This window comes from Numenius arquata, chromosome 7 (assembly GCF_964106895.1).
Source record: "Numenius arquata chromosome 7, bNumArq3.hap1.1, whole genome shotgun sequence".
Lineage (NCBI taxonomy): Eukaryota > Metazoa > Chordata > Aves > Charadriiformes > Scolopacidae > Numenius > Numenius arquata.
In genome coordinates, this window is record NC_133582.1 from 42,498,755 (window position 1) to 42,570,843 (window position 72,089).

The 72,089-nt window shown below is 38.7% G+C and overlaps 2 protein-coding genes across 2 annotated transcripts; both read right to left on the reverse strand.

Annotated features, from left to right (window-relative positions):
• Positions 1 to 750: 750 nt before the first annotated feature.
• On the reverse strand, positions 751 to 20,778 carry ACP3 (acid phosphatase 3). The gene is made up of 11 exons (XM_074150309.1): positions 20,665 to 20,778; positions 14,587 to 14,682; positions 13,114 to 13,200; positions 12,132 to 12,284; positions 9,390 to 9,488; positions 7,804 to 7,908; positions 6,645 to 6,777; positions 5,187 to 5,269; positions 3,273 to 3,379; positions 2,509 to 2,678; positions 751 to 1,576 (listed from the first exon to the last, which is right to left on the reverse strand). Exons 1-11 carry the CDS (start codon positions 20,776 to 20,778, stop codon positions 1,458 to 1,460), a joined length of 1,266 nt encoding a protein of 421 aa, XP_074006410.1. The 3' UTR covers positions 751 to 1,457.
• Positions 20,779 to 25,957: 5,179 nt separating this feature from the next.
• Positions 25,958 to 43,025, reverse strand: LOC141466446 (prostatic acid phosphatase-like). Its single transcript, XM_074150380.1, has 11 exons — positions 42,871 to 43,025; positions 41,441 to 41,536; positions 38,885 to 38,971; positions 38,411 to 38,563; positions 35,947 to 36,045; positions 34,742 to 34,837; positions 32,199 to 32,331; positions 31,041 to 31,123; positions 30,064 to 30,170; positions 29,432 to 29,601; positions 25,958 to 26,963 (listed from the first exon to the last, which is right to left on the reverse strand). The coding sequence occupies exons 1-10, from the start codon at positions 42,982 to 42,984 to the stop codon at positions 29,445 to 29,447; spliced, it is 1,125 nt and encodes a 374-aa protein (XP_074006481.1). The 5' UTR covers positions 42,985 to 43,025; the 3' UTR covers positions 25,958 to 26,963; positions 29,432 to 29,444.
• Between the last annotated feature and the right edge of the window lie 29,064 nt (positions 43,026 to 72,089).

Below are 72,089 nucleotides of genomic sequence, written 5' to 3' on the forward strand. Positions count from 1 at the left end.
CAGTGGTAGCTGACCCAAGCTCCTGGGCACCAAGTTGCAACCCACAGATGTGAGTCAAAGTCAGTCCAGAGGCAGTGTATTCACACTGATGCTATGCTATGCCTGAGCTAAGCAGCTCCATCTCTCAGCTTTCTTGAGACTTCTGCACCTCAACAGGACTCATTAGCTTGAGCACATGATTGCTTATTATATCTGTTGGACTGGACCTGCTGTTGGCACACCTGTCTGTATAGCTGTCTTGATTTTCAAAAAGGCTTCTCCATGGTAATGCAATTCACAGTATCCTCTGCAGGACTACAGGATAAAAAAAATCTTGATTCAGCCCTGGAAACATATGATGATAAGCAGTATTTTATACAGCAGTATTAGTGCTTATGATACTAGTTTATGACACTAGAGAGCAATTGTGGAAAAAAATTCCCTGCCCTTAGGAGCTTACAATCTAAACAAAATGTATTGCACAGAAGAGATCAACATATAAAAAGCAAAATCAGTGTTTTCTTACTTTCAGTGCATGTCTTGCTAGCAGAAACGATTTTGAACAGAGCAAGGAGGTAAAGGAGTTACTGTAAATGAAAATTAAAGGTGATGAATAGAGTGATAACTTGAGGAATAATTGTAAGAGTGGCTCAAAGAAATAAGATTATAGAGGGGACCTGAAGCGGGACACAGAACATATCCGCCATAGAAAAGATGCAGGGCAAAGGATCATTCATGACAGGGAGCTCAGAAAAATAAGAAAGCAGTGTAGCAACAGAAAATAGATTTTAATGTATTTACTTATCCACATTACTGAAGTTGTGGACACTGACCAAGATGCTGTTGCGCTAAGCTTCTTGCTTATGCCTGGAGATGCAACAGATCTCCCTCCAGTTTCTACTAATTTAAATGAAAGCTATAGTAGTGTAACTCCTTTGAAAAGCAGGCTGCAGACTTTTGTTAGCTGAAGGCCAAAGTCAAAACTCATGCATAGATTTGCATTAATAAATGCAGAAACAGTATGCCCAAGTGCTGGTATGAATCTTTTTCACATAGTAATTGCAGCTTTTGCTCACTGAAAACATTTTCCTGTGTATCAACAAAATAGCCATTTATAAGAGGTAAGGAAAATATTACAGACTGTGATTTTCAAGAAAGATTCATTGAGCAGGGAAAGAGAAAAGTAGAGGGCTAAATGATAATAAGCAATATTAAAAATAGTAGTGGAAAACATAAAGATAGAAAATTAAGTAATTCCGTATCGCTACAAAAGTAAATTCTTAACAATAATGTATTTCTACAGTATTTCTCCCTGCGGATGTTTAGTCTTTTAGGAGCTAGGCCACAGATACCTCAGCTCTTCAAGTTTATGAATATGCTTTGGAGATTTATTTGGCCAGAGCAAACTGATGGATACAAGCAACTTAAAGGATTGCTTGATGTCTAACTGCTCTCTCTTTCATTTCTTTACCTCCCCTTTAAATGTCTTGGTAATTGTTTCTGCGCCTGCAGCGTCCATAATGATAAAGGAGGTAAAGCAGTACAAGGTCAAAAATGAACAACAAGCCAACAGCAATGTCAAATCCAATAAAAATATCTGTGAAAGAAAAACAATAAAGGAAAAGAGAGTTAATGAAAGACATACACATATATCATTTTGGATACAGTCTAATTACAAATATGTACAATGGAAATATAGTTAGATTTTGTTCATATTTCTAGCAAGATCACGTGGCCTGCATTTACTGATGTATGCAACATAAGTATAAAACATATACTTCAACCCTGGAAATGCAGAGATAGATTCCTGTGTGGTAGATCTTACTCCTGGGTTTTCACAGGGCAAGAAGGACCCTGTGCAATTAATGCAAACTAAAAGTTTCGTCAAGGATCAGGAAAACAGTGAATATATGCAGGAAGGGGGAAATACCAGGACTATTGGAAAATGCCATGTGTTGCCTTGCCCTTCACTTTCCTCCTGGAAATAGTATTCAGGTGGAAAGAGGTTATCAGCTGTCAGCTGTTGGTAGTTGGAGGCAAACAGCTACTCTGTCTGCATGGATCAGCTGCCTTCTCTGTGTACAGCAGAGGTTAAGGTATCCTCAATACATAGCACACATGCCGGAGATACAGATGCATCTATCTTACTGTGCATGTGCAAGCCATTTTTGCTTTGTATCTACTGAAGGACTGATGCGTCCGTCATACACAGGACTCCTTGCATAGCACCCACACCCATATTTCTGTTGGACGTTTTCAGCAAGCAAAGCTCTAGCTTTGGCCATGGCCTTCAGGTAGCTCCTTATGTGGGTACGCTAATAATAGCACTGCCTTCACACTGGTGGCCAAATCTACTTTTCATATTTTTAGAGAAATTTAATTTCCTTTGGGTTTGCCTGTTCATAGTAAAGCTGATCCACACTTGTTAAAGGGACATCTATCTATTGTATGGAAGGTGCAAAGTTTGAAGCCATTGATACAATTTCTGCCTCCGTGTCTTACGTAGAAAATACAGAGCTGTTACACTACCTTTCATTTTGTCTTTCTTCCCACATTCTTTTGACCAATTTTCTGTAATCACAGGAGAAACTAGTTCAGCAAACTTCTCAAGTGGACAAGAAGAGGTGCATCCTGGCAGAGTGAGTACATAAGGATCCTTTGAAGAATCATTCCGATAATGCATTTCAATGCTATATTGCCTGATTAACAACATTGAAAAGATTTTTAAAAAAAGATTCTTAAACACAAGGTTTCCTTTTTAGAAACAGAATGTTGGGAATAGGGTCTAACATCCTACTCTAGAACCTGTTCTTCAAGAATGGAGACTTTGTGAAAGACATCTGCAAAGCCCACTTTGCAAAAGCTGGTTACATTATTGCACAGATCACAAATCAGCTCAAAAGGTCCTTCTGAAGGCTTCTTGAATGGCAACAGCACCAGGCTCTTCTAAGCCAACTGGTTTGCCTTAGGATTTATGAGAAGTCTTGGAAATGTTGTTGCTATCTTTTGAAGAAGCAGGAAAATCTATTTTACCGTTTACTTCCAGCTGGGAAGGCCTGTTTTCCTCTTCTTCCTATCTTTCAAAGCACACAGATACGTGCATATCTAGCATATCTAGCAAACGTAATTTTTCCTAGTTTTAATATAACTTTGTGCCTGTGGACTGCTCAGTGAAGTATCGGTTTAAAATGAATTTGTATGTCCTCACAACATTTGAGGGGAAAATGATTTGGGGGAAGGGGGGACCAAATTCCAACCACTCCTTGTTCTTGCATAGATAAGAAAATACTTGCCCACTGCTTTCTTGGTAGAGTTCAAAAAACTGGCAAGCAGCGTATGGTGGCAGTTTTCCATTGAAAATATTGAGAGCAATCTGGAGGGCCCCAAGTGTGGTGTCATGCTGTTGGAAAAAAAAAAAAATCCATCCTTGAAAGTCAGTTAAGTCAACTACCATTTATCCAGAGTAATAAGGCAAGAGTAAAGAGAGAGTGGAAATCATGATAAAACAAAACCTGTGTAAAATTGACGATAAAAATATATTTGGTGTATTCACCACTGGGAAAAACATGTTAACGGTTTACTACAGACAGCAGGGGGCATTTCTAAAGACTTACTGCAGTATGTGTCTTACGCCATCTGGCAATATTTTGGAGACAGAGATACTGGGGGAAGTCAAGATGTGGTCTGAGAAATAAATCTAGGTTTTCAATGCATTTTGCTACTCCTTCCTTCAGGAGTGTTTTTGGTTCCAAAGTCAGATTAAAGCAGTATAAGGTAATATATCCTATGGCATTTCGAGTGAAAATACAAGTCCTTTTTTTTTAGATAGTGTATCAGACAAATAGCTGCATGCAAATACTTTTCTCCTCACCTCCACACACACTCCAGCACTTTTTAAATTGCTGTTCCTTCTGTTTGGACTTGGACAATAAATTCTCAGTTTGACTTCTATTTTGGTAGAATTGGTTACCCACCCAGCCGCAGTCTCTTCCTCTCCCCATTATCCCTCCTCTTGCAGGGTGTCCCAGGAGGAGGAACTGAAGGAAAGAAGTCCAAACACCTTGATGCCTAAATTTTGCAAGCATCTTTATATGCATATTTGCTAGGCTTATTTATAGTATAGTCTAACAGCTATGCTTTAATTATTATTCAGGATCTGGAACTTTTTGGACTGATCACTTTTAAAAATAAGAGTATACTTGGCCTCAAGGCATTAAAGCAGCAGTGAAAATTCTGGATGTACTTCTTCCTTTTCAAAAGGAATACAGTAGGGCTAGAAGACACATAGAAAAGGCAGCAAGAAAGATTTAAAGTATTAAGAGGTTTCTATATGAGGAAAGATTAAATAGGCTAGGACTCTGTCTCGGAAAAGGAAAGATGAAAGAGATGTGATAGACAATAGTAAATTCATGAGTGACCCACGAAAAGTGAATAAGGAATGACTATTCCCTGTTTCTCACAATAGAAATGCTAGGAGGGAGCTAAATCACTATTAAGTTTAAAAAAAATAAGGAAATACTTTTTTTCTTTTAACACACAAGTCATTGCCACAGGATGTTGCAGAGGCCAAAAGTGTAAATGCAATAAAAAAGTGATTAGATAAATTGATGGAAAAAAGACTGACAAGTGCTATTAAACACATAGACACAGACTCTGTCTCAGGAAGTCCCTAAGCCACAGGTTGCTGGAAGGTTGTGTCAGGGGAAGCATCACTCTGTGCTGGCATTATTCTCACATTCTTTCCTGCCGTTGCATTGTTAGAGACAGGATAATGAACGAGCTAAGTGGATCTTGGCCTGACTCAAATGGCCCCCTTCATCCTCTAAAATAAATAAAAAAATAGAATCCACAGCTATATCACCCCTTTCTAAGCAGAGGAAGTGTTTGGAGGTGCAGCTGAAGTTCTGCAATGTGCCAGCATCCCTGGGTTGGGAGCACTTAAGGAAAGATGCAACTTATAGAAACTGCACCATAAAGTTGCAGAAAAACTGGCTGATAAAATACATCATTTTCTTTACCAAGTACAGTTTGACTGAGGCTGAGGTGAGATCCATGCTCCTGCTGTGTTTTTGTACTGACTGGTGTTCAACTTGTTAGCTGAATTGAACTGTTTCTTTCATTTAACTTACAGGGAGATTGATTATTCTCTTTAAGGATCTTTTACTGGTAAAATCATAGCAAGATTTATGAAAGATGAAAATACTCACTGCAGAGTAGACCTCCATTTTTCTTTGTTTTGAAGAATTGGCAGCTTGTTTGATACTATTTAAAATAGCATTCACAAGAACACCTTAAGAAGATAGGAACAAGGAAGAGGAAAATGAAGATATAACATTTGCGTAGAAACCGAAAACGCAAAAGATTTTGAGTATCAAATAGAAGACATCTGCTCAGGCCTCATACTCATTTTTTTAGCTTACTGCAAGTTCATAACTAGAGAGAAGGTGTTGCAGAGGTGAAATATATTGTTCATCATCCAGATCAAGTGAAGTGGAAGGTTTTCAGAAAATCATCTAGAACTATCCTTAGAACTGGGGCTAATGACACTTCCAGTTTTGTTGTGCCGAGACCACCTCTCCATCATTTTTGTCTGTTTGCAATAGTGACAGCTGTGCTAGCCTCTTCCTCTCCAGATGCTGAAGAGACATTTTCAAATCAATTCTTCATTTTTTCAAAGCTCTTTTGTACTCCTTCTCCAGACCGGAGATATTCTAAAGCCAGTGGGATAACGGCAGCAGAAATTGCCTGCAGCACAATTTATACCATTCTAGGGAATTTGGGCATAACTGGTATGCCTGTGAACACTAGGAAAAAAGTCATGACCCTGTGATACAGCCAGCTACCAGCTAGTGGGCTTTAATGCAGGTCTAAGCCTGTAATTACTATATGGCTTGATCAAGTGATGTATATGCCTAGACAATAAGGTTGCTAATAATTCTTTACCTACGTCTAGACCGCAGGGTAGGTGCATTACAAAACCTAGCCCCAAACAGTCCAGCCTGCAGATATTCAAGCTCACTTGTTTGGGTTTCCTGCTCACGGACACCTGGGGATCACATGAAAAATGCCTGGGTTGTGTCCTGAAGTAGTGTCATTTCTGCATAGCCTGTGCACCTCGATTTTGGAGCCAAGCAGTACGCCCCGTTCTTGCAGTATAGGCATAACTTGAATCTCTCATCTTCTATTCCAATCAGATTGTTTTGGAGCAGCTTTATATCAGTCTTGCAGAGATCTACCAATATGTTGCCAAGGTTTTGGCACAATATATAAGCAGTATATCAAAGGGAAAAACAAAGATCAGGAAACAAAATAAATATTGGAGAAACAGAACTTAAAACTTAATCTAACATAATGTCATACAAGTAATGATCATGCCCATGAAGCTTGATTATTCCCTTGGATTTCTATAATCTTTTTTAAAATCCTTATCTCTTAAAAACTATGGATAACTGAAGACATTCATGTTTACACCTCGTTTCAATATCTCATCCATGCAAATGCCAGCGTTCAGCACATATTTTCATGCTTAATATGGCATCCTATGTCCACAGTTACAAATCAAGGTTCTTTATCAATATTTTTGCATGAGTACGGTGACAGGATGTTGCATGTTACCATAAGCATTGTCTCCTAGTTTCTGAGATCTGTGCATTTTTTTTATTTACCTCCTTGTAGTCGTGATTTCTCTTCAGTTTTATAAAGCCCAAATAGCGATAATAAGGACAATTCTGCCAGTTTTCCCATCTTGTTGATTACATCTTTGGTGGCCCATACAGGGAGAGTATAATTGTGAATATCCTAGTGATAAAGGAAAAGAAAATAATGTGTTTTAATTCTACTGGTTTCCATCATCCTGTTGCTCAGCCTCACACTACTACATTTGGACTCTCCGAGGCTGCCCTGCAATTCTTTGCCCAGTGTGGTTTCACTTGTCAGCATGCCCTGAAATCCCCTTTGTGGGAATGGGGATCAACCTGAAGTGGAGGAATGGGAAGAGGGGAGACACCTGTGTGAAGGGGATCCCTTGTAGGTATAATATGTTCTTGCTATAGAGATATATGGTTTTGGTTTTGCTAGTGTGAAAGATTGCAGACATATGTCTTATCCTCTTCCCTTCAGGGTCTTCAGGGTATAACCTAGCTCCAGCCTTTCCTTCCATTTCCATACAGTTGTCCAGGTACCAGTTCCATCACTGGCCTTTTACAGCCAAGTGTCACTCTCCAGTCATGTTAAGAATGACGGTGTCTGATAGTGTCTAAGTGCCAGTGTGTGGAGGATATGTTCAACAGCCTTCATGTGCTGCTGATAATGACTGGGGCCAGATGGACTCATCCCATGCTTGGGGCCAGCCTGATTTTATTCACCAGTCGCTGTCATCATCTCCGAATTTCTAACTGATAGGTCATAATCTTACCCCTCATTTTCAAGCTCTAAGTATTTTGATGTTTACCTGTTGATAGATTAAAACAAATAATTTCATTTTCCTGTTAAAAATCATATACGTGTCCTAGGCAGCATGCTTAAGTGATTCTATAGCAGCATATTTGGAAGGGAAATGAGGGAAAAAAGGGAATGGATTCTGGTACCAGCGCTTCAGAATAAGCCAGCAAATGGAAAAAACAGTTTCGAAGGGGTAAATCATGTTTTTGGGTTGTCTTTTACCAATGCACTAAATTAGAACTTAGATTCAAATTAAAAAAAAATTAAATAAAGCAAATGCAGGAGAGAAGGCAACTCTTTCCTATGAAACCACATTGCCATGATTTAATTGAAACCTGACTTAGGAGTTATATTCTTTCCCGACCCCTATTGTCTTATTATTACCTCACAGTATAGAGTATCGTACGTATTCCAGAGCTGGAAATTGTCCAGTATTTTAAGATTATTTAGTTCAAGTCCTGTGTTAACTGCCATTGTTTGTATAAAGTCCTGGGGGAAAAAAATTGAAGAGTATAACACAAATGCTTAATACATATGGAACATATATGCAGATTCATTAGCACCCAACCTGGCAACACAATAGTATTTAATTTTACACGAGTGAAGCCCTTGTAGCAGAAGATTTTGGTTGCAGGTTTCATTTTGTAACCATTTCAAGGTACTGATCTCTGTATCAGACACTGCTTTTTCTCAGCCCTACTATGGATTAGTCTGGTGCTCTCTCTGCTGCACTCTCCTCTCCCTCTTCTGACTGCTCCAGGAGGCTACCTCAGTCACCTCAAGCCTTCAGATAAAAGGAAGAGGAAGGCTCTAAGGGAAAAGGAAAAAATGAGGAAAAAATAGAAAATTAAGGAGAGCTGAGGCAAGTATTCAGGATGAGGAAAAAAGAAATTGAAAAGGAAACTAGATTTTCCTTCTGCCATTGAAGGGGAGCTAAATATCTAAGTAATAGTTCCACAACAATTCCCACAGGGATTCTTGCTACATGCTACCATGGAAGAATAAAGGGACTCCTTGATATCCCTTATTTCCACATTGCCTTTTTCATACTAGTGGCTGAGGGAGAGGATAGCTATGAAGTCATAATTCACCTCCCATTGCAGGTGAGTGAGGCTGACCAGAGTAGCTGAGCTAGCAGAAAGTTAGATATAAATCAAAAAAGGAAAATGTTTGGTTTAACCCAAGCAGTAAGCCTGAAGTGACTTTGAGAGAACGTGTACTGGTGCAGTCAGGGGACGAGGAACACGAGACCCCTGCTATTACAAACTGCATGGTAGGCAAAAAAGAGAGCAGTGGTAACCACTATCTGGAGCAATTATTATCCACAAGAACATAGTTGCTTGAGGTAGGTGTACCATCCATGGACCTACATCCCACTGCAGCACTGGAATGGGAAACTTTGAATCTATGACTGTGAAGATTTGTGTCAGGGCCAAAACAGAAGCATGTCTTGTGACAGATCCAAAATGCATCTCAGAGAAATATTTATAAGTCAGAGTGTTCGCCTGGTTGGGCTGGATTTAGTTCTCTGCTGTAATTTTAATTTCTGAAAGTCACAGCAGGAAGGCATAAACCTGCCTAAGCTTCAGATTTGTCAGATTTTTTTAGAATTGGTTTTGTGCTACCCGGTAACACTAGGAATTGCTGCATCCAGAAATTTCTTCTCCCTTCAGATCATGGAACTTTAGTTACATGCAGCTGTAAAGAGTATCAGAACATTAATGTTAAATCCACATTTTAAAAGATTAATATAGAAAAGTATGAGAAATGCATAAGGATATCAATCATAGTTTTTGATCATACTGGCCTAAATTTCTGATTTTAAGAGAGTCCTCAGGATTTGGGTTTGGGTTTTTTTGCATTTATTTATTTTTCCATTTTAGCAAAAGGAAACAATGCAATTCCATAACTTCTACATCTTAATTACTTTCCTTCTTCTTAGATTTTTTTTCCTTTTTATTTTTTCTTACCATGTATGGTTGTATTCTGCTTTGAAATTCACTAGATGTTTGTGTTTTGTTCTGAAGTTCATCAAAACGGGGACATCCAGTCAGAGGAAAATGCAGCTTCTGAAAAAAGAGAAATAAAACTTAGAAAAGTTCTAGAATTAATCAACGCACCTCTAGTTTTTCCATTGCTGAGATTGCTGATGTAATATTAGTTGGACAGATTCATGGCCATATTACAGCTACTCTGTCGTGGTTTGTTTGGGTGCCTTGCTCATGAATTCAGCTGAAATAAGGAATGGACTGTGGTAACTTGACTTTTCAGTGGCTACTTGTGGCTATGGTAGCTTAATTTCCCTCAGTTTAACTGATTTTGGGAAAAACCAATTGTGCATGTCTGTCAGGGCATTGCTTTGGAAAATGGATCAGGGTCCATGGTCAGGAATTTTTAAAAGTTACCATTTCCCTCTTAATTTCTGAATCCCCCCAGATGCAACTTGGGCTCCACCTGGTACTGGAATCTGAATTACTTTTGCATCTACACATCCTGCTTTCATCTCTTTGGAGGTAAGCAGCATATTATGGTAAGCTTTTTAAGTACCACTTAATGAACAGAACTCAAAACAAGAGTGACAATTAATTTGTGCTTCTGAAATATCAAAAATCTATGAGCCAAATGGCTCTATTCTTGTTTAGGGGTATGGTTCACTTTTAATAACTCCAAGTGAATGCATTACAAGGTCGCCTGGTAGTACGTATTTGATCTGAATCATGTGTAAATACGTACGTGTCCATCAAACTCTGTACTCTGACAAGTATGCTTTGTGCCAGTTGCAGGACAGATGATACCTGATCCAGCATAAAGCGTCAATAAAAAGTTATGATGAGCAAAATAAGCTTGTGCTGCTTTATCACTTTATGTCACATCACTAGAGCATTTTTTGACCCAGCACTAATATTATTCTATAACCATACAAATCATGTCAAGGAGAAATTAACTTCAATCTATGGCTTATGTATGTGCAAAGTGTACTCTCTGTTGGGGTGAACATTTGCAGACTGAACTTCCAGTGCTTCTATTTTCTCTTTGATTTATCAAGATGAAGTTTGCAGCAGCCACTGACACTAGCACACATTCACTTGGACAGATTTCCAAGTGTGCATTTTTTTCTGTAGCAGCAGCACACCAGAGAGTGAAGGCTCAAAGATGCAATATGAAATTGGGGAATGTTGTTTAATTACACAATAACAAATGTTTCTCTTGCTGTAGGGCTTAATTATTCCCCTCTAGGTGCTATTAGTTAAGCCACTCCCTTTGGCATCATTAAGCAGTACTCGGTACTGTTGCCTGTCAGGTCTTGATAGATCTCAGTGGCTGAAAAATAAACTGTGATTAGGTTTTTTTACAAGACTGTAACTTGGCCTCAATTTCCCACTTTGTGTTGCTTAGGGCTTGAAAATACCCTCAAACATCTGCTTGGTTTATCAAGAGAAAAATGTTTCTTCCAGGTGGTTTGCATATTTAACAGGAATTTTTAGTTGTCGCAGAGCTGTGTTTCAATGAAACATCAATACCCGTTCCTGAAGCAACTGCAGAAGTGATGAGGTACTAGATATTCCTAGAAATGAGCTTGCCTTCTCTGAACCGGTCATTGCACTGCACTGCGATTCCTGTAAGGGCTTTGAGATTTTATTTGGCCAGAGCTCTGACCGCTTTGATGCTTTTTCATGTCTTCCGGTGAAAGAACTTCCCTTAGTGTTCCACATTTAAATAACAGTGACATTCTTTTTTGTTTAGGGACAGAGTCAAGTTTCAAGCTGAATCACATTGTATGTAATCCAGTTTGTGGAAACTCTTGCTCTGTACCTGCTTTCAAGCATGGCCTCCAAGAACGGAGGAGTGCCAGTGGGAGGCAGCTGTGGCCACCCCCTAATGACAAGGTCCATCCTCTGATGTTGGTGACTGGACAGGCAGTTATTTAATAAAGTTTTTGTATACATTTCCTTAAAGTCAACTTCTGTCCTCAAAGGCAGAAGAAAATTAGCCTTTCTGTCATTACATTCTATAACTTTTTGTCCTTGTTCAACACACTGTTCCTTACACAGTCCTTGTCACAGGAGCCAGTGAAATTAAAATCTAAACCCAAGTCAGCCAGGGAGAGCTGCCTGTAGTAGAACTTCTACAAGACCTAACATTCAGGTAGGTCTGCTCTTATTACGAACCACAGGGCAAGTGCTAGGGTTTCATTAAACATTTGTATAGCACTAAGCATAAAAGGGCCCTTGTCTGTAATTAGAGTACCTAAGTGCTACCAGAATAGCAAAGTAATAATTGAGACATCATTATAGTGGCTGGTGAAAATTCCATTCCGTGAATAAACTATGGAACAAACTTGCCGAGGAGAGTCAGTCTGTTTAGCTGATTGGTGCTTAGAAAACACCTGTCCTCTCTAAAGGTTTAGGGCAACTTCCCTTCAATACTGTCCAAAAGTGCCCTCGCCAAGAGACATGTTAGAGCTGTACCTTGAAGAAAATAGTAGTGTGGACAACAATTCAGGTATTCTGCAACTATAGAAGGAGGATTTTCATGCAGCTATTTCAGTTGACCTATGGCACGCTTGTCAGGCAGTAGCTGCAGTTTATGTTTTCTATTAGATTGAACTCAAATAGAATAGAAAATATTTTTTGGCGTTTTCCCCCCTTTTTTCTCTTCTTTGCTTCTGGGAAAGTTTAAGGCATTGTAGAAACTGTCCAGTCAGTACTTACCTGGTCTGTTGATTTTTGCAAAACATGAACTGGGATGGGTTGCCAGAGAAGCTCAGGGTTCCAAATTTGGCTGCTAGTTGGTGGAAAGAGGCCAGAAAGGTATGACTGGGCACTCATAATTGTGCGATCATAATCTGTACTTTGGATATAAAACTGAAGATATAAAGGCAAAGAGTTTTAAAAAAAATGGAAACAATGAAAATAATAAGGAACTTTTACCCAACTAATCAGTCTCAGCTTCTTATTTTCAGTTTTATGTTTTTGCATAAAGTCAAAACAGTGAAACCGTAACTCAGCTTTCTAGGGCCCCACTTCATTTGCATAAATGGAATTGCCAAAGCATCTTTCAGTTTGCAATCTAACCTTCAGACTGAACTAAGAAGAATAAGAAAGCATGATTTAAAAGAAGGAAGCTCTCCATCTTCTGAGATTCAAAAGAACACTATTATGATCCATCTGCTATACCTCAGGAATGAGGGCGCTTAAAACTATAAACTCTTTTGGAACCATGGCAAAGCTGTAGTCTTTTATGCCTTCCCTGGCATATCTTCTGCATATCACTGGATCACAGATCTTCTGGATCTGTACTGTATGACAGGGACATCCAAACAACGGCTAGACTTTTCTTTTACAGGATGAAGTATGTGAGCATGGACCATCATATGCCTGGATATGCATTCACCTTTCAACAGGGTAGAACAATATTGGGTCACTATGTATAAATTCCCAATTCATTTGGTGGTGTGGAGGTGTTCAGTCCTGGAAAACTAGAGAGTGGAAGACCCAAATGGAATGTAGGACCTGAAAGCTAGACTTTAGTCTATGTTTTTACCTTGACATAAAAACCTGACTTTCAAAAATGTTCTTCTATTACCTTAATTTTTCCATTAATGAAATGAATATGATGATGTGCTTTTATCTAGCACAAATCCATAGTTCCTCTATACCAGAGAAATCTCTGCCAGACAGTGCTGTTATATACCTCTTGCCGGTTGTATGTGCTGTTCAGAAAGTTGGAATATCTTTCCCTCGTGTACTGTCCAAGTTTGAATAGCTGCTGCATTCCAGTCTGTTAGGCAAGCATACAGATGACCATTAGATTAAGGTGATTAGAGAATCTTAATGTAGAAGTTTCTTTTCTATTTTCTTTTTTGTCTTCAGCAATCAGTTTTTAAGTAATCATTAAGCATTCGTATAATGTACTGTATATCTTGTAGGTAGAATTTTTAATTCTAGAATTTTTAATAGAAGTACTCATTCATACCTATGAAAAAATGACATGTTCTGAAATGCTAAGCTCCGACATCTGCTAGAGGAAAGGCAATGCGTCTGATTCTATACAAATGCTGGAGCTCTGTAGATGCTCCTGGAGTTATTGATGATCAACACCGTAAAGAGTATGTCAGTTAGTGACAGCTGAGAAAGGATGATTGATAACCCTGTATTTATTATTGTCATTGCTCTGCTATTTGATCAACCTGATAAATTTGTAGCTTGCATTTCATGCCTCAAGTAATATTCTTCCATCTTTGCTTTGGTGCACCTGCATTTTCTTAGACGGCACACTGTCTTTTCTGTTAATCATTTCCAAACCTGTGAGATGAACTTTTTAACTTTTATCTGTCAGAGAAGTACATTCTTATTACTGTTGCTAAAAAGATAATAAAATAGCAAAAAGCTCTCAAAAAAATCTGTGCCAAAGCAGAATTTTTTTAGTTCTTACAGCTTAAGCTATATATCTGGGGATAGTAATGTGTTGTCTGCATGTCTGAATTTTACAGATCTTTCAAGCCTCGCTTCAAACACTAAATGCTGAATGGTCTCTGATTCATCCTTTGGCATCATGATGAAGTATTATTAGGAAATGCATCAGCCTCTCTTTGCTCCAGAATTTCACGTGCCAAATACAGTTAAAGAGCTAAGGCTCGATGTTGAAATGCACAAAGTAGGTTCAGCGCATCTTAGTGAAACTCTGGGCTGAAATCAGCTTTCTTTAGAAGACACGTTGTCCCCAGAGAAAGCCTCACTCTGCAAGACTTCCCTTGTTTTGTGAGTATATGGTTGCCAGTCAAATGAGTTGTGGAGTCGTCGCTTGACCTGGTGGGCAGGTGTCATTCTTTTACCCTGTCACAGGGCCCAGTGCTTAGCGGTCATTAGAACTTCATCGATGTTAAGAGTGTAGATAATGTTTAAGCTTGCCATTTACTTGAATGCAGACACATTATCAGGAAGTTGTTGCTTTCATGAGGGTGGTTATAAAACTATGATGAGCAAGATTTCAATTTAGCAGTAGTTGGATGAATAATGTTGCAAAAATGTTTATTAATTATGGGGTATTGCTAATACCAACTATCGGTACTTGGGATTTGCAAATGTTTCTGAGGCACACATAAAAAAATCTGCACGCTTCCTATTTTAATAGTATATGTAAGTGCTTCTAAGAAAGTCAACATACCTTGGTAAGTTGTCCAAATCCCTGGGGCCATTCACTTTCTTTGTGTAGGTCAGTTGGAAAGTTTACAACTGGTGTTCGGTCACCATGTCGGAAAACCTAACAATATTACCGATAAAAAAAATCAAGTTAATTACTGTTAACATTCCTTTCTTACCTAGCTAGAAGTTAAGCATACATTATACTTCCAGTGCCATTTTTCAAATGAAAATATCGGAGAGTCTGCAGAAACCTAGTCAAGTAGGATTGGAGTACATTCTTTACACACCAGAATAGGTATAATTAGATAGGAATTTAGTGGGAATGAGCTTGATGATTCTTCCTCCTAGAACATAAAATTAATCAGCCAATAAGTTAATGCTGAGATTACATCCATAGCTAGGCACCTACACAAGAAATATGACTGAATTTTGGACAGTCAGCACCTCTGAATATTAAAGCAGTTACTGATACGCTCATATGAGTATTTAATTACTTTGGCATAGACACTTGAACCTTTTGGTGACTGCTTTTTTCATAGCAGCATCTTTAAAAGTTAATTTCATGTACACATGGATCTTATGCTTGATTTCTCAATCATCCTAAAATATAAAGATGAAAGAGTATAAACATTTACCCTGTTAGCTTAATATTTATTAATACTTGTATGTACATGTATGAAAATATTTTTGAAAGCCTGTATGATTTTTTTTCTGTTAAATTCAGTGAGAGTAAAGACTTTGGTCGCTTTTCTATCCTGGACATTCCAGCATACTAGTGTGATACACTCAACCATATGACTTTTACATCAGAAACCTTAAATGAGGCTTTTTGTGTTTTTATTCCAGCATACAAAGAAAGTGCATTAAATAGATTAAAGTTCTGAAAAACTCTGAAGTCTGAAAAACTCATGACATACTTCCCTAAGTATGTCATGCGTGGTTTTAGAAAAATGAAGTCCACAAAAGTTTCACATGAAAGGAAATGCTGGAGTACAAATTCACAGGGCTCCAGACAGCCTTCCTGGATGCTGATCTAAACTGTTGCAAAAGTTATCTTTGCTTGTATCAATGTTCACATAACCACCTCATTCCTGACTTTGCAGAATAAAATGACAATGCGGATGTATGGTATATTTGTTCATAAAATGACATTTATTCCATAACACCTTCTGGTGTACAGCTTGATAATAATTAATACTCTGTATTGCCTCATTAAGCCACATCATTCTTTCCAAACATCAGAGAGGTTTGTACACGCTAATTAGTTTGCCACTCCCACTGGGAGGTGTTTTATGTTTATATTTTTCAAAGTACACACAGGCACTGTGGCTTAATGTTTTAATTACAGCACACACCCTTTTCATCAGCCTTCTGTACTAATGTGCACAAACCTGTGCTAGAGCAGATACTTCAGAGATGGAAAATACTATCCTTTAAAGGCAAATATAATTGGTTTTCTCACTCTGTTCATTTCCTACAATAAACAGCAAGGTTTGCTGGAGTAGATGTTACCATTAGAACCATGTAGAAAGCTGGTTATTATTTTTTTGCTTTGCTACTTGAATTTTGCTGAAAATGTGGCCAACCTGAAATTAATATTTTTCAGCAAATCAAGGAGGTTTTTTCACCATCATCATCAACATGTTGATCAACAAGAAATTGCACAGTTTCAGGAAAAAAACCCTTCTTTTCTGAGTTCAAGTACAACAAAATAGTCCATAAAAATCTTTCTTCAATAATTTATTTTTGTTTCTCTATGCAATTTTTAATTCTGTATATGTCTTTTTATACTAATCTGGAATCTCAGTTGGTAGTTTATAATAATTTCTCAGTGCACCTCAGGTGAACAGAATAGGTAAAGAGCTACATTGTCTGGTGATTTGATTCAGTTGTACGAGAAAAATGAGTGAGGAGGACTTCTATGTCACTGCTTATTTCCTTGGTGTTTTGGCATGCTGACATAAATAGATGTCAGGTGGGATTCATCAGCTTTTCTGGGCAAGCTGATGCCTCTGTAAAGAATGAAGGTTAAATTCCCAATTACCATGTAGCTGCATATTTTCTTGTTAAATTATCCGGCTTCACAACAATGCATTTTTATGAGTAAATGACAGTTGCTCAAACTGACCGACATGATTAAATTACTATTTTTTAGGCAATATGTAGCAATGGATCAATACTTGGCCAATAAATAATGCCCTTTTTATTAGTGAAAAATTACTGAAAATGTGTTAGATTTTAACTACTGGTTTATGATGCTTTATACTTAATGTGCAATACAACCCCCAGAGTATATTTCACTGTCACAACAGTCAACCCTTAAAATCTTTCAATGAGCCAGAACAGAGTAGCATTTTACCTGAACAGAAGTGAGAGGGCAAAGAGATAAAGATTGAAAGATATTCAAATATATGTGAGAGCAGGAGATGTAAAGAAAAATATTTTCTCACTTTGTAACCTTAAGAAATGGAAGCAGTGGAGGGTGTTCTCTTCTAAAAAGCAGCACAGCTTCTTTTAAGTCCACACAAAATAGAAAAAAGTTCCGTTCCTTGTTTGTATTTCTGCGTCTTTATTGCACAGTGACAATATGATATTAGCACTAAGTTGGAAGTAGCAAGGAAGCAACAAATACTTCTAAGAGCAGAACCCTGCTTTTAGGAACTGAAGACTAAGCTTCTCAGCCAACTGATTTTTGTTTGTGCTCCTGTCCTTCTTGCTTGCTACTTCTGAAAATGACCTTGCTTCAGTTACAGTTGGAAATGAAACCATGACCTTATGAACAACCACTTAATGTAAAAGGCTAACTCAGTCAGTCAGTCAGCTACATTTTAGGAGACTTTTTTTTTTTTTTTTTTGAAACGTAAAACTTTAAGAAGAGCTTGTGCATTTACAAGTTTGTCTTTTCCATTAGAACACCTGATACTGTTAGGGAAAGAAAATGTATCCCTACAAAGCTTACCTTGTTCATCACTATGTATTTCTCAACGCTCATCATTTCAATTTTGTTAAAAAGGAGTTGATCCTTCAAATTCATTTAAAAATGTGTGTGATGCAGCTTTTATTATTCCTGGCCTACAGATTACCTTCCTGACCTTTTAGAAGGCATAGAATATGGTAGTATGAGAGAAGAGGAACAAGGAAGCATCATAAATGGTGAAAAGACACTAGAAATCAAAAAGGAAGGGAGGGCAAGGAGGATGTACACCAAAAAGAGCAAAGCATACCCATTTGGTGTATTTATTTCAGCCCTTCTGCCTGAAGTGCTTCACCTCAGTCAGTTCTCAAAAGCAGTAGATGTATAGTTACCAAATATCCTCTCCTTCAATTCTAATACAGCTTGAATCTCATTTGGTGTCTGGGTTCTCCCATTTACTCTTTGACACTTTGTGAGGGTGGTCACTCCGGATCAAAACAGCCACACTACTCAGACTTTGGCCAACATTTGCTTACATTGTTGTCAGGTGAAAAAGCATCCTGGAGAAAAGCTGGTGTGGAGGAGAGGGTGAACTGAGAATATGGCACGTGTAGTATATAGAACATCTTCCTTCAGAAATGCCATGAATTACAGTGAATTATCTGTCTCTGAGTAACAGTGAGCCTTTTACAGACATTTTTATTGACAGACTCAACTTCAAACAAAAAGATTTCTTATTTTGAAGCCAGCAATAGGAATGAAGAAACAAGAGAGAAATGGAACCAGTCCTGCTGCTAGTTCAGGGAAACCATAGGTGCAGAAATACTGAGCATGTTTAGTCAAGCTTTCAAATGGCTTGGCTTGATTAGACACATAGATAACATGCTCAGACACTTCCTATCCTGAGTTATAAGAAGAAAGACATGATGAAATCGCAGTACCTCAAAAACCGCACCTCTTTGTATATATGACAGGTAAAATGAGTGCCTGTGTGGAGGCAGAAGCTACAGGTCAGAACTTTATACAGAGGCAATAAATCAGTATCTCATTTCTAGTTAGTACCTATGGTCCTACGTATTTCCTATTTTCTTCTCTTATGTCTACTTTAAATCCAGTGCACAAGAATCATGGTGAAGGCTAATGTTTACATGTGAGAAAGAAAACTAAAATAGCATTTTGACAAATTGGCTTGAACTAGAGCTTTTCAACCAAAAGGACTTGTGGCCAACTATCAAAACGCACAGAATCAGCACAAAGATGGAAACCGTGTGGAGAGAGCAAGGTACCTTCCCAGAGCATAGCACAATTCTGGAATTGAGCAAAAGGGAACATTTGTCTGTTTTTTCTCCCCTGCAGATGTATTTTATATTGTGCAATTCTGGTAATAAAGTTTTAAAAAGTCATTATGACACATTTTCACAATGCAGTAATACTCTCAGGTGAAAACAGCAACTTACAGAGGACAGCTGGAAAATGCCTATTGAATTATCTCAGAAAGATCCCTTTTAGACTTACCTTGACTCTAACCATGCCCTTGTTATATCCCATTATATCAGTGAAACGTTCTGTGGCCAATTCCTACCCTATTTATGCTAGCAATTCCGTTCCCATAAGAATTCAATTAGTGAGTTCAGAAGGCAAAATTAAATCAAACACACAAAAACTGTACCTTAAGAAAAGAGTCGTATGCTTATAATGAGATGAAACTTTTTGTAACTTTTTAGGCAGATTGTTCAGTCCGAGGAAAAGTATCAAGGATAAAGGGAAGACAGTCCAAATTAGCTATTATTTTAATATTAGTTGTGATAAGTTACCCTATAAATAAAGTGCTATTTTTTAAAATTTTTTTTTGGTAGGTGGGGAAGGTGGCTGCATAGCTGTGGTAAGCAAGCTGATTTTGGATAGGAAGCCTCTATCTTCATAATGGTGAGCATTTCCTGTAATTCTTTCTGCAAAACCATTGCTTGTTAGAACATAATAGCAGCTACAATTCAATAAAAGTCTCCTTCCCTTCAAAGAGTTAATTCTCCACGGCTTGCTGACTGCCTGATTTCATCTGTGTGTCCAGTTCTTCTTATCATTGAAACAACATTTCAGTGCATTGCTATATGCAGAACATTACTGGAATTAGCACCGAGTCCCTGCTATGTGTAGTGTCTGATAGAGCAATAAGCCTCAGCAGGAGCAGGAACTGGTTTTTCCCGTGCACTCTGGCCTCTCTCCAAGTGGCACATCTAGAGTGCAGCCAATGGACAACTAGATATGAAATAATTTACCGAGAGCTAGAAGATGTGTTTTGGACACAGTACTTGTGTTTGTTATCTGTGTGTGCACGTGTTTCAGATAGAGAAAGGTGGAAGAAGAAGATCTTAAAATTCCTATTTCTAAATGTGAATTCCAACCCCCACAACTTTGTATTAACTAATATAGACTTTAGACCTTTAGACCTTTAGACTAACTATTCTTTATCAGTATACCTCCTATTAAAAAAAGAAATTAGAATGAAAAGGGCTATGATGCAACCTTCACAATCTATACTATTTCATTGAATTAATCTCTCTTTTACCTGAGCTCTTAGGGAAAGTGTCATTGAAGTAGTGTCTAGTTACTTTAAAATAAGAAATGTCCCAGCAAAAAAACGTTTACAGTCCACTTTCAACCTAACTGCAGTTAATGCAACATGTATCTCAAATCTCTACATAAAAATGCCCTTTTCTATTTCTCAGTATACTGCTGTGCCCATTCAGTTATTATTCAGTTATGAAATTGAAAATACTTTTTTTTTTTGTGTGTGTGTGTGGTAACTTCTGTAACACCTTCAGCTTCCAAGCACAGAGAAGGGAGGCCATAATTGCCAGCTCAGGCAAGGCATTAGAGTGTCAGCTAAATTAAGCAAGAACAGGTAAACTGGACCCCAGATCTCTTAACTCCTGTGCACTATGCATCTACCACAAAGTGAAGTTGTTCAGTTATCTTGAAATAATAACTAGGGGTTAGGAAATGAAAATTCTTATAACTAGAGGCATTTTCATCTAAGTAAAGTCTTTAAACTCAGTAAGCAAAAGGGCAGCAGTAGTTATTTCTACGTCTAAAAAGCGGCAAAGTAACTGCACAGCTTCTTTGAGTCGACAGCCGTATCAAATTCCCTGTATTCCCCACAACAAAACAGAAAACAAATCTACTTACTACAACCACAAACTTCAGCTCTCTTTCTGCAGTAGTCTGTTGAAGTAGAATGAGAATAATATGAAAAGAAAAACACAGGATCCTAGAGGGGTTGGGAAGTCGTATCACTCCCATCCTGGCAGAGGATGAAAAAAGGCTTTGTAGCTCCAGCAGCTGCTCGGGCTGAACAGCCCAGACGCCAGGATGTACTTTCAAAAGGGGTGGGACTGCTGCCGGTGAATTTAAAATCCAAGAGGAATGTTGTGTGACTACGCAACAAATTGCATCGCCCTTTGTTTTCAAATTACTGTTTACATTATATTTAATCAAATCATAATTCAGTTCCTTTTCCTCTGTGATATTTTTCTCTTTTGGAGTGTAAGGATGAGGTTAAAATATGAAGCAGTTGCTAAGCATTCCTAATGTTTCAACCTACCTGTTCTGTTTCCACGTCTCAGGGCCTGGAATTTTTCCAGAGTATAGCATGGCCACGAGGATGATCTCGGAACCAAGAGCCAGGCAATATTGTTTCTCTTTTCTCTTTGCTACTCAGTTAGTCCTCTTTTCAGCTTCCCTTCCCTCCTTTCTTCTTTCCTCCTCTACATTGTCACCGTGAAATCAGAGCAATTATTTCAAACAGCACTTCATGTAGGTTAAAATTACCAGTCCCTCAGATAAAATAGCTGAATAAACCTTGCAACAAGAATGTTCTTTAAGCTCCTTGCCGACAGTTGTTTGCTCTACAATTTTTGAGTGTTGCTTTTCTTTTCCCTTGGAGTATACCTGTACTTCCCCTTTTATAACTGCTTATGTCAAGTTCTGTTTTGGCCTCAATTCTCTAAGAAATTTCTTGTGAGCGAACCCTAAAACAACATTTTTATTGTTACTGATTGAGAGCAATGTTCCGGACAGTAGCTCACTGGCTTTGAGAAGATTGCTCAGCTTGCCTTGGATGAATTCCTCTCTATAAAATAAGAATAACAAAACTTCTAGACTTGATTTTCTGAGTAAATGAATTACAGTTTGCAGAGACCTATAAATAGAGTTCTCTAAATGTTAAAACTTAAGATCCTCTGTGTATTGTCTGAGTCATCCCATTCCTGTCATACCCAAACCTGTCTCAGGGTCTTCTGTTGAGCTCTCTGCAACAGTATTCAACAACGGTATGCAACAACTATTTTAGCATTTTCCAGAAATTCTGTCTCTAGGGCCCTAAACCCCGCTAAGCCTCAAGTGTTCTCTTCTCTGAATTGTGTGAATGACCATTGTGTACCCATTTTCTCTGATGGATGGGAGTGGAAGGGAGAAGGACCACAGCTCCCAGACTTCCCTATGTCTCTTGTCAATCCATGCCCAGTTTTCAGCACTTACTTGAACTTCTTTCTTCCTCCACTGTTATGTCCCCACGCTCCTTTTTAGTGTCTCCTGGTGTGATTTTGCCTATGCAGAAGGTGTTAGAGGGTAATTCATACTTCATAAATATATAATACTTTGTCTTTCTGAAAAGGTCAAAGGTCAGCTAATCATCTTCCTCTATTATTTAAGAATGCAGGTCATAAAATATACTTTCTTTAGAATATTTTAATATGCCTCAAAAATAAAGAAAGGATATCCTACTTTTTACATCTATTTAGAGTTTTAGATAGGTGGTTGTTGGCTCTCAGAAATTTTTCTTGTCCTTCCTAAGGCTTCACCTTGAAATTCATAGCTGATTAGTTTTTATAAGATTTTGTGTTTCTTTGATGAGTGACTCTGATTAATGTGGTCTCATTGTTATGGAACCCTTATAGTAACTTCATTTTAGACATGAACTAAATTTTTTTGTGATGCTGAATGGCGTCATTCAGAAATGTTTGAAAATACATAACAACTGCATTTTATAGAAAATCTTTGCTAATACCTCTTAAAAAATGAGATTTTAACCCAAGACACAGCATATGCTAAAAAGTTCTGCTTTCTGTGGCTTCACTTTTTCCTTTGGCATGTATACTTCACTAGTGATTTTTTTTAATGCCCAGAAGAGTGGGCACCACAACATCTTAAATAAATCTCTACACGTTCCTGAATAAATGAATGCCCTCATTCATGTGCCATAGTGGTTAAGATACGGTCCTGTAGGAATCCTGCAGGTAATCTGTAAGTATGTTGGAAGCATGTGTTTCATTTGGGAATTTCCTTGCTTGTCTTGTATTGCCTCCATTTCTACTGTGCATTTGGCAGCTATAGACTTGTATTCTGCAACAATTGAATCCTTATCCTTTTGGGGAAAAGTTGCTTCAAAATAATAATAAAAAATCATTCCAAAGTCAATCTAGTTACAGTTGTCCAGGTATCATAATGCAAGTGGATCTAAACAATTTGAATCATCTTTATGTTAATTTGTCTCCTTGACATATATTTTAATTATGAAATTATGGCATTAAGTAGAATTAGCTTAAACACAATTGTCCATTTTAAGCGCACGTATCTATCTGGAAGGCTTGCTGAGGCATAGTTAGATTGGCTTTGAAGTGGACTGGGTGCAAAAGAACCCATGCTTGAATGTACGCAAGGGTTACCTTAGGTAACTGCTGCTGGTGGAGCACGACCTATGCAGCGAAAGGGTGGAAGTCATTGCAGTCAAGGCAGCTGGACGTGAAACTGCTGCCTGCACTCATGGACCAGGCTGCTCACATGGGGAAACAGCTCAGGTTCCGTCACTGACTGAATTTGCAGATCAGCACTTAACCTAGTTTGGATTTATCTGCAATCATTTTTTTTCCAAGCTTTTTTTGAGCTGAAAATGGGAAAGAAAAGAAAAATTTTGGTTTCAGTAAACAAAGTGACATGTTTTCCAAACACAATTTTGAAGCACTTATGACAAAAGCAAAAGGCTGTGTTGCGGTCCCATGTTGGGGTGATTTCACCCAGTTGTGGGGAGTGGGAAGGCACAAAGGAGTTCATTTGTGACACAGGAAGAATTAACTTACTTAGGCTGGTGACAGGACATGAATCTATATCTTGCACTACAGGATAAAATGCCCTAAGCACAAAGTTACTATTCTAAGGCAAGCAGGGGGAAGAAAGTGTCTACTTAGTGTCTTCTAATAAGTTCTTAGTTTTTCCCACATTTTCCAGGCAGCACAAAATTACTGTTGTTCATTCCCCATCTTGCTGACATTACTTCAGTGTATGACAGGAAAAACAGTGAACATCACAAGCTACATCTATATTACAGCATCTATGACTATTCAGGTTATTGTAGCAAGTCTTCTTTAAAATATGACTGGACTGTCTATGCATTGTTTGTGAAAGAAGGGAGGGAGTTGCATTTTCATGTGAACCTGCTTTTACAACATGATATAAAAAAAAAATAAAAATCCATCTTTTCCTTTACATTCTAAATAATTCCAAAGCTGAAATGTAATTTTTGGTTCATTTCTTCTTTCTTCTTTAAGAGGAACTGAAATGAAACTGTTTATGATTTCATACCTGCAAAAGACTATGGGACAGATTTTTCAAATGGAGTCAGCTGGTGCGGCTGTAGAAAAACATCATTTAGAGTGTTTTATTATTCGTTTACTGGCATCCCTAATTTATATTCATACAACAAGATCTGGGCTTGATGGTTCAGCCTTAATGAACGCTGATTTTTATTTTTCCTTGGAGTAAGCAAGGTATAAAGAAAGTCTTCCTTTCTGTGTTTCTGCAGTGATAGTCCTATAGAAGAATGAAATATATTGTAAAGAACATGCGTGACAGGGTTTCTGTTGAATAGGGATGAGGAGAATAAAATAATTCAGAAATATCTTAATTTGGAAATATGAGGTTTAATTTTGCTCAACAGAAATCAGAATGTTCAGGTTACATTCACTGGGGCATGTAGCAGGGAAGAAAACTTGGTTTAATGATGTGATGGAAAAGGAGGACCTTCTATTGGTGTTCTGTGAGCAGTGCCCTCAGCTAGGGTACACTTCCGTAGCTGAACTGAAGTGCTGGGGCCAGGGTCTATCTCCATGAACCCCCATATCAGACAAATCTGTGGGACACAAGAAGGGTCTTCATGCAGTTCTGAAAATTTTTGAGATGGATTTGGATGAGGAAGAAGGGGAGAAACTGAGAAAAGGAGGCTAAAAAGAATCATGAAGAATGTCTCAGCTCTGTATTGCATTTTCTATGTGAGCCTTGCCCAATCTAGGAAAACAGCAGAAAAGTAGTTACCCTTGCCTTTGATGGGGGAAGAGTGAGACCACATTTACTGCTCTTGAACTTCCACTGCTAAACATCTGGCAAACAGAACATTAAAAGCAACTGAAGCTGGCACAAGTTCAGAAAAAGGAGAAATAGGAGCAGGTTCAGAATAAAAGACAGGATGCCTAGGAAGTTGTTTTTGGCAGTCAAGGTTACAATCTTGTTAGTAGTCTAATGCTGCATAAAGATGGAGTCTTAAATTTTCCTCTGTATTTTTTTTCCTTTAGCAATTTCTTTTTTAATTACTTCTTGTTAAGGGAGTTGTGATGATCAGCTACGTGGTTTTGAGATGAATCATTTAAATAGCTTGCACTAACTCTCTTATGAGAGCTGCCAGACCTAGGAAGGCTTTCTGCTGGTGTATTATGAACATTAAGGTAGTATAGAAAAAACAAGCTTGTTCTTCTTTGCATTAAGAAGCAGCTAGAACTGGTTATCTCATGTTGCTGGAAAACATTTTTACCCTTGTTTGGATGCTATGGTAAAAGGGGTTGCATTTTTTCACTAGAGGGAATAATTTATTCTTATCTATGTATTTGAACTTCTTTGCTGTGAAATCTAGCTACAACTCTTCTTGCTGAAGTATGTTTCCTATGCTGGTTTGGGAAGCACAGGAATTGTTGCTTGGGCCCTGCTGAGAAGAGAATGGGCTTTTACAGTGAGAATTCTGAAACTTATATTCTTGCTAGAGGGGAAAAGGATTTTTTGTTCTTTTGTAGCTTACGGAGTAGCAGTTATCTGCTTATGCTGTAGTTCTAAAAAGGAATATACATTTAATAGGCTTAGCATCTATTTTAAAAACCTGGTCCAAGGAAAGGAAGACAGAATGTAAAAATTTTCTGCATCTCATCTGTTACTCTGGTTCTCTTTGAAATGACCTGCGGGCAACAAGGCTATTGACAAAGGTCTATCTCCTGTGGGGGAAAAAAAAAAAGCCTAGTTCTTCAAGCAAAGAAGTGTCCACTATTTTCAGAAGTTAGTTGCATCAGGTTGTTCTGGTACAACTTTTGTAGGAAGAACATGAACTGTTTTCACAATAGCAATATTAGAAAATGTAACTAGTGAAGGATTTCCCAGCACATTAGCATGTAGCTCTGATTTTTTTTATTTTGTGTTGCCAGTAGGGTCTTTTTGTTGTTAGTGTCAAGAACAGCATGGACTTTCAATATTCCTTGAAGCACAGACTTTATATGATCAGATCAGAGTATACAATCAAGGGAACATAACAAAAGGAAGGTGTTTGAAAAGCTATTTGAAACTACAAATGATTTTTCTTTCAAAACTGACACTTGGCCTTACTGTCTTTTTGGAAAGAGATAGAATGACTCAGTAGCCGAAGCCTTGTTGGGTCAGCCAATTATTGTTTGCCAAGTATTCATAGTAGCCAGCCTGGCTGTTTGTAGGCTTCTCTTAGGTCTAGATCCATGGTCTGTTCTTCCCAGAAGTCTCACCTTCCTTCTGTAGAGAGGTGGGATATTTGAGGGTGTATAAGATGGAGAAAAGAAAAAGAAACACATCTCTTAGGTAAGTGAATAGCCATTAGCTTAATTTTTGTACCTTCTGGGATGTCTGTATAAAATGCTTCATTATTTATTGAATAAAATAAAGTATAAGGACACTGGAATGACTCCTGCTTTTGGGGGCTCCTTTTGAAGCACTGCTTCCCTCACCAATTCTGGAAGTTCTTGTCTCATTTTTCAAAAAAAGGGCAACACTCCTTCAGAGGTGTTTTCTAATTTTGCTGTAAATTAAGGCTATAGCCCTTCAAAACAATATGACACTGATTACATTCTTGACTTAGTTCTGCCAAAGGCCCTTTAGAATGAATAGATCTTGAAAAATCACTCTGGTTTCATATTGCAGCTGGGTTTTACCACTTGATAAAATAAAGCAAATGTTCATGAAGGATAAGGCACAGCTTTCTATAATTTTGATTTGTTGTACTAAAGAAAGTTTTCTTTTTATAGAGATCAGGAGACTGTTGGTCATGCTGATGGAAGTTAATGAGAAATGTTAGACTGTAGTCACATCACAGTGTGGGAGGAGCTGTTTCATAAAGCTGATCACACTGAAGATCATGGAGGGAACACCTAAAGGTAAGACAAAAAGAGAGAACCGTTCTTAGCACGTGGCCTCATTCTTTGGAAACATGGCAAATCTGTTAATAGTATCTCAACAAGTGGATAGCTTAGACTAGGTGAAGAAGAGTAACAAATTTTGATGGAATTAGGTAAAATCTGTTGAAATGAGGAGCCAATCCACACTGAAGCCTTCCTGAGCTGCTAAAAGAGCACAGAGAAGTGTTTTATCTCCTTCCCAAATACACTGAGCTGTCTTCACTTCCTATGTTCCACACTGCGCTCATCATCGTGTGGAGAATCTTGGCTCTGATTTATAGCACCCTCAAATACTGCTGATCTCTTGTGTGACCTGTAATAGCAATAATGCCTAACCCCTGTATTTGCCTGTACTGGGGACATAAGTAGTCTTCTCCATGAAACTTCAATTAAACATTTTCTGGAAATGGCTCTATGTTTGGGAAATGGTGTCTCCATGGAGAATAGAAAGGTAAACTTTTGCGCTCAGTCACACTCCTGGATTTCATTGCAAAAAATCACATTTATGGCCTTTTATTCATCAAATGCTCTGATGCATGTATAATCAAAAGTATTAACATATGCAGTAGCAAAGAACAATATTTTAGATTATTTTTGCCAAAGCCGAAAACAGCTGAAGTCAGTGATGTTGCAGGTGTGTAAGTTAGGTGTAAATGTGTTGTGTAAACTCTTTGCATCGCTCTTCAGCTTGGTTTAGGTTCTTGGTGTTAAAGATCAGCTGTTCCAGCCTATCTGCATTCACTGAGAACTGGGAACGAACAGTGGTTTAGCGCAGTGCAGGCCCTCTGCCAGCGTGCTGTGCCGTGCGGGCCGTGGGGGCAGAGTGCCTTGGCTTTTCCCCAGGTGTCACTCATGCACAGCAGAGAGCTTAAAACTTCTGCCTGCAGGAAAACAGTTATGAGCCCCAAACTTTGGATCTGGCCCCAACAGTTACTGAGATGAAACCATTCTGAACCAGGGTAAAATATTGGGAAGTGACACATTTTGATATGACGATATGGTTGATTGGAGCATCAGTTCTGGTTGTAGTCTCTTTTGTGGTCCGTACGTGTTTTCAGCACTCAGGATTACTAATGAAGGCAGTTGTGAGCAGTAATGCTTGACTTGGTATAAAATGCCTGAGTTCCAGTCTAACTTCTACTTAAGCAAAATTGCAGAATTGAAACAATGTTGTGTTGAACTTTGTGTTGAACTTAAAGGCTAAATATTTGTGTCTTTATTAATGCCAAATTTTGATTATATGATAGATATTTTTTTCGTTTATTTACTCAGTCAGTTACATAGTTTGCTTTGTGAAGGCAGGAAACTAATTTCCATAAAACTTAGATTACTAAGCGCCACAGTAGAAACATGAAGTATTTACCACTATCTTCCACTACTGTATTAGTTGCTTGGCCAAAAAAACAATCCTCAGAACCAACCTTCTCCTCTCCCTGATGAATTACCTTTTGCAATTAAATGTGTTAATTTCCTAATATGTTTCCTGAGAATTTGTGAGCAGACTACAGTGAAGAAATGTATTTAGTGAATCATTAGTTGCTAACTGTTCATTCATTCTGGCTAAACTATCTCCAGTCTGTTCATGGGTTCAAGATATTTAACAGAAAACAATCTGCAACCAGGTGAGTTGGCTTGCCTGCATTCTTCTGATCTCTGACATTTCAAGTTTGTCTTGTGAACAGTGATTCAGAAAGCCGTATGGGATTTTTAAATGTCAGGTACAACATTTGATTGTCAAAAAAGTGGGGACTCTTGAATCGTGGGGCCTGTTTTTCTTCTATATAGAGCTAGATATAAGAGTGACAATGTAATTCTCTGCCGTCATGTTCCCTCTTTCTGCAAACATGAATATCATCAGTGGTCAAAATGGAACGTTAAACATCCTAATGTGGGGATACAGACAACCTACTAGGTTAGTGTTAGTTAATGTGTTAGTTAATGTGTTAGTACGCCAATGTGTGTCTGTATATGTTTGACATTCTGGTAAGTACCAGAGTGGTATACTATTCAATATTCATCTGTTTTGACATCTGAATGTCTCCTAAAATCAAGGGAATGCATAATGTTGTTAATTAGCTCGGACAGATACTCTACAGTTAGAGAAGATAAGGTGAATTGTGATAATTCGGTGCATTTGTATCTGCTTCCTCAGTAACTGAAGGTCTTTTTGACTGTACTAAAACCAAAAAGCTGATGAAAAATAGTATCCTAAAGTCTAATCAGCCTTGATTCCATTTCACCAGAAAGTTGGGCTGGAATAGATAAATGTGCCAATGGAGTAGAAATTATGGCCATGGGTACAATCTGTCTTACTCGATCTGAGAATTTTTCATTTCAGACCAGACCCTTATGAAAATGATTGTTACTTCAGATGAGCTTTTGGCAGAAGATGTAATCCTGACTTTACTTTTGGGAACATGTGCCCAAAGCACTTAACTTACCTCTTCTTATGTCCTACATCCTACATTCTCTTGTCCAATGACGTACTAGGACAGGGGAGACCAACTGAGTAAATCTCTCCAGAGGACAGCGAAATTTGCAGCCAGGGAGAGTGAGGGGGTGAGGATCTCTCAAAGTATCGTTCCGATAGTACATTTCTATGGTGTATTGCCTGTTTCAAAATACAGAAGGGCCAAAATAGAATTAGGTATGCAGAACCACACAGCCTTTCCAAGTTGTAGCGATTGTACTTTGGGACAAACTTTTAGCCAGCTTATTTGGCTGGCTATTAATATGTATCATTGAGATCTTTTTAAACAATAGATGGTCAGCACCAATTTACATGTAGTTTGTATTCTTGTAGAGAGTCAAGAAGTTAGATAGATGATAAAAAGGGTAGAGTAAAACCTCTCATAACTGTAATGAAGCAATATATAGAGGGTTTTCAGGCTGCAGTGCTGTGATTCCGCTACTGTCAATAACTGCTAAATTGAGTCCAATTATAATAAGTAAAATCAATCTATAATCTTTTCCTGTGTAGTGAACCTTGTGTATCTAGTTTATTTAGTCTGGGGTATCAGTAAATTGCATTTTAGAAAAAGAATATGTTAACAGTACAACTTGAAATACTTGCCCATCTTTTTCCTGGTAAAGTTCAAAAAAATGACAGGCACTGTAAGGAGGCAGTTTCCCATTGAAGACATTGAGTGCCATCTGTAAGGCAACAATGGTGGCTGCATGCTGTAAATACAACACACCTTTAATTAAAGGCCTGCTGAAAATTATTGCATGTACCTGTTATTTAACAATATGTCCAGCACATTATCTGTCCACTTAACATGACTTGTGTGGCCTCATTAATACTTACCCTCTGCCTTCTGCAACTTTGAGCAAACACTGTCCTTTTATGGCTGTACAAACTGAAATGCTGCATATATAAAGTAAATATATATGTATATATTTAGAAGTCTTAGTCACTTGCAGTTTTTATCGAAGGTAGTAGGAGCTGTTAAAATTTCTTTTAAAATGAACTGGTGATTTTGTATGTAAAACAGTATTAGAGATCAGCTCAGTAAGCTCTTTAGTTGATATATACCTGACAGGCCACAATCTAACTGCAGTTTAGAAATAGTTTCTTACCGAGAGCAGTCAAAAAAATTCCTTCTCCAACGTCAGTGTTTGCACATTCTAAACAAAACTAAACTATAAAGTCACAACTGATTAACCGCCGTCATAAGAACTTCTAAAATAACTAACTTTAACTTGATTTTTCTTTCTTTTTTTTTTTTTTTTCCTTTTGCATCTGAAAAAGATGCAGGAAGCAGGAGGTTTATTTCTAAATTATCTTTGTGATAGAGGTTCAGTAAAACATGAGGCATGGTTTTTCCAGTTCTCTGCTCAATCAAAACAATATTACAATGAAACAAGCCATGACATCAGGTGGAAAATGGAATGCTGCAGGTTTAAGAATGAAAGTAATCCAATGATATCTAAGGTTAACCAAATAAAACATGCTTGTAAGTGTATTTCATGAAGGAAATAAAGTTTCATGGCATTCAGTGCATTTAATAACTGCACAAAGGGAGCGTAAAAGAAACAGAAAGGACTCACCGCAGAATACATAACCATTTTTTGCTGATGTGAAGGCTTTCTAGCGTCTGAGATATGCTTTAGAATAGTTTTTAAAAGAATACCTGGAAGAAAATGGAGAAGCAATGGCAATGAAAGGGATGCTTGCGTTAACATCTGTATCAGTTGTTACTGTTTTAACACAATCTATCTTTAAATGCACCAGATTTATTCAATTGACTTTACCGGCAATTTGTGCGGAGTGCCCTGGTTAATTCTGATACTATCTTTTATATGAACAGTGGGCCTATTACGCTTCTGTCTAAAATGTTTTGGGGATCCCTAATAGCCTCAACAGCTTCAAACAGTGCGTTCACAGCTGCTTTGTGCCAGCAGAACAGCGCTAGAAGAGCAGAGTAATGAATACTACCCTCTTCTGTGTGTAACTCCATTGATTTCCTGATTTCTAGAGAAAAAGAACGAGCACATCCTTTGGACTCTGGGCCTTCTTAAATTGTATGTTTGTCTGTATTTTGCTAATGTTAACTGCTGAAAAGTTGTAAGACAAACTGTATTAATTAAATCCATGGCTGTGCTTATATGTGATTTGTTCTTGTAGCTCACAGAGCCTGACTGTACAGTGTCCATATAACACAAAAACAAGGCCCAAAGGGTGACAGTGGATGAATGGAGGAGAATGAGTGATTAAAAAGGTATAAACTATTTTTCAGCTATTTATTCAACTAATAAACTATATTTCAGCTACTATTTGCTGAGTTTAGAAGCAGTTTATTAATCTCATTTTAGTTCTCTCAGTATTGGAATTTGAAGACTGTCAGGCAAGAAAGTTACCATGCTAGAAATTATTACAAATAACATTTTGTTAAGCACATTAAACATGGTGGATTATATTAAATTCAGACTTGATTCAGTTCAGCAAGAATTTTTATATTACTTTGGATTTCTTATGCAGTGTAACCAGAGTGGTACCACCTTTATAATGTTGGATTAGGACATTCATGATTTATATCCTCACCATCTCTCTTCCCATTAATCAAAATCTTTCAGTGTGGCTCACCAATATCCACATCACGGCATCTTTCATAGTTCTACTATGGAATCAGTAGCAATGTTTATTATATACCCTTTTTTCTTTCCTATTCTGCTCTTGGTTTTAAATGGGGTAAGAATTTGGCTTACCTCCCTGCAAACGTGATTTTTGTATTTGTTTGTGGAACCCGAATTCCGCCCGCAATAACAATTCTGAGAGCTTTATCAGCTTGGTCCTGACACCATGAGTAGCCCAAACAGGTAAAGTGTAATTGTTAATATCCTACAGTGAAGAAAGAAAACATGGTGATTTTGTTATTGATTTCTACTGCTGAATGTTGTTTGTTATGGCACAAAATGCTTGTCAGAACAAATTCAGGATGTTTTACTCAAGTAACATTTTTTCTTTATAATAAAATAATGACTGTATTTTGCATTTAGACAGCTGTAGAATTCTTATTTATAGCATCACACTGCTTAAAACAAATTTGAAGGGCAGTGTTCAACAAGAAGAGGAAATATAATAGTAAAAATTACTATGCAAAAATAACTGGAATTATTTATGCCAATTGCTAATGCAGTTGTAAGGTGCAAAAGATTCACTTTATGACTTTCTTTTTCAGCCGTCTACTAAGATATGTCTGGGATCTTTACTGAAACAAATCCTATATAGATGTCAGGATTTTAAGGCAGCTGTGAGGAATAAGTGAGATCCAGAGACCAAGTAGGAATATGTATAGCTGTAGTTTGGATGTACCAGAGTATGAGCTATATGTATAGGGATTAGACATATAGATGGAATTCATACCTACATATACTGATACAGCGCTGAAGCTAAAGTGGAATGGATTAGGGATGCAGCCCAAGAATGGTCACAACTGTGAGAAGGAAAGATATGCCCAACACTCCTGGTTTGCACTACCCTGAATTCCTGTGTAAACGAGGTTGGTTTCTTTCCCTTAGTTCAGTGCAGCCTCTGTGAACATGAGCCATTGGACTGGGCTCACCAGAAGGACTGTTCTTGTAATGAGTTCTAAGGAAAATGCCAACTACTTAAAGGATTTGTTTAAACAAGTGAAAGAATAGAACCTGTTAGGTTAAACCAACTCAGGTCACAATGTATCACTTTCTCTTTAACAAACGTGATTTGTATCTTGAGGAAAGAATTGGCTAGTTGTATGCTGTTTAAGACAGTGCTGTAGGCAAGCAAGCATCTCAGTCTCCAGATTACCTGAAAGTCAGATGACACATAGCCAATAATAACAAATACAGAGAGATGCACACTACTGTAGTTTCATTAATTGTGATTAAAAAGCTCTCTTTGTATACTTGAAAGGGTGAGAGTGGCTTTTATGGAAGATTTCTTAATTAATAGCCCCAGAGTCTTCACCGAGTGGCATGAAAGACCAAAGCTCATCAAATCTAACACACTAGAAGGAAAACCCCAACTAACTGGTTTGGTCTTCCAGCATTTAACTAGATCCCTGATGGGAGCTGTCAATTTTGCACGTTTCTCTGGTGACACAGGTTTCTCAGTATGATACAATAATTGAAATAAAAAGTTGTAGTCCTGAGCTGTGTCCTGCATTTGGAATATATGGAAAGGTGACCTCACTGAAATTACAATGATGTGTCCCAACAAGTTAACATTTCATTTGACTTAAGGCCCTGGCTAACGTCCCATTCAAGACTGCTTTGACCGAAGTTGGACCTTTGCAGAAACTACAGGGCAAAGGTAAACTCATTAGCATCCCACCCAAGTATTACATGTTGCTTGTGAAATCCACCTTAAAGCCCCCTCAGTTTTCTAGGGGATATCACAGTACTGATGACCAATTTGTCATTAATATTTGAGTTTAAATATAATTAGGCATTAAAGCATTTGTAGCAAACGCTGCCTGCAACAATACATTTTAAACTCAAGACTCTTCAATTTTCACTTGCTTCAGCTGAGATAAGTCTAGACATTGAAGTGACATGAAGTGGGGCTTGTTGCTAAATTAAGGGCACTCAGGATTTTTTCAGGTCCCAGTCAGAGGTACCAGACTGTGAGACCCAGATACCCATGACAGTTGGGGACTACAATACCCCTTTTGTTATAAAATCCATGCTTCTTTGTGATGTGCCTGGTTCCTTTGCTAAGAACAGGTTCCCAAACTTGCACAAATAGCCGTTTGTGTCATTCCAATGGCTGCTTAATTCCTGAAAATACTCTGACCACTGCTGTGCATATACAAATTATGACTTCTCTTGCTTATACGATTAGAATAAATCTTTGTGGAAGGATGCTTATGTTTCTTTGCAAACAACAAATTTTATTCCTGTGTATCTCTGTGATGGGGTTTGGAGATGGAACAAGACAATTTTATCCAAAGGTATGCTGTTGCCTAATTCTCCGTACGCAGTCACTGATAGCATATCGGATTTGGTAGGCCATTGCTTTGGGTTCCTTATAGTGACGGATGACCTGCAGCAGCCTCACACAGTCATAGTGTCTTTACAGGGTTTTCAAATGCAAGTCGGATGTTAGGTGTTTCTGGGGAAGAAGATGAAAAAAGTCTTAAAAAATGTTTGGAAGCACAGACCTACCCTCTTTTGATGTCTTACGAACCATAGAAATAAGAGCTAAAACCAACTTTGAGGAAGTGTAAATATTTCTCTTGCAACTTGGGAATTTTCTTTATATTATTTACCTCATACTGTAAAGTGTCAGAGAGCTTCCAAATTCTTTCAGTGTTCAACTTCTTCAACGGGTATCCTGTATGCGTGGCTAAAAACTTCAGAAATGGCTGGAATACAAAAAAGCAAACTTGTAGTACACAGGGCATTTTTACTTCATTTCTACACGCTGCCATACTAGTACATAATAATTTTTAGAAACAAGATAGTCATTGCACTTTGCACTTCAGCAATAAACCATCCTCTAGTGGTAAGAGAATTTGGCCTATTTGTGTAGAAAAAGTAGGTGACCTGAGGTCAGGTTTGAAGTATGGTGGTGGTTTATGCTTGGTGGGAATGTTCAGAAGGGTTTAGAGTAGAGGGGACACAGCTATAAGAGGAAGTCTGGTAGAAATCAAAAAAGTGCTAAAAGGAAGTGTGATAGAATTATTCTGATGGCAGTACTGAGCAGAAGGGAGGTATGATGTAAATTTGGTAAAACTGGGAATTATGATTCACTTGCATATAATACCACATGCGGAGCCCGAGATAGATGGCTGAGGTTAGTGGTTAAAGATTATGGAAAAACAGGTGAGTTTGATAGTGTCATTTTGAGTAAAGCTATGAAGAAGAAGACTGCAGCAGAATAGACAAGTAGACATATTCATGGCAAAGATTTTGATGGTGGAAAAAGAAAAGAAAGGAGGCAAGAACAAAAGGTAAGTGAACACCTGAATGAAGACTCTGTGTGTGAGACATGAACAGGTACTTGATGAAAGCACTGAGGCTGTTAAAGAAAATCTGGGGAATTGAGCTGTGAGCGTTTTGTGGTGGAAGAGGAATCTGAACTAGCAAAGTTATATAGACAGAAACATCAGAGGAGTTGCTTTACATCAGAGTAAACAGAGAGAGGTATTGGAGTGATTTGAGAGGTATTGGCACCGATTTGATCTGAGTTTTTGTTTTGTCTGCTCTCCTAGAAGGTGGGTGGACTGTTTTTTTTGCAAGGTAGTCAATAATTTATCTTTTCTATGACTTGCAATTTTCAATTGATGGGAATAGCCCAGTCCAGCTGGATCTATAATGTTGTAATTGTTTTTTAAGCATGTTGTCTACACCCACTGTGAAGATTAGAGATCTGGAAGGAGCATATTGACTGCCATTTTTTAAACCTACTTGTTAGATAACGTTGACAGAAGTGGTACATTTTAATTAGATTTCCAGAACTGAAAATACTTACCCTGTACGGTTTGAGTTGCCTTTGGAAATCCCTTGTTGCAAAGGTTTCTCTCAGAAGCTCACTGTATTTGGGGCAGTGCGAGAAAGGTAAGTATAGCAGCTGAAAAGAAAATTGCAAAACATTAATTAGGCAAGGTGCTGCTTCTTCTGCAATTCAATATACCCTTGCACGATTGTTGTTCTGATTGTCTGCACTAGTTAGGACAAGCTGAAGAATAAAGTGGGAATGTAGTTTTCAAGGATATTCATCTTCAGGACTGTAAGAGTCATACTGATGACTACTTACAAAATAATCTTTAAATGTTCAGAGGAGTAATAGCTACGGTAGTTTAAAGTTAAAGGATTCATGTACACAAGATGAAATTTGTCCCTTGACAGAAGAATAACCCAAGCCCTCACAAACTGCTTTGTGCTTGGCTTCCCCAGGGATGATTTCACTCATTGTGTTCAGTCTTTCTTTAAACACACCGTCACCTTTTTGCAACAAATGACCAAGCAGCAGCTGGACTGCAATAGGAGTCTTTGTGCGTACTCAGCTGAATTAAGTGGATTTACCACAGCTTCATTTAGTTCAGCTACATCATAGAAGCTTGTGAAGTTTCTGTAACCCATTTTTGTCTTTCATTATTTGAAGACATAGGAAGGTTAAAGGTTACATGTGACTGGGATAACTTAAGAATTTGTTAATTCATTTATCTAAGATAAGCTGACTTTATTCTTGTTTGAAGTTTTAAAATGTTTTTAAAAAGTTAAAATGAAATTTGACACTGACATATTCTTAATGTTTTTCTCTAATGTGCTTTTTGTCCTTTTTACAGTAGTAAAGCTCTATCTATCTAGTCCCACAATTAAAAGAACTTTTAAAAGAACTTGAGAGTCCTGAAGGCATAATAAGCTTGGAAAGCTTCACAGCAGTTCCTCAATCCTTTTAGAAATATAATCTGCCTATTCCAGAAGGTAAGAAAGTATTTCTGAATTATAACTGTAGGTTCATGAACAGGCGTGACTTTACCAGTAAATGATGGACACTTGTTTCGGATAGTAGGATACGTGTGATCTCAAGCGTAGCCTGTCTATGTAATAAAGATGAATAGAGTTAAAACAAAAATAGTAGGGAAAAGTATGAAAAATGTGTATGGAATTCATGATTTTATGATTTGTTTGAATAAACCTACTTGCTCCCCTGTGTGAATAAGGTGTAGCACCTGCTTGCTGAGTTTGCTAGTGGTGTTGATGCTGGCCAGGTATTCTTGACTCTTTGCTGGCGTACCACCACCTGTGACAGTGTCAGAAGCACCCCCTGACTCTACACCAGGCTGTGTGCATCAACAGGAAGACGCGTGTCTCCATATCTTCCATCTTCATGCTCTCATCACCCCGAGGTGAGAAACATTGCTCTGTGTCTCTGTTTGTTTAACCTGATTCCCCTGTCATCACAGACTGTGTTAACTACACTTGCAAGCCCACACAATTTATCTTGCATCATACATGCAAACCTCCTCTCCCAAACTGGGACTCATACTGTACACTCCTGGTCTTTCATAGCTTTTTACCATAGGTTTTCCACAAATGGGAAACTCCAGCTGCACTTAGCTGCCCAGCTGTCCCCTCTAGGACAAGTATATGCAGGCGACACAGCTGCTATCCACACAATTCCTTACAGCTCCAAGGAGAGGAGTTGAGGAAGGGAGATGAAGCAATACATTGTCCTATGGACTCATGTTCTTAAAGCTCCTAGTCCTCCTTCCTTTTCACTGAATTTCACTGAATTTTTAGAGTTGGAAGGGACCATAAAGATCATCTAGTCCAACTCCCCTGCCGAAGCAGGATAGCCCAGAGCATGTCAGAGCACGTTACTCAGGACTGCATCCAGGCGGGTCTTGAAAATCTCCAAAGAAAGGGACTCCACAACCTCCCTGGGCAGCCTGTTCCAGTGCTCTGTCACCCTCACCGTTTTCTCTTTTACTTTTTCCACCAACTCTCAGAGTGCACGCACTGACCTTCAAAATGCATGAAAAAACAATCCTGTGACTTAATTCTCACTGTAATGAAAGTCCCAGAATAATTCTTTTGTCTTTTCAGTTGGCTGCAGACTAAGATATCTTGAAACGCTAGTGAGAATAGCTATACTTCCTCTTCTCACACAAAGTAAGTCATGTTTGTGATAAGTTTAGAATTAATCTACTTCTGTAGTAGTTTACTGACATTATAGGTTAATTCTTTTTTTCTGCACCTACTGTTTTTCTTCCTTTTTTGTTAACTCCAGGTCTCTGATATGTAAGCCCATTCCTGTGGAAACTCTTGAGAATGTTTCTACTTGGCTTATTAGGCCTTTCTGAACAATGCTTATAACATAATGTGCTTTTCGTTGCCTTCACCATGTCCTTTATCCTGCCCCTTCATCTCATACCCTAGGTATTTTACTAATGATTAAGGGAAAGCAGATGCCTCTAGTTTATACTCACATTATCATGTGACAGCCGTACCGTGTGAACTGGAATTGGTTGCCAAAGGATTCTGGGGTTCCAAATCTGGCCCTGTGTTGGTGGATACAGCCCGGCGAGACTTGCCTGAGCACTCATAAGCGTGTGATCGCAGTCAGTGCTTTGAACATAAATCTGAAGCAAGGAAAAGAAAAGAAAAAAGTTCTGGAAGATCATTTCTCCTGTTAGTTTATGTTTTTTTTTTCTCTTGCTTGGAAAGAATGGAACTGGTACTGTTCTGGGGAAGATAGCATTAGAGTGGGGTGAAGAAGGACCACAAGGTTAACCATCAGCCTGAATAAATGTTGAGCCACAGTTTCAGAGATACTTTGAAATTCCATTGAATTCAATGGGTATTAAGTTACCTCCAACCGTACCAGGTTCAGACTTTCATGCATTCAGGAAGTCCCATTAACATCCATGCAAACCATCCTCCCTCCCAGATCCAGTACTTGCCTCACGCTGCCTGTATACAACACTCAGGAAATAAGAGTATCTCCTCCGCATGTACTGGCCAAGCTCATACTGTTGCTGTATGCCAAGCTATAAAATAACAGAATAGTGTAAGGCACTCAAGAAGTGTTCTGTGCATCTATTCCTACAACCAAAAAATGAGATAATATTTCACATTATTTTGATAAAGACCTTTTTCCTTTCTAAAGTGAAGGAGGAAAAGGAAAGAAGACATGAGAAAAAAGCAGCAAAGTTGCTGTGTTTACAGTATTGGATAGTATTAGATATGTCTTCCTGATGGATGCAGTTTTGCATTTTGCTCTGTGGAAAGCTATGTGTGTGTTTATCCAAACTCGTAAGACTGGCTGAGGGGCAGGGAGACTTAAAGCAGTCATAGAGATGTCTCAACACCATCTATCTAGTTTCTGCTCTGTTGCTGGCTCACAGCTGATTAACTGGGAGTGCAGACAGAACAAATACCTGTCCATGAGGACGTGGCCACGATATGAATCCCATAGAATATCACCAGTGATTCCATGTGGAGGCTGCAGTTTTAGCTTGAGCAAGATCTCATTTTTCACGAAGACAGAAAATCTTGCATAGAGGACTTCAAGTAAAAGTCCTTCAAGCCTTCAGGTATTTTGATGCAACAGTCGATTATTATCAACAGACTGAAACATTTGATTCTTGGTTTTTGCCTGGTTACGTCCCCAGCTTTCAGCCACTGGATCTTGTTACACTTTTGAATGACACATTCTTTACCATCGCAGATCTTATTCCCAGTAAAATAAGATGGAATCAAGTCACTTACTTAATCTCTGTGTTAAACTAACTGGATGACAATTTTCTACTCTCACAGCTGGGTTTTCCAACCTCAGCATTTTAGTAGCTCTTTGCTGAACATTTTCCAACTTGCCAACATAATTTTGTAAATATATGACATGAGAATCACATGCAATGTCCCTGTAATGGTTTCAATATTCTCATCTTTTTAATTGTACCTGGTGTTTCCTGGCCTAAGTTGAAATATATTCAACTTTGCTCATGTAATCATTACTCTGCACTGGGATCTCAAGTATGGTGATTACTCATTTCTTCCTAAAGTCCCTTTCTAAGTCATAGGATCATAGGATAATTCAGGCTGAAAGAGACCTCAGGAAGTCTCTAGTCCAACCTCCTGTTCAAAGCAGAGTCAGCTATGAGGTCAGACCAAGTTATTCGGGGCTTCATGCAGAGTGCCAGACATGGCCCATAGTGTGTCTGCATGTGTGATCACCTTTTCTTGTGCTGGACTTGTGCATCCAGTTTCCTAGGGTATATGCTGGGCCCCAACTTGTTTAATATGTGTGTTGGGTCTTGAAGCCTTCCATGCCTTGGAGCAAGCTGGCACGTGGTGCTCAGCTTGCACAGTGTATATGTGGAATGAATGAGCCACAGCTGAGTTAAGGCAGAGGAAGCTGGTCTGTTACTCCTGTTCCTTCAAGGGAGGTGACATGAGAGGAAATGGGCCTGACCTTGCGTTGGAGATCAGTTTGGTCTCCCAAGAACGTCAAGGAGGAGGAACCCCTCAGGCAGCTTTTTCAATTCTGATTTTAGTGGAGACCTGGCAAGTGACTAGTTCACCCCAGAGAAATGTGCATTGTGCTGGACCCATTGGACATAAGGTATGTGAGCAAACTTATTCTAAAGCAGCCTAACAGAGACACACATTTCACAGTCTGCCTACACATGCACGATAGCCATTTACTTGGGACATTTAGATATCTAAACTACTTCAGTGAGGCTGACTGGTTCCCAGAATCCTGGGCGAGTAACTAGTGGATTTTTCCATCCAGACAACATATCTTTGGGGAAAAAGAGTGGGCTGTGCTAGTGAGAGGGGAGCAGAAATAGGGTTAAAACAACCTAGTGCCCACATATTCCCTTACATCCTGACAGTGCAGGAGTTCACTCTTGGGTCCATTCACAAGAGGAGGCAGCTGACACAAATTAGTTAGTGCAGAGACGCAGTTTCTGCAGTTGCCTTATCTGCTGCTGATTGCTACCATCAGCTGATACCTGTGTGTGAGCTCAGCTCTGCTTTATTCCACCAGTGCCTGCACTAAAATAGCTGAGCTTTAAATCAACTTTCCCTGGCATAGCATGAGAGAAGTTTGTGCCATTGATCTTAGCAGTTCACAAGCTAGGAAGGACTCCTACTCAGCAGAGATTGAGGGTGGTCTGTGAGCACTATCCTACTGATGGTTAAAGCTCTGTGTTTCATCTCAGGTGAACTGCGGTAGTCATCAGTGCCTGGCTCCTCCCAGAAGACCCCAGTTTGCAATCAAACAGCTCAACATAGGCTGCTACTGGACCAGAAGAGGCTGACTCAGTGTCATTTAAAATCAGTAACTGCTTATAGCTGCAGCTCCCTGGTAATTTCTTTGGTTGTCCTTTTAGAGATCTGTGTATGGTAACTTAATGTGGCCTTTCTCCGAATGAAAGCAAAGTTCCAAAAAACAAACTTCAACAGCCAACATTCCAATATTTCAGTATATTGGCCCAGGTAAGCAAACACACCTTGGTAAGCTGTCCATATCCCTGCTGCCTTGCAACTTCTTTATGTTTGTCAGTTGGAAAAAACTCCTGTGGGGTATGATCACCATGGCGAAATACCTGATAAAATAAATGAAATTCTCTTCACGTTACTGGGATTTTTGTGATGGATACGATTAGTGCAGTCACAAGGAATACGCAATGACAGTGAGTACTGTATCTGACAAATGCTAAATATATTCATGGTGCTTTTCTTGGGTCTAGATAGCTACAATAGTTGTTTGATTTATTTAGACAAATGTAACTCTTCTTTTTTCCCTGGCATTTGCAAAGTAATTTGCCCAAATAAATGTTTGAAAGTTATAAAAACTTATAAAACCTCTTTAAAATATATTAAGATATTTAAAAGTTTTAGGAGGTATAGACCACAACATTAAATAAACAGAAAACAAACAGAAGCATGTAAGTAATTTTCCGGAAATATAGGACATTAATATTTCGGTAAGACTAACTGGGAATTCAAAAGGAAAAAGCCCAAACTGTGGGTTTAGACACAGTTTCTGTGGCTGGCTGCTGTGAAGCGCTTTTTCTTGGAAGAAATTAGCCTTAAAGCACTACTTCTTGACTTTCTCAGCACAAGAGGTAATGAAAGTGTTGTCTAATATCTAAATACAGACTAAACTGTTACTCTGAATACATTGAACCTGTTCTGGAATTTCTTCAGATAAAAGATACATCTATAAAGATACATCAAGATTTTTCTTTCCTGCAATGAATTCTTTCCTTGGCCAGCATAATTCTGATAGATATGTCATATACTTTTTAAATTTTACCACTAGATTTTTTTTTTTATTTCTTAATCCAAGTAGGGAGAAATAAATTTGAAAACTGCAGCACAAAAAGTATATGTGATTTAGAAGCACGTGCGATGTTATGAACAAGATCCAGGCTTCCTGCAAACAAATGGTATGTAATAATCATTGCAAATAGCATTAGTTTCACAGCTCTGTTGCTTATTCAGTGCTGTTGTACACTTGTTTGGGTTTTACATAATGAAATTTATTTTCATGTTAGTCCACTGAAACCACTGAAAAAGTAGAGACTCTTCCATGGTAAAGAGAAAAGAGGTTTTTTGCACAGTTGATATTTAGTTATGAAATCCTCTTTTACAATTTAAAAAAGAATCCTCTGTGATTCCTCTCCTAGTATTAAAAAAAAAAAAAAGGCATTTTCTGTCAATCCAGGAAGTTAAGTTGATCTAGGACTGCACAAAGGAGACAAAATTGTAAAAACTTATTTAAAATCGAGGAATGTTTTTGTACAATGCAATAGTGAATTTGAATATACAGGAAATACTAAAATGTTCAAAAAGTGCCCCCTCCCCTAGCATAAAAGAAAAGCAGTAAGCAACAGACTTTGAAGAAATTCCATTTGCCCATGAACGCTCTACTTACTATGGACACAAACTTCAGTTTTCTTTTAGCTGTTGTTTGGTGAAGAAAGACGCAGAAAAGGCAGAACATGAAACACAGACTCCAAATTCCACACACTAGCTGCCTTCCTCTCATCCTGAGGGTAACTTTCAGCTATTTTTCACACCGAGGTCCCTGGCTGGATGTGGTGATACAGTAGATATGTGGCTAAAAGGGGAGGAGTCAGTTGTGCTCAAAAAAGGCCAGAAGTGGGCTGTGAGCTTGTCACCTCCTCCCTTTTTTTCCTTCTTGGATTAGTGCTTTTCAGAGCATTTGTGAAACTAAAAGTGTGTTTTGTACTTGTTCTCAATTTCTGTGTCCCATGTATAACATGAAGTGGAATCTCTGAGCCCTCTAATTCCTGCCCTTGGCACTTGGGAGGCAGGTGAACGTAAAGAACTAGGAGTTGCCTTCTGCTTATTTAAGCTGGGATTCAGTATGGGTCAGTCAGCCTTCTCAAAAGTGAAAATGCAGTCTCTTGTTGTATGCAAAAGAGCTAAAACCATCCTCATTCCTAATGCTCGCACAGTCTTCTCTGAACACTTTGTACTAGAATGCTAAAGTGAGCAGTGCTGACAATTCTCCTATAAAGGAACTCTGGATTTTTCCCTGGATTTGGCTGTGTGATCTGTAGGCCGAATAAACGGCAGAAGGTTCTGCTGCACAGGAGCAGGGATAAGCCTGCAAAAAAATGAAGATACGTGAATGAACTTTTCGTCTCTACAGTAGATTGACTGTGTCTCCAGTGGGAAAGCGTGTTCCAGTTTTCTAGAACCATCCCCCAGATTTTCCTCCAGTTAGGTAAATTTTTTATTTTCACATTTCTCTTGCTGCAATCACTCTCATTGTTACAGCATGAATAAATCAAGAGTTCCTGTCATTTCCCCAGCATATTTTAAATAAAGAAAAAATCTAGCTCAGAGATAGTGTTGCAAGAGACAGGATTGATTTTACAAGCTTATTGGTCTATGTTCATGTGTTAATGAAAGCCCTGTTAATATGTAAAAATTGAAAGTGGTTTATTAGTCATCAAAAGCTCTCTGTAGGTAATAATTTAAAAGAAATCACTGAAAAAAATACTGTTGCTACCCAAAAAGGTTATATAATCTCAAGCTAGTTTAAGGCACAAATAGCAAAACTTTTTTTTGTAATTATTAGATACAGGCTTGTCTAGAGGCATCAGTTCTCTTTCCTGAAGTAACAATGCCATATCTTTCACATCTGTCAGAGCTAAAGAGACTTCTCTATGAAACATTCAGAGGTCAAACTTTCTTGGTGCAAGATGCTTCATCTGTCATTTCTGCTTTTGTGCCTGACAAGTCAAACACAGTCATGCAAAAATAGAAAAATATGGGGAGCTGCCCACATTTGTTGAGAAAGAAATGAGGGACGTAGGGCAGATGCGGGTCAACTGATTAAACCTATTCATACCCTGTACATTTTCCTGCCTCTACTGGCTGTCATATTTCAAAAATCTCTCTGAAGAGACTATGTGTTTTGCTGTTTCTGGAGGACATGACACCAGACACCACTCCTAAAATACACTGCTCTGCAAGGCAGAGTTTTTAATTAGACCAGCTGATATCGGTGAGAAAAAATAGGCAAGTCCTTAGAATCGCAAGGCTCCATTCAGGTTCTTCAGATACTATAGATACATCTAGCAGGGACAGCAGATATACAACAGGAGCAGAAGGGTTTAACTTTATTCTTTTCAAGCACCCGTTGCCTCACACTTTATAGGGGATTTCTTTAACAATGAAGGTGAAATTGCTCTTACTTTGGAGATGACAATAGTGTAAAAATTGATACCTGCTTCCTTTGACCTGATCTTAGTGCTGCTAATTCTATGGGAAGAGACACGTAAAGGGCTAGACTTATTTTGAAGTACACCATGTTGGTTAACTCTGTTCCTGCTGAAGGTCGTAGAGGGAGAATGAAAGTGTGCTGTGCCATGGACTGTTATTCCTGAGACTGACACTCTTGAGAGCCGGAGATAGAGCTTTCTTGGCAGCTCACTCATATCTGCAGAAATCCCTTGTTGCGGGTGGTGAGAGGTGTGAAAACTATAGCTGCTTTCAAAGTCAAGGTAACTGATTCGTTGCTATCCCTGCATGTTATGTTAAAACAACAGTTTAAGGTGGAAGAGGAGGAGATAATGATAAAGACAATAAATGAACCTCCGCCACTGCCTTCGAAGTACAAAGGAAGTATACAAAGTGTAGATCAGAAGCCTTTATCTTACCAATGAACTTGAAATGTTTATGGGATCATGATAAATCCAGTGTTATTAAGCAGGTAAAAGTACAGATATGTGTTGTGTTCTATATTGTGATATCTGACAAGTCAGTGTTAAGAAATGCTGCTGGATCTTTGACGTTGTTTAGGTAATATAAGTTTTCATTAACAGTCCTTCAATGTTTTAAAGTACGTTCATGGTTTAAGTGCTATTATTGTATTTAAAAGCTTATTGATCTGAAGGACAAAATTTGGCCCTCTACACTCAAACCAGAATATATAAAGAAGTCTTCTCCCAGCTGTGGTGCATACGCCCTCCCCCAGCTTTTATTAAGGGTTAAATCTGCTCGGTATTTAAACACAATATAGGATTTGACTTGCAGCTCAAGATGCAACTTCTTCATTGGCAGCGGAGGACGATCAGAATCAGTTGAAGATACACTGATAAGCATGTTAGCAGAAGCCTCCAGTGTGGAATTAGTGGGGAGAGAAGGCAGGTGTAGCAGGATTTCATCCTTGCCACCCTGCCTCCTCTCCTTCCCCCTCACTGCAATGTCCCTGATACTGGTTCCAGCCTCTGGAGCTGAAGTCATGGCTCCATGGCTTTTGCACTGTTGATGTCCAAGTCCACTTCCATGTCTTTTCCATGTCTTCTCTCCTCAGCCCCAGTCAGATCAGGGCTGTATCTGTCCCTAAGTACAGTTCAATGTTTCCTTTGGTTTACAGTGTACCTGTTTGTCTCTTGTTTACACAGTGTGATTAAGTGATAAAGTGAGGATTTCATTCACTCAGCTACAATAAAATAACAAGCAGAACAAAAAAAAAATCCAACTCCAAGCCACTTGCTTAATATCTAAATAGATAGGTATCAGCTGCCTCTATTTGGCAAATGCTTAACATAGACTTCTTTGGTCCTTTACGTTAGGAAAACAAAGGCATGTCATGTCACCATGCCTGTGTCACAGGGATACATTACACCCACCTCAAAAAGAATTTTGCCCCAATCAGATGCATACTTTCTGTTAATGATTTCAGTGCTGGCATGCAATATTCTTTCAGCCCATTTTAGGACTGATTTAGGGGGCGTGTTCACCTGTCCTGAGGAGCTGGGTCAAGGCTTGTCAAAGTAATCTGCAATGGTAACAGCGTCCTTAAAGAGCTGTGCATGATGTTCTTGCTGCCACTGGCAGGAGACATCACCTTTTGCCCCATATTCTCTGATCCTTCCTTAAATGGCAGCAGAAAAAAGGAGACAGCAGTTGGTATTGGGACTTGTAAGGACTGGGGCTGTGGTTGTTCTTAGGCCATTCAGCAGTCTAGGCAATTGCCTTCTGTTTGCACCCAAAGCTGCACTCTTGAGGTCAGTATGAGATAAAGTACTTTTTTTTGCACAGTGGCTAGCTTCTTTTCCATTACACTGATGCAAAAATAGAGTAACTGCACAGAAGCTGATGAACTTACTCCAAATATATTTCCCTTGAAGTTTACACAGCTGTTCTTCCACTGATGTTCTTCTCAGCACCTTCTGATCTTCTGCATTTTGTGGGTGTGTTTGGGGCATGGGCATCTGCTGCTCCAAATCCTCATTTTGTATGAGTTGGATGAGCTCTTTATCTTTTATAGAGTTGCACTGGCTTACAGCGGCTTCCAAATACAGGAAAAGGAGGATGTTAAAATCCATTTCCTCCACTTGTTCTGATGAAAAAGCATGAATCCCCATGTTGATGCAAAAAGAGATCAAATTCCAGATTTTGCGGGGTTATAAAGCTCCCTCCTCTCAAATGTGAGCGCTTTCTCTCCATCCAATTCACCTTTGTTGTCATAAAATACACAACTCAAGAGGAGCAAGACTGACGTGGAGGAGTTGCAGGTAAAGATGAATCACGGTAGTTGTGTCTTAACAGATGATTGCTATAATACCAGAACAAAGGCTGACATTATTCCACACAGTGGTGGTGCTTATTTTGGTCTTAGGCCATCAGTGAGTCACAAACCTGACTTCCGTGCGGTGTAAAAAGCCCTCTATTCTTTTTTCCCAGATTCTGTGAATGAATTCAAGGAACCTTGCTCGGGTGTGATGGACGGCTGCATCATGTAACCAGACTGTCACTGCAGGAAAGAGGTAAGGTTTGTAGCAAATTGCTACGAGACAAAGATTTTTAAATCACTAACACTATCTGGTCATTTAGACTTACTAATGAGTTGTATGGGGCTGACAGGATCAAGTTGTTTTGACAGTGGGAGGTGAGATATTTCTCATACTGGAGGAACAGAACATTTTCTTCCAGCCAGCCATCATCACAGCTGTCTAGCTTGGGCATAAACCAGAAGTGTTTCATCCAGGTGCTGACATACGTCCAAACAACAACCTCCCTGTGTGTAATCAAGCATCAAGCTATTGTCCTTGTGCACCTTAGAATACCTGAGGGGGTTTGGGTTGCTGCTTTCTTTAAATTTTAATGATTATATTTAACTTTGAGGTAGGCTACAATAACTATGATTAAAGCAATTGTTCTGCTCAGCCGGAATGATATCTGATCATACCCTAACACAATGCTGCAAGATTTGAAATGCAAATATGTGGGAGGGAAGAAATGTTCTTTCAATAACTTTTTTATTTCTATTGGAATAAAACAAAAAGTCCTTTATAAAAACCCAAGCTGAGGTCAAATACAAGCCAGCAATTTCTCATAAATATTGGATCTTGCTGATAATGAGTGTCATCTACCTGTGTGAATAGTTTATTTTTTGGTACTTAAATCCGGGATTAGGAGCAAAGAATTAGTAAATTAGCTGTTTGCTTCAGAACTATTATCCCCCCTTCCGTCTTTCCATTCTGTTCTCATGCTGCTATCATTCTTCAGTCGCTTTGGATTCTTGGATGTTTTGGTTATTTTTGTTCTTGTTCATTAAAACCAGTGAAATGTCTTATAATAGCATGCAGGCATACTGTCGTGGCACATTTCAAATCTTTTTTGATCAAGTGTTTTCTTGAGAGGCTGTGATTGATTTAAATACTGCCACAAACATTTTCTGAATGAAAATGTCAGAACTGTTACAATGGAAGACTGTGTTTTTATGTCACTGCACTGTGTCTGTTAATACTAACTAAGCTGCATGGTGGTATCACTTCAAAGCTCTTCTGGGCATTTCCAATTTGAGTTTTATCAGTGCAATTTTCATTGACTGTCACTATGGCTGTTAGAAGCAAACTGCATGTTTTTGCTTTAGGTCATATATCCAGTTTCTCTGACGTTAAATCAAACTAAAATAAATATTGCCTATCAATCAAGCTGATAGAAATTGGGCTGTCTTGCAGACTTCCACTTAATTTATAAGTGACATTGAGCATGTTCTGTCAGGAATTTTGATCTGCCTCTAAAAAGTACCTTGAAAAGATGTCCCATTTTCTTACCTACTATAATCCTGTGTTGTCCAGTTTGTCTTCACAGACATATCCATATAAAGCACAAAAGGTGTAAAAGTGCCTTTTGCAGAAATATGGGACAAACTATCCAAAGGGCAATAGCTAAAATGATAAACAGAAGAAATGGTACTGGCGGTTAACCTGTTGTTTTGTTTTGGGATCTGTTACTTCCTGAGTTGGTGGGAGGGAGAATAAGTGGTATGTGGGAGTGGTAACAGCTTCAAGGATCCATTTTCATAGAAAAAGAAGTGCCAGTAGAAGGAAATACCTAGAGTCATGCAGGGAATTGGCCAAGGCCTTTCTGAGCTGCTGCTACTGCTGAGACAGACTAATGCTGCCTTCAAATACTGATCATTCTTGGAAACAACAAAGCAACCCGTTAATTAGCAGCATAGTTGATAATTATAATGTGGGTTTAGTTTTACAAAGCGTGGATTTATAGGTTTGATTTATAACATGTTGGGCTTTCCAGGGAACTCGTGAAAGTCCTACCCTAAGTACCGGTAAGCCAGCCAAAGTACCTTTGATATCTGTGGTACGATCCAGGCTGTTCTACCTGCATAACTGACTTGAACTTCAGTATAGATTACATGCTTAGGTACGAACCCAAAATGGGTAACCAAGATTAGTGCTTCATGTAATGGAGAAAAATGCTACCCAAAGGAGTCCTGAGTTTAATAGATACATGATTAGGTTCCTGTTCTGATTGACATCAGTAGATGTAAGGCAGTAGCCCATAAAATAAGCTTTCTTTTAGATTTACATTTCACCAAGTAGGATAGAATTGGTCAACATTCGTCATGTGATTCTTCATGTTTTCCACACACACTGAATAGTGAATAATTTATAATGTACTTTCAGTTAAACTGTGAATTTCTTCAGTTTAGTCAGCTCTGGTTCAGAGTATTGTCTAAACTTAATTTAAAGCAAACAATGAGAAAAATGCAATAGCATGAGACGAAAGTTTATTTCTGTGCAAACCAAATAAGAACCTGTCTAAACTTACAGAAGAATTAAGAAATAATGTAATAATTGGAAAAATATTTGCCTATATCTACAGGCACCTCGGAAATATTCTGCAAAGGCATATTGCCATCTAGTGTTAAACTCTCTTCTATTTGTTGTGCTTTGGACTAGTGTAGTTGCATTAGATTCCTGATAGACGCTTTTGTGAGAATAATTGGAAATACAGAATATGTTGAGAAATGCAGAACAACATTGCTGCAAACAGACATCAAGAACACATGACCACATTTCCAAATTTAAATAAAGATTAAGTTCAATGATTTTCACTCCTATATTCAAGATCGCTGGCAATATAAATTTACTCTCCAGAAAGAAAGAGTATGTTAAAGTCAGTGTCCATTTCTTCTTTCAACATTGTGAGAAGTTGTGAAAAAATAATGTACTGTTTGATATACTGGTAGTATTGACTCTTAAATAATTTTCTCTTTGTATGTTTTCATTTGTGTTGCCGTAGGAATTCAGCATCTTTCATGAGAATTCAGCATCTTTGTAGAGAGACAGGCATCTGGATTAATTTTACAAAATGAGAGAATTTGAGTGGCCACAAAGATCAAGTTGGGGTAATGTAGCTTCTTCTCTTCCTCTTTGCAATACTTTCTAGGGTTTTTTTTTCTCCTTTTCTATGCACCTGAGTTCTGAGTTTTACTTAATATGAAACAGAAAAATTCTGTATAGTTTATTTTTGATGGTATTCAATGATGACATAGCTTTCACATCTTTCATGTTTTCTATTCAATTTGGACTGACCTGATTCATAGCAATGACTTCCAGATAGCGAACTGGAGATTAGAATTTTATCAGCTGGCTTGCAAGACTTTGTCTTAAAAGGACTTTTGCCTCTATGGCATCCTGCTTTATAGTTGTATAAAACTTTGCTGTACTTTAGTTATTGAAGCTGTATTTTCCTTGGGTAAAAAGAAAACAGTAGTTTTTCCTAGAAACAGTATAACATAAGCTCCAGTACCTCCAGCAATTCTACCTTCTCTATTAAGACACTTTTTTCAAAAGATGGGAGGCAACAGTTTTCAACCATTCATACCAACATATTTGCATGGAACATTTATTGAAAGTTGTTGGGTGGAGGGAGGAAAAGGGAGAAGTTTAGTGTATATTTCATCATATTTTAATCTTGGAAAGGTAAAAGTAAATATGGAGTTTTATATATTACCTAACTATGTATGTATAACTTAACTATTGGACTGCTTATACAACTTGTTTCTTTTCGTCCTGAGGGGGAGCAATTGAAGAAGAATAAGAACCTTTCTTAAGTCTAGGAGCATATTTAAGAATAGCAAGTATAGCTTCTGTACCTGCATGTGGACAGAATTGTCCGAGTCAAGTTTGCAGCATCTCTTGTGCTTGCTATCTGTTACTAAACCAGTTTAAAGAGCTGGTTTGGTTTCAGATAAAACTTTGCTGTTGGAAAATCATGGCTGTAATATTGTTTTTTTCCTAATATATTGCCATATTCTATTTGCTTGTCTTGATCTTTTGATACATAACTCTGCTCCTTACTTTTTTTCAAACAACTAGCATTTGTTGATTGCTAGGTTGGTCATTTCTGAAATATTTCTTAGCACTTTCTTCACCTCCTGTGAGTAATGGTCTAACATAATTACTTTCAAGACATTTCTTTTTTTTTTCCCCTCTATTATCGCCTTGTGAAGCAGAGTATCTAAATCTACACCCTGCTGTTTAAATTTTAGCTTCCTGGAAACAACATTTTGTGACATATTTGAAGGCTTAGTATGGCTTGATCTGTCTCTAAACTGTTAATAATATTCTACTGGAAATCTGTATTTTACTGAAGTCACTGTATTATAGACACCAAGTTTTGACAATGGCATAGGCAGTCTTGGATATTTTGGGAAAATTGCAAGTAAATGCAGTTTTGGGAATGATATGAAGGATTTCTCTTTAAGAAAAAAGGAAAGAGAGAGATCCCATTGGCAGATATCATTATGCATTTCTAGTTGTGTTACCATCCATCTCTGAAACCGTGAGACAGACACAATGTTCTGGAACTGACCTGTTTTATAACAGCTCCAGATTTATTTTGTAAGTGACACCGCTATGGAGTAACATCAGTGGAACCATTGCATAAGGATGATACAAATATTGCAATGTGATATCAATGCAATTTGGGTGTTTTGTCCACTGGATAACTGAATTTCCCTTTTCTTTAAACTGTGGGTAGATATTATTGCTTCTTCCCTAAAGAGCCATCGTTTCTGTTCCTGTAGTCCCTGAAAAGAATTTGTTTGTTTGTTTGTTTTCTCCCATCTAATCTTTTGGCTGTCCGTCAATCTTCCTAGTGAACAGGAAGCTCTGAATTGAGGCATGTGGATGCTGGAGGATTGTGTTACCATGAGGTGTTACACGCAGAATAGTTAGAGATGACAATTTTCTTTTGGGATAGGAAAGCAAAATTCTCTCCAGGGGTGACTTGAAAAGAAATTATGTCAGCCCATCCATTTTACATATGTTTACACAGAGCATACCTTTTCTGGTATCAATTAATCTACCGGAGACATACAATAGAAAGAACTGTGTGACGGTTACTTCAAGGTGTTCCCCATTCACTCAGTAGTTTTAAGTGTGACTCTCCAAAATGTTAAGTAAAATCTCCTGGTTCATGTATTGTGTATATAATGCAAGCCCATTCGTGTAGTCTGGTTACCCATATTGAATATTTATTAAAACAAAACCACCATGAGCTGATGACCTCAGGTCCTGTGGCCTCTTATGGCATCTTAAGCAAGGCTTAGACCACCCTTAATGTGAGACCTCTTTGTTTATGCGTAGAAAGATAAAAATCACCTACCAGGAGGGATTTGTAAGTGTATTGCTAAGAATGTGAATTTTTCACCTGCTTAAGTACATAATAGAAGAAAGAGAAGCAAAGGAAGTGAAGAAAATACACAATGTATCAGACATGGCTTATGAACATTGAAATGTCTTACCTTTGAATAAGCAAACCAAAAAACATATTCGTGGTTCACAATATTCTGGTACTTCTGCCCGTTCATAAGACTTAGAGGAACATAAAGTCTAGCTCTGACTAGGCAATGGTTTATTTTACTGTTATCGACTTCCTCTCAAAAATCGAGGGCAGCATTATAAACTCTTCATGCAAATACATTTTCCACCTCTGTTTTTCAAGAAAGAGGAATCCCCTTCACTATATTGTATTGTACGGAATAATTAAAAAAAAAAAGAAAAACAAAATGGAATTCTATATATGAGATGCAGTGAAAAGTGCTTCTGAATTTTTCAGAGCTCCTGAAATGTGAATGTTTGTGTTCACTGCCATTTAAGGGATGAAAGATGTGGAGCTGTTTAGACTAAAGATGTCACAATAGTCTTCACACCTTTAAAGGCTGCCAGTAAGAGGAAACTGATAGTTGTCCCCATACTGGGCAAGTAAAGAAACATAGAGTGAAATTGCAGAGAGACAGGCTGGGCTGAGATATTAGCACTAACTAAAAATACAGGAAGTGAAGCACTGCCTGTGGAAACTCTGAAATTTCCATCACTGAGGGTGTTTAAAAGGGAATTACGCGTATCTCCGCTATAGGAATATAGTTATATACCTGCTGTATGGAACTGGGAATAGACCAGATGACCTCTTGGTATCCCTTTCACTCCCATTTTTCACCAGTTTTATGATTCCACAGCATGAATGTCTGGGGATGTACTATTTACTAATAATTAGTTTGAGGCACCTGATACTCTTTTGGGACTGAAAACTGTAGCAATTAAAAACTTGATATTGGGTCTGGCTAGCAGGAAATAGCTACGTCCTCCTGTCCTTAGAGAAAGCTTTAAAGCACCATCTCCTGGGTGCTTTTAATTTCTATGCATTGCACAGTAATGGCTTTTAATTAATGAAGTTCAGTTTAAAAAATTGAGTTCATTTTCACCTGTTTGATATTTATCTCCGGTCTGCCATAATACTGTTGAATAATTAAATCTAATGAGTTGGCTGAAGGCAGTGAGACCAAATTCAAAGTATCAAGCCTGGTTACTAGCCCCCCTCCCCTGCCCTTATGCACACAGATAAGAGATTACACTCCCTGCCAAAATGTTTTTTGAGCTTTTTGTCATATGAATGAAACATATCCTAGATGTTTCTGTAGAAATTAACTTTGTCCTCAAACCTTTTGTCAATTCCCCTTATTGGGATTTTGCAAAACACTCCAAATCCTTTTTGTAACCAAGGCTTCTACAGTCATGGTGTAAAAGATGGCAGCATGACAGGAAAACATCTAAATAGTTGAAGATCAGCTGTCAAGTTGAACTGATGGGCATTAGCTCCACGCTATGCACAGAGGCATGACTATCTCTGTTCCTTACTGGCTGCTGATTTTGGTACTGTCAGACTTGTAGAAGAACAGATACTTAGCCTCCTCAGCCAGGAAATGGCAGGAGACTGAATGAGCTGTCTGTGCAGTGATCTGTAGTATTCTGGAGAGATTATTTTTTGTAAGTGAAGCCCTGAACTGAGTTGCAAGACACCTGGCTTCCGTTTAAGACTATGCTTGATTTCCTGTGTAACTTCCCACATGAATTTTAGGGTATATCTAAAAATTGCAGTGCAGTGCAGAGATAATGAATTAGCACTGATCTGCCTATTCCATATAGCAGAAACAGTACAGCTATACAACCACGGCGCTTGTATGAACTGTCCCCAGCAGTGTCAGTCATAGCACCCTGTGACTGCAGTGCAGAGCCTGCGCTGGTAACACGGAGCTAAGTATAGCTGCCTGAAAAGCCAAATGAATGAGCTGGGTTGAGGTTCCGTGATATTGTGACTGAAATCCCTCCAGGACCCATCCTCACTGGCTTGTTGCTGCTAAAGTTTCAGTGTGGGTACACCTTTTTCTGTCTGTGAAGGTCTGTTACTACTGGTGAGATAATCCATTTGATAGAGGAGTAGTAAGAATTGTGCTTGCTCTGTTTTCTAGTTCTTCCCTCTGATCATTATAAATGGATAGGATTTCTGAATACGATTTCTACAGTACTGTTAAGGAAGCATTCTCTCCTTTAGATGTCCAGACCATAAGTTGATCACCAGTTCAGACCATAAAGAAATGTGTCTCCATGGCATACTATTGTATGATTAGAGGCTCCTATTTGAATTTTATATCAACATTTTTTTCATTTTAGACCGTTTTAGTTTTTGTGGCTAACTACTACCAGGCAATGCTGAATTTTATGTTGTCTGATCCTGCTCTTCACAGCCAGTATCTTTTTACTGGGAGAATGATTTCTGCTTCTGCTTATATGGGTAACATTTGTATTAGTGCTGCATGTAGGAAGGCACTGTTACAACAGACATTGAGTTGGTTTGAATGAAACATCTTATTTAAAGTCCCTGCAATACTTATTCAGCAAATTAAGAGTTGAGTTAGTATAAAGATCTTAAGCATAAAAGCATCCTTATTAAGAAAGGAAGGATACTTCAACTGTATAAAAAAACCCCAAAACCCCAACAGCACGGAAGAAGCCTCATCTCAATAAATGCTGACCTAACTTTGTTCCTAGTTCAGGAGTCGCATGTGAATCCACAGATGTGTGGGTACATGGTCCCGAAAGTGTTCTTTGCTGCCTTTCTCCACGTCCCCTAGTGACACATATTTCAGTGACAGACACTAGTGTGTCGGTAGTGGAGTTCATATCTGCAATGCCTTCGACCCCTTGCACACAGATAATTGAAATCTGCTGCCTATACATCCTTATCCTTGCATTCTCAGAAAAGGGGAAAGCACTTTGGATTTTAAGTGCATAGACCTCAGGCTGAGAAGCAGTTCAACCTTTGGCTTCTTTCCAACAGTACTGCCTGGAAAGCAACACTTAAGAGGCTTGTGTTCTGTAAAAGTGGTGATGGCCAAACGTTCAGTCCCTGTGAGCTACAGACTGAGAGTTTCCTGTGGCAGAGAGCCACAAGATGCATATCTCAGAGACTTGAGAGCTCTGGGAGTGTTTCAGAGGGAAGGGACAACAACTCCTCACTTAGGATCACGCGCTTAGCTGTGGGAAGAAGATGGAACATGCAGCTGGAAGGCACGCTCTGTCAGCACTCTTTGTGTCAGATGCTTGTGCTGGTTTATTTCTTCACATAGCCAGGGATTTGGATAAACTTTCATCTTTTGTGTTCATTGCTGCTGATCAAAGATGAAGTTTTATCCTGGGACCCATTTTTGCTAATAAATGTATTGATTCCTGAAAAGAAAAAGGAAGTTCTCTGATCCTGAGGACCAAAAAAATTTCCTTCATGTGAACACAGTCCTGCTGCATGAAGAAATGTTAGTCACATCGACAGTGTGAAAATACCTTGGAACTGTGACATATCCAACTGTGAAGCTGTGGGACAAACTGTAACATCTCCTACTCAAGGGAGAAAGGCAGTTAAGGAAATGGCTATTATAATAGCCAAGGATTTAAGCAAAGGAAAGGTCCTTTCAAACACTTGGTCTTCATAATTCCCTGGCCAGATGAATGGCTGAGAGTAAATATTGGGTAGACTGGCTCAATGAAATGGAAATCATAACAGTTGTTTAAAAAAGTACTGGGTTCCTGTAACTCCATTTTCATAGGAAGAACTCCAGTTAAATGGTAAAAAAATCAGAGGCCCTAAAGCATGGATATCTATAAACTGTCCTTTTATCTGCACAGACAGCTATAAAGTAGGCTTGGAGGGCCAAACTGAGCATGTGGGATTTGTATGCTATAAAATTGCTGCATAGAGGTAGTTTGTGCAGTGCTTAAGATGCTCTTCTTTATATTAGTCAAGGAATCGTTAACAAAAGCTACATGAGAGTGAACCTCATAAATCAGCTGTGCCCTCTTGCAGTTTGTCTGATCTCTGCTACTAATTTTTTCTCTAAATTTAAAGTAACCTTAGATGCATCTGGCAAACCTAGTCTGCTAGTGTTTTCTACTTGCAGCCAGTAGTAAAGGTGTTTCTTTTCTGAGGCATATCTGTACTGGTTTTGGCTGGTACGTTGCCTGTGACAGCAATCTTGCCCAGAAAAACTGAGAGCCTTTTTTGAAAACTAATGCAGGATGGAACGGAGGAAGAAAAATATTTGCTGTAGGCAAACAGTGCATTTGTTGTACTGTGCCTCTGTCTTAGTGTTTGTTCCTAATCACCTCTGTGACTCAGCTGTAATGTCTATATACGCATGCTTGTGCATGCCCACACACACACATGCATTCAAAGTGCTGGTCTCCAAAAGTCCTAGTGACCTGACTTGCAAGAAATTATAAATTGCTTTGCTGTGTTGTGTAGGGACATCTGATGCTTGCTTACTTGCTTCAGTCTGTGACATCTCTGATCTGTAAAATGTGTTTCTTTCCGCTGGGTTTGTCGCTGAGGGAATGTGCGACTGCCCTTAGTGTTCTTTTGCTGAGTAAAGAGAGGCGGCTCAGATATGTGCTCTTCTTGAACTCCAGTGAAAGCCAGGCTGTGGAATATCAAACATGCATCTTCCCTCTTTCTGATCATTACCTTGCGCAATACAAAAATTAATATTCACCTTGTGTGTCTTGTAAGAATCACAAGTTAATTAGCCAATGCATAATTTAGTGAGTTAACTTTCAAATTCTGAAAAACATGTGTTTTCTGCTGTGGTGCCTTAGAGGTACATTTAAGCCTAGAATATCTCGCTGGGCTCATACAAATATGAAAGTAGTTGTATTTCCTGCCCTAAAGAACAAGCAAAAGTAACCTATTAGCAAAAAGATCTATTCTGGTTCATCTGACTTTCCTGTTTCAGCCTTTCATGCTCTACAGCATTAAACTACATGTAGTTGTCACCTCTTTGCAATATTATGATAAGAATATTGTACAGATGACAAACTGTTCATGTTTTTAGAATTTTTCTCTGGGTGAACTTTTAAATAATGAGAAGAAAAGCAAGCAGATTTTGTCAGTTTTCAATTATATGAAATATTCTGTACTAGATTATAAAAGATTACATATGGACCTCAGTGATTTAAGTAATATGGCTAAGTTATATAGTATACTAATATGTGATCCAAGCAGTCGTCTTTTCATAATTTTTAAAGAGGCATACATTGGGGTTTCAGTTTTGTCCATAATTTGTGCTGCATATAATTTCTGAGGGTTACCCTAAGAGGCATCCTTTCTTTGTGTTTGCTAGCATAAAAAAGAAGTGTGTCTAGCTTAAACTTGAAAAGGACAGAAGTGCATACTTGCAGTATTATACGTAACAGTGATGATTTGATTGAATAGTTTCGTTCCTACATGGAGCTGCAGCATAGCAATTGTGTGACAATGAGGGAAACAGAAATGACTGGTATGAGACAAATAATGAGGCAGGAGACAGCAAAGCAGCACATTTTCTAGTAGCTAGTGCAGTAGTTGGATGGAAGACAATTATTAGGATGACCTATTTTGATCTGCTGCTGCATGCTGGATTGGAAAGTCCATGTGTCAATAATATTTTTAAAACTGCTTTATGTTGGTCCTCTAATTCAACAAGTGTTTCTTCACTAATTATTTCTTTTCTTTTCAAGGATGGTGTCCTTCCTGACTATGGCAGAGTACCTGTGGCAGGTCCCAGCACCATAGAAATTGCTGTTGTAGGTAGTTCTGCAGTAAGAGCAGCTTTCCATATGGCCAGCTAATCAACTATTCTTTTCACAAAAAAAAAAAAAAAAAGGTGAAAATGAGAAGCAACAAATATCTCTGAATTGCTGCCCCTTTCTGAAATCCTCACAAGTGAAACTTCTGTGATTCCATGCAGTATGTGACCCCTTTTCCCTGTGTCAAATGGGACCCATCCAACAATTCACAGCAGCTCTGTAGTAATTTTCAGCTTTTGTAGTCTATTTTGTGTTAGTACAATGCATATCTCAAAGCACCGTCTTGACCTGTGATTGCTTTTCAGGCAAGATGTATGTTCTATGAAAAAGAAAGGTGCAGTTTCCAGAAGGTAAACAAAGTCGCATCAGTGGTTGTCTGCTAGACGCTTACATGGGCCTTTTATCCACACCAAGACCTATGCACTTTTCACACCAGCTCTCATTTGTGACTTGAAGTAACAAACCTATGTTTGTGTAACTAAACTAATACAACACTAAGTAAAGCATCCAAGCCATTGTTCCATGAACCATCCCTCTTTTAAAATCCACTTAATACAAAATGACCCACCTCCACAGCTATTGTGTTGCTAACTTTCCATTATATACTCCCAAAGATGTAGCTGCCTGTACAGTAATTGCAAGGCGGTGTGCTCTGAGGAGAATGTGAGGACCAGGAGGTTATTTTAGTACGACTCAATGGCATTGCCTGGCCAGTCTCTGATTTTCTGGTGACAAAAAAAAAGTAAAAATTTAAGAGCAGATCCTCTCTTCTTCTGTCTTCCTCCTCTTGGCATGCTCTGTGTTTTGCAGTCTACTGCAATGACATTTCTGGTTCTTGCCTTCAGTTTCACAGCTGATGGACTCAACAGGCCAGGTTTTCACATGAGATGAAGCTAACAGATATTCAGCCACTGCACTGAACCACAACAGACGTTGTGCCTTTGTTCTTTCTCAGCCATTGAATATAAATTCTCAAATCATGTCATCAGTATGGATATATCTGGTCAGTAGAATTGGTTAACTAGAGGGGGGAGAGAATGGATGTATAGCATTTTGGTATTTTCAGACAATGCTTGAGAAGAATCCAGAGAAAGCTGAGGGAGTTTTTATTGTTAATCTCCAAGCAGGGACAGAATTACTTAGGGAAACTCAGCCAAAATAATGATGGATCCTTTTTTTGCAGATCTTAGCAAAAGGTATGAAATTATTTTATCCAGACAAATGATGAAGTACAAGAGCCAGAAAAGATAGACCTCCATCACAGACCACAGTGTTTTTAAAAACAAAGACGGACAATCAACACTTTTGGCCAAAGGGACAAAAAAGAAAAAAAGGTATTCGGTGACTGTAAATGAGATGAGATGGTACAGATTTGTCTGCTTCTACTTCATGATCCTTGCCCTTAACTAATACTGAGTTTCTCTCCCTGTGTAAGTCCAGCTTTAATGTCTGTTGCTGGGTGCTTGCTTATTTTTTTGTGTTCAGAAAAGATACTACAATGCTTCCTAGCTCATGTTTGGCTCCCATTTGGACATATCTCTGCTTCACTGAGCTATTTTATCTGTATTCATCATTGTTTCAAAGTCTTTTTTCTCTTTGTTTATTGATTCTATTAGCATATTTTTACAGCTGAAAACAATCAAACAATTACCGTGTGGAGTTCAGGGTATGATTACTCTGCTTTACAAATGGTCTCTTTCCTTACTGAATTGTAATACGTTATTTGTCCTTGGTTTTGAAGCATTATCCAACTGGTAATTTGGCAGTCCTTGTACTGCAGTTTCAATGGGGTGATAGGTGGTTTGTATGGCCACTGATGCGATTTTCAAGCGTCCCAACAGCTACTGACTCAAATTTTCTCTCTTGAGAGGGGAAAGAATGAATCCAAGTTGTGAGTAAATACAATTTTCATTAAATAAATAACAGGTTGACCGTCCTCCCATACACCTGTGAACAGAAACCTGGCAAGGGCTATAACTACTATAACATTCCCATATGAGATTTTGAAATGCCTTTCAACTGGTAATCACATCAGGATTTTCACATTATTGTCACACATGCATCATTTCCAGTTTACTTACAAGCCAACTGAGGCAAGAGAGGAAGTGACTTGTTCAGGGATTTCCAGGAGATGAGTGAAAAAGATGGGATTTCAAAGCCAGATATATTAGCTCTCAGTCCTCTCCAGTTGCAAAACCTGTGTAGTGGAAGCTAATCTACTTTTCCTACTACTTTTTTCTCTTTTAAAGCTACCCGTGCTTTCACTTGCTGGGAATATGACTACTGCTATTCCTTTGATGGCTGATCCCACACCAACCAGAGGCCAAAAACTTTAGTGATATTTTAATAATAAGATATGTCTACTGTTTTATGGTTATAGTATAATACTCTGGATGGGTTACTCATGATTACTTCTTACTCACCTGATAGTTTTTTAGATTAGTTACATTGACTGTCTCACTAGGTGATTGGATTAGTTTGAACCAATTAAACACTGTTACAATGTTCGTTTCAACCCCCTGAACAGTTATTGTTAGAAGCTACTGCTAAATTAGTAAAGTGGAAACTGAGTCAGGCATTCACATTCATTTATTCTAAATCTGCACAAATGCAGAATAACAGCCTGGAGCTTGCTTTCTGGGTCCATATTTACAGTTTTACTTATCCTTTGGCAGACCAAGGTGACCTACTGTCAATAAATATTCTATGGGCAAAGTCTGAAAACCTGCTTTTTATGTCTCATATTACTTACTTAACATGTATGTTTTACCAAGCTTTCCTAATTCATAATTGGATAAACAATGAGATATGTAGTTTGTATTAAGCTTTCTGAATCTCTCATTTACATTTATTTTAAAATTACATCTTAACAGAATCCAACCATGGTCATGCCTGGCTTGAGTGAACAAATGTGTCTATCATCATAGCCACAATTAATTATTTTACCTCATGGAGAATAGTTCTGAATTTAATGGACCTCTCAGAGATCTGATTTTCACCACTCTGTTTTACTAAAAACTCTAATCTGACCAACAGTTGTTCATAAAGCAGCAGGGGATGTTTCTGTTTTCTCTCATCTTGCGGGCTTCCTGTTTGTTGTTTTTTCTTTTACATACGTGTCTACACAGTGCTCAAGACTTAACTATTTTATTCTCTTTTCATATGGTTGAAGTACACCCGGACCGACTGTCTGTGCACAGTGATATTTCTACCGCATAGGAGGTCCACTAATCATACTTTTTCAGAAGTTGTATGTGGAATTCCCCTTATCTCCTCTCACTTTTTTCAAAGACACTGTTCTTTTCCACTCTATATGGAGTGTATGTCCTATCTGCCTTTTTGAGATATTCCTTCTTACTTCTGCATCCTGTCTTTCTTTCGTTTGTTTTATTATGTTCTGTTCAGTAGGGGGATAATTCATAAATATTGGAGGGTGAAGTACAGCTGGATTGATATCTAGTAGTGATAGGCATTACTGTGCAATGATGTGTGTCAAAAATCAGGAAGCAAATTCCACAATCAGCTATATTAACAAAAGTTTTTTCAAGACAAGTAACAAGTTTTGCTGGTCTAATTTTGAGTCATTGCTATATGACTCTGTAACACATGGCTGTTATAAATGCTTTTTGCCTTATTGCAATGACTTTCATGTTGGAAGGGATGATGTTATGGAAAAAAATCACTGCTGTTTGTGGATGAATCATGGAGTTTAAAATCAAGGTATAATGAAAGACCAGACATGGGGAAAGACTGGGATTACATAAGAGAGAAAGACACTAAGGAGAGATGATGACAAAAGTATTAATACTGATGGGAGTTTGTTTATTTCTACTAAGTGTAGAAAACCTGTGGAAAACACTGCTGCCAAAATGTATCCCCAAGAAGTCAAAAAAGAATATAGCATTAATACTGATTATTGGAAAATCCTCATTTACATGAAATAGAATAAAATTATATATACATGAAAACTCTTAAGCGCTTGGGTTGAAACTAAATTGAAAAGAAGAAGTTTTAACAGTGGCCAGGTTATTTCCAAATTATTCTTCTTTTCTTTCATACTTTCCCCAAAGGACCTGCTTCTCTTCAAGGAGTCTTGATGAGACAGACAGCTAGTTTTTTGTGTAGTTGTTTTGGAATAACTGATCCTATGTCTTGGCCAGTTTAGTATTCACCAAAAATGTCAGCATCAACATGTGTTGGTGTTTCCATCTTGCAATGCTCAACTAGTATGATTTTTAAAAAAAATGCCCGTTTCTGTGAGCAGCTTTATTTTGGATGTTTCAAAGATTTCATTTTTTCTTTCCGTACTTACGGATTTTATTATCTCCACTGAAACACAGTTAGTAACAGCAAGACCTAAAGAGGTCATTGACTGCTTATGTTCAATAACATTTAGCAGCTGCAAGCCTCCACTCATATTTTTTACCAATAAAGCCCACCAAACCCATCAAGAAGAAAATGCCTAATAGAGGAAAAGGGAAAAAAAGATTAGTGGCATTAACAACTGAGAATGTATTAAGTATTTATGGATGACATTTATGTTCCCCTAATTAACTAAGACTTTTGCTTGCTCTGTCAGCACTCATTCAGTAATACACTGGTTTCCCACACTGAATCATCCTAGGACACGCAAGCCAGGAAAATGGATTGTATTGATGCTAAGAAGGCCTATGTCACGTGGCTCTAGTGTCCTAGCTGGTAATACTCACACGAAATGAAGCAGCTCTTTTGTACCATAAATTAACTATTCCTCATTTTATATAGAGCTGCAGTTTGTCCCATTATCTGTTGACAATATGTCTAAGGATATGTTTCTCATAGTTTATGTTATAAAATATTCTATTGTCAGTAACGTTTGAAATGCTCTACCTTACTTTTGCCAACAGGAAGAATTCCTTCTTCTCCCCTTCTGCTTGACTGCTAAGGTGAGAGCTTTCCATGCAATGGAAACCAAGAAACGTTGTGTGGGATTCTGGACTGAGAAATTTTCATTTCTTGAAGTCAGCTGGCCCAGATGTCTGACAGGTACTGATGGAAGTCTTGAGAAAGTTCTTTTGCAGGACAGGACTCTGGAACATCATCTTTTGAGATAGATTTTATCCAAGATCAGAAATACTGCGATTCTCACCGAGGCTCCCAAACTCACTGCATTAGAGATGAGGTGCTGCCCCAGTTGAAATGGAAGCTTCTGGGGCTTTCAGTACTCTGACAGGACTGCAAGGTTAGTGGCTGTGGAGCTGTAGTCCCAGGTTAGTGGCTGTGGAGCTCATTGCATAGTCACGAAGCCAGGGAATCACACTTTTTATTTGCTTAAAGTCCACTGAATCCGAGATACCCTGGCAAAATACTGCAGCGTCACCCAACAAGCATTTTTCATAAGTGAAATTCTATTTCACACACAAAAAAGTAACAATAATAGCAACAACTACAACCAACTAGTTCTATTGTGGAGAGTACTGCTGGTACAAATGATGAGCGTCCCAATACCTCTGACAGTACCAAGGGTGGTAGAGTGAGGAGAAAGATAAGGGGGGTGTGGAGTGACCAGTCCTGCTTTTTTTTTTTTTTTGCAAAGAATTAGGATGCAACATATATTTCCAATAGTTGATCTATACCTTCCCTTTTGGGATAACATCTGGTGTTTTCCATAAAGCTCTTGTTGAATTCTAGCATTCTCTGTCATCCCAGAGTCTTTGTACATAGGATGTGCATGTATAATTTCACAACCATTTTTAATGCCAAAATCTGGCCAGATGAGTTCAGTGAAGGAACATGTTATTTTACTGTGTCTGAATTTGGGCTCCTAAGACATTACAGTAATGTCCCTTCAAGAAATAGCTGGTGGAAGACTTCAATTCTTTGTTCTGCTTTGCCACTGTTCTACTTTCTGACATAAAATTACTCAGGCAAGATGGTTCATTTGAATATCTATGGTATAAATTACCAGTGTTGTTCTTCCCTAGCATTTGCTTGACAAATTAATTACCAATACAGTTTTGTGCAGCCTGTGAATTTGCAAGGCTGTGTAACGTGGCAGCTGAGGCTTCGGCTTGTGTAAATTAATTATAGGTGCAATCGACCTTGTGTGAAAGCGACTGTGACACGTATAACATTAAGAGCCATTGTGTTAGTCTGTCACTATGGAGCACCTGCTCTTTGTAGTTCTGTTCCAGGCAGTGTAATGAGTAGGATTGTATCTAACAAGAGAGTGGTGTATCTTACTCTGGGAAGCAGGAGAGCAAGAGAAGGGAGGTAATGTAGGAAGAGACTGTACCTCAGGTGCCTCCATTATCTGATGCAGATGCTTAGAGGGGGCTATGATCCAGTTTTACTCCTGCAGGGTGTGGGATAAATGGCGTTCTGGAGATGTTGGGACAGGCTTAACTCAGCTGCTGTGGGGGATGGCAGCGCTACATGGACTTATGCTAACTTCCCACTTGTGGGTGACATGCACCAGTTGGTGATACCCATGAAGCTTACTTAGCTCTCCTGATATATCTGCCACATGGGAAGGAGGAGTCTTTTGGTCAATGAAAATCAGGCAAGGTCAATGAAAATCAAGCTACAGTGTAGCTCAACGTTGGCTTCAGCGCAGAGAGATGTCTGCTTAGCAACACTCACAATCCTGGGATTGTCCAGATACATCATTACTTTGCTGAATTAGGACTATCATTTGTCTACTTGTTTCTCAAAAAAAGATTGGAAATTGTTACATATATAGTTTGCCTGCTGTTCTGTTTTTTTTTTTTAGCTTGGGATGGGGAAAAGTTTTCAAGGATGCTTTCTTTTTTCTGCAGGTTTCATCATCTCCTCTTGCTTATTCTTCAACTGAAAGAATAATCTATGAAATCAATTGGTTGCTGCAGGAATGATTGTGTACTTTGGGATGATTATGATTTCAGGTAGGGAATAAATGAAAGGATCATACACTTCTGGAAGAGTAAGTAGCTTGTAAAACTTCCTATGTCCTTGGCAAAAATACATATCATGCCTTAAAAAAATATTTTTTGAGTGTAGCAGTGCCTTCTAAGTGTTACCTGGAGCAAAATTACAAATACAGACATCAAAATTATAGCATGCATAAGCTTTTGCAGTGAGACCTGAAGTACTGAACACTGCAGAGGCAAAGTGCCAGTGGCATGCTGTGGGGTGATGCTTTATGGAAAAATTGGGAAAATTCTCTAGACTGGATGCAATTTCTAGCTGCATCAGCATAAATTGGAGTAAGTTTCCTGGAGGCTATGGCAAGAGTAGTTCATTGGTGGTGAGATGTGACATAAGAAGCTCATCTTTCATGTATAAAGAACTCTGCACAGTTTTTCTTATTCTTTCTTCTTGGTCTGATGAAATTCTCTTCTCACTTCAGGCCTTTTTCTTCTCTCTGCATTTTCCTTCTGGCTTCCTTTTTCTGATGAAAAGAGCATGACCTCAACTTGACAAGTCTGAAAGTGTTTCTAGATCTGTAATGGGAGGCTCATGTTGGTGAAGCTGCAGAGAATCACCAGGGCTGGAAGTAACTTCTGGAGATTTCTAGTCCAAACCCCTGTTCAAAACAGGTTCAATCCCACAATCTCTCTGGGTCTGTGTTTACCCACTCTGACAGTAAAACTTTTTTTCTAATGAAAGTTTCCCTAGTTCTAGCTTGTGGGTATTGCCTCTCCCCTACCCGCTGTGTAACTGAAGAGTCTGACCATCTTCTCTACACCCTCCCATCAGGCAGTTGTAGACAGCGACAGGGTCTCCCCGATCCTTCTTTTCATAAGGCTGGACAAATCAGGCACTTGTCAGTTGTCAGATATCCATCCCACCTACCCTAGTCCTACCCAGGACTCCCCCCTGTTACAGATTATAGTTAACTGATGCTAAAAATGCTGTGTGAATACTAGCAGTCTTTCTTTGTTTCAAAGAGTGAGCCTAAAGGTGAGAAACTTCATATTGTATTAATAATCTATGTTGGCTATTGTATTAGAATCCTACCTTGTTGGAGTAAAAAGCAATTTTCTATTAACTTCAGAGTGTTTCCATTCCATACTATAGAAAGGAGCTAGAATTTTGCTGCTGAATTTGATGGGTCTAGGATTAAACATTCATACTGCAGAAAGCTGATCTGAGTGTGTTTGTTTCAGAGATTTCTGAAGGGCTACCAAAGGGCAGCTTGAACTGCTCTGGGGCTGCACAAAGAATTGAGTAGTATTTAACAACAACAAATGAAGTCCTGATGGTAATGGGGGAAAAAAGAAGGGAAGAAAAATGTAACGGTTCTCAGAAATTCACCAGAAAAGTAAAGAAGAATCATGGAGTGATTCCAGGCACCTCAGACACACATGAGCAATGCACTGTGCCTAGCTTTTCCTACTAGAGCTTTTTCATTTAATACGTCCTTCATACTAGTGCTTTAGAATTAATTTATATTCCACAGGGTCAAACATCAGCATTTCAAATTCAGCAACAACAATTTAACTGCAACACATTTATCGTCCTTCAGCTCTGCAATTGTTAGATGCAAATGAAATACAGGGAAAAGGATGGCTTTTATTTTTATTGTACAATACATGATCAAGTACAGTCTACACCACATCTTTAGATGTCTGTATGCATTTAGTCAGTGTAATGCTGCTGATGTGTGCAGGTACAAGAAAGTGTTCTCCAACAGGGACAGATCATTACATGTACTTGTGACTGGCTTCTTTGGTCATCTGGTGGCAGCTACTGGAATGACGATGTATGTTAGCTCACGCTCTTAAAAATTAAAGCCCTTAGAAAAAAAAAGCCTTATAGAACTATGTTGTTGTTTTACCCGCCTTTGTGTTACCCTGGATGACATCTGGGGATGTTGGCAATGTATGGTGAGCAACAGTCCTTCCAGCATCCAGTCTGTCCTGTGAAAATGGAGATGTGCCCACCTGGAAATAAAGGGATCCAACATTAATGCTTAAAGCCAGAGTCATTATATGTGAGTATTTGGTTCTCTGAGATCTCTACCACGACAGAAGATGAATGTATGTAGCCCCTAACATGTAGGTTTTTATGATAGCACACAAATGCTGCTTTTAATCATAAGCTTCTGTGCTGGGTTGACCCTGGCTGGACAACAGGTGCCCACCAAGCTGCTCTATTACTCTCCTCCTCAGCTGAACAGGGGGAGAGAAAATATAATGAAAGGCTCGTGGGTCGAGACAAGGACAGGGACAGTTCACTCACCAATTACGGTGACAGGCAAACCAGACTGAACTTGGGGAAATTAACTTACTTTATTGCCGATCAAATCAGAGTAGAGTATAAGAAATAAACCCAAATCTTAAAACACCTTCCCCCCCACCCCTCTGTTCTTCCAGGCTCAACTTCACCCCTAATTTTCTCTGCCTTCTCTTCCCTGAGCATTTCAGGGGGACCAGGAACGAGGGTTGTGGCCAGTTCATCGCATGTTGTCTCTGCCACTGTTTCCTCCTCACATTCTTCACCCACTCCAGCATGGGGTCCCCCTCACAAGAGACAGTCCTCCACAAACTTCTCCAACATGAGTCCTTCCCACAGGTTGTAGTTCTTCACAAACTGCCTAGCGTTCACAAGGTGCAGTCCTTCAGGAACACACTGCTCCAGTGTGGGTCCCCCATGGCATCGCAAGTCCTGCCAGCAAACCTGCTCCAGCATGGGCTCCTCTCACCACAGGGCCAGGGTCTTGCTCCAGCGTGAACCCTCCTCAGGGTCACAGCCTCCTTCAGGTGCATCCGCCTGCTTGGGTGTGAGGTCTTTCACAAGCTGCAGGTGGATCTCTGCTCCACCATTAACTTCCATAGGCTGCAGGTGGGCAGCCTGCCTCACCATGGTCTTCACCACAGGCTGCAGGGGAATCTCTGCTCCAGTGCCTGGAGCACCTCCTCCCCCTCCTTCTTCACTGACCTTGGTGTCTGCAGAGTTGTTTCTCTCACATATTCTCACTCCTCTCTCTGCTGCTATTCTGCAGGTTTGGGTTTTTCCCCCCTTCTTAAGTGTATTATCACAGAGGCACTACCACCTTCACTGATTGGCTTGGCCTTGGCCAATGGTGGGTCCATCTTGGAGCCAGCTGGCATTGGCTCTATCGGACGTAGAGGAAGCTTCTAGCATCTCCTCACAAAAACCACCCTGTAGTCCCTCTGCTACCAAAACCTTGCCAAGCAAACCCAATACAGCTTCATATCGCTGGAACTGATGGTTTTAACTCACACACAGCTCTGCAACATCAAAGGCTTGGGCAGGTCCTCATTTTTGAAGCTCTGATCTGTCTCACATCTCCAAACAGCGCACTGACTACATATTAAGTGAAATCCTGACTTCACTGAAGCAAATAGCAAAATCTTTTATTGATCACAGTGGGGTTTTGATGTTATTGTCTGTGTGTAATGTAACCAACCAGATGATCTATGAAGGTATTCCTAAAATAAGATTAAACTCATCTGCTGCCATGCAGATGATTGGTGTAGAGGAAAGTCCTTAAACAAAATTATGTTTTCCAATTCTTGTCAGGGCCCTCAGGGTATTAACAAGCTTTATTGGCTCTGAACAATCTCACCTGGGCCTTCCACCCACACCCATTAATGCCTCATTTAAGCTTAGCATGGGGCATTTGGAACTTTCCTGAGCTTTGTTGATGGTTTGTCTTGCTTCTGCCTCTTGCCTGGACCTTTGTCATATGGTGTAGGTAGCTGGTCTCTTGGATGAATCTCTTGATTGTATGTTGTAGCCTTTTCTCTGGCCCTGTCTTCTTTTGCTCCTGGCTAGAGCCTCTGGTTGGACCCTAGACCTCATTCATTACTTTCTGTGTCTGTCTGATGTGTTCAGACCCTGTGGGACTGTGCCCTGGTACTGAGGGCACATTCTGGGCTGGGGTCACCGTCAACTCCGGGCTCCATTTCCCTGGGCTCCTTGACACTAACGGTGAAACTGAAAGTCAACATCTAAATTAAAACTAGGCTGACTACTCCTTAAATTGTTTCCTATGCCTTGCTCTTAGTGCTTTGGAACTGATTCCCCAGGTCCCTTATTACTACTCTGTTTGGAGAGGACATTGTTTGGCAGAACTGGATCCATAGTTGTTCCCATGTGAGTATCTCTGTACTGGTCCTTCTCCCAAATGTGTTCATACGTTGGTTCCAGACTTTAAACTTTTGCAAATAATCAAATGCCAGAAAATCTCTGATATCAATGCTCATAGAAAAAGAAGGAAAAAAAAAAAAGAAAAAGAAAAGTAAAAGACTTGTAGTGACTATTATATTGTGGTTTACGTGCATTGTAACAATGAGACAAAAGGATTATTTTGAAATGTGCATTGTATTCCTCAACTGGAGCATTAACATGAATTTTTAGAAGCAACACCCTTAGCTCACGATCGTTTAATGCTCACCTGGATCAGGATGTTAGGGTAGGTATTTGTTGAACTTCAGGTGCTAAGCAAATGTGAATTCTGTTAAGTTTGGCATGGATTGTGCCCATTTGTTCTGATGTGTTGCTGATTATTCATTCTTCTCACAGAATTGAATGGTTTGGGTGATTCTGGGCTGTTTCCAGTTAGCTGGCCTGTTAAATCAGTATTTTATCTTCCCAATATGTGGAAAGCTAAAAACTTTGGGAATTCCAGATTTTGTTTAGCAAAAACACAAAAAACACCAGCTGTGTACTGCTGATTTCTAGTAACCATTTTGAGTGAACTTTTGTCTAAACAACATGCAGAAATCCTGGAAGAGCAAGAGACAAAGGTTTGCCAAAGCTGGGTGTATTTGCATAGATGGTAGGTGGCAGCGGGTTAATCACCAGAGTTTATGTTGAACTTCAAAATGAGTTTGGAAATGAATGGGGGGTTATATTTCTTAGGAGTGTGTAAGTCTAGATTTCCAGATAAACCGAATGTGGGGTTTGTTCAAGGGAAGAAATACTGTGTGACTTCCATATAAAAGACCACACCAGAGATAAATAAGACCTTCAAAATCAAGACACATTTTGTGTTTTATTCTCAAAATGCTGATTTATAAAAAAGAAATGAAAGGTTCAAGTAAATGACTTTCAGTGTTTGGAAGAGTTTTTCTTCCTCTTGTCCTTCTTTAAAGGGTTGTCATTTCTGTGTCTAGATCTGGACCTGCAAATTGTAAATATATGTGCATGTATGTACAACAATACATACAATATAGCAATGTGGTAATGTGTGGACATACTGTAAAGCTGTATTATGGATTCTAGAGTTGGACTTATGATCATTATTCTCTGTATTCTGGTGCTAGCCATTGGTTAGCATATGATTTGCAGTTGCCTGGCCTCTGTTATCTGTCCTATCGTCTCTGGGGATTTTTCATTTCAGTAACACATGGCAATAACCACTGATTCCCCTAACCTGAGGCATTCAGAGTTTGTTATATTGGTGGTGGTTTGTTTCTATCTTCTCTTTCTCAGATTTGCTGAATGTACAGTGAGAACTAAAGTTGCTTTATATGACTGCCCTTTTTTCAGTTGTATGCTCTTAAAATAATGCAGCACTGTAATTCTATTTAGCATAAACTCTAGTTCTCTCCCATTTTGGGAAGAGAGATACTCAGGACGTTGGTGAGAATGGAAGAGGGATATTTTACATCTTTTTCTGTGTCTTGCAGTAGTTTCACTAAACAGTGGGATTGGTTGAAAACCCTCAAAGTAGTAGTAAAAATTACTGACATTCAAGTTAGTGTGTTGTTTTTTTTTAATTTCTAAGTATATGACATAAAAGTTCATTTTTAAGCATGATAACCACTTGAATAATATTTTTGACAGTGATCATGAAAAACAAATCAAAAGTCTTTTCTTAAATTTGGATAGAGTGCAATTTTGAGGAAAATAATAATAAAAAAGTTTGGATAGAGAAAAGATTCCTTTGAATAACACGGTGATGTCTTTTTCTATGTACTCAAGTGAAAGGTTTTCCTCAGGAAATTCTTGCCATTGCCTCCAGGTCATAGATGTACTCTTGCCCCTCTGTCTGTGAAGGGTGGCTTTTCACCTTGGACCTTCTCTTCTGTTTTCATGCCCTTATGTGCCCATGAGGAGGTGAGCAGCTCTGATTACACCTGCACTTTAAACTAGTTGGTAGTTTTATACAATGCTATTCACAAAGTGGTTTTAATTCTTTAAGTATTCTGTTGTTGACACTGTTGTGAGGTTGGTTTCTTCACTCTTTTTGCAGTGAAAGTTTGGTGCTGAATATTTGGGAAGGTAGTGCTTTGTTAGTAAGTTCTTCCTTAGCAGACAGTGAGTTCCTCCTTATAGTCTCCATTGCTCCTTTCTACGCACGTCCAGTGTTGGTGTCAGTCAGGGAATTGAGACTTTAGTGTTCTTTCTTGGCTATTATTTCAATCACGGTCTCTTTAAAAAGTGAACTTCAGTCTTGTGGGAGAAGCATATGAGATCATATGGTATTTTCCTGATAAGAGCTATATGCTTCACCAAGAGCTATGTGTAAAATACCTGACCAAAATCTCTTTTGGGTGATCTTTGTGATATCACATCGTCAACCTCTTCATTTAGTTCTGTGAATGGATCAATGAATAGCCTCCTAACAATTCATTCTTAGGAGTTATGCTGCTGTCAGGAAGGCTCTGCATACAGTACTTAACTGCCCAGCATTGAAGAGTGGATACAGAAGAGGCTTTTTCAGTGGAAAAGTGAAACCTCCACATACAAATCAAAATTCCCAAGTATCTCAGTGGTGAACTACAGAGATTTGCAGTGATTTAGATGAACAGTTAATTGCTTTTAATAAATCAAGGAAGGCAGCATTACTGAGATTCAGGAATGGCAGGGATCAACGAACTCCTAATGTCTTTATAGTAAAAATAATTTAATTGGTATAATAGTTTATGATCTTTGGATGTTTTAATGCAGTATTTCTATGGTGTCT

Coding starts and splice junctions, on each gene's coding strand:
- ACP3 (XM_074150309.1), bottom strand. CDS start 20,778: ATGGGAGTGATACGACTTCCCAACCCCTCTAGGATCCTGTGTTTTTCT. Junction 13,201..14,586: donor GATTTGGACAACTTACCAAG/GTATGTTGACTT, acceptor CTTGCCTAACAG/ACTGGAATGCAGCAGCTATT. Junction 6,778..7,803: donor ACGATACTCTATACTGTGAG/GTAATAATAAGA, acceptor CTTTATCACTAG/GATATTCACAATTATACTCT.
- LOC141466446 (XM_074150380.1), bottom strand. CDS start 42,984: ATGAGAGGAAGGCAGCTAGTGTGTGGAATTTGGAGTCTGTGTTTCATG. Junction 32,332..34,741: donor CTGACACTTTACAGTATGAG/GTAAATAATATA, acceptor TCTTCACTGTAG/GATATTAACAATTACACTTT. Junction 31,124..32,198: donor AAAATCACGTTTGCAGGGAG/GTAAGCCAAATT, acceptor ATTTTCTTCCAG/GTATTCTTTTAAAAACTATT.